This window comes from Syzygium oleosum, unplaced genomic scaffold (genome assembly GCF_021117445.2).
Source record: "Syzygium oleosum isolate NSW1041296 unplaced genomic scaffold, Sole_v2.1 Sole_v2.23, whole genome shotgun sequence".
NCBI classification, from domain to species: domain Eukaryota; kingdom Viridiplantae; phylum Streptophyta; class Magnoliopsida; order Myrtales; family Myrtaceae; genus Syzygium; species Syzygium oleosum.
In genome coordinates this window covers 5,341,790-5,413,878 of record NW_026607507.1, presented here as the reverse complement: position 1 = coordinate 5,413,878, position 72,089 = coordinate 5,341,790, and the positions used below count along the sequence as shown (strand labels likewise).

Below are 72,089 nucleotides of genomic sequence, written 5' to 3'. Positions count from 1 at the left end.
AAGGCTTCTTACCTTTGAGGTTTCTTCCTTTGATCTTCATTTTCTTATACTTCTTTATAAAGAGAGCTAGTTCTTCATCGTCAACATCTTCATCTTCAGAATCTGCATCAGAATCAATGTTAGTCTTTAAAGCAATTGACTTATTACCTCTGGATTCATTCTCCTCATTCCGTTTCTCAGTCTCATATGATTGAAGAGTTCCAATTAACTCATTCACTGATAGAGGCTTGATCCTTTGTGTCTCTCGGAGAGATGTTTTGATGTTATCCCACTGATTTGTCAGTCCTCTCAGAAGTTTGTTGACTTTCATTGCATCTGGCCGGTTGTCCTTGATAAGCAAGACCGTTTACTATATCGATAAACCCGTCATACAAATCAGCAATTGATTCTCCAGGCTTCATTTTGAAGGATTCATATTGACCAAGCAAAAGATTGATTTGAGTTTCCTTGGCTCGATCTGTTCCTTCATAAGTGACAAGGAGAGTATCCCAGATTTCCTTAGCTGATTCACAAGCAGCAATTTTTTTATATTCAATAGGTGATAAAGCACAATAGAGAGAATAAATTGCTTTGGAATCTAAGGTTTCTCTTTTGGATATCTCAGTTTGAGATAATGGAGGATCTGCTGCTTTGCTTGCATCTGCCTTTTCTTTTGAATCAGAAGATTTTGGATTGACTCCTATGATGATGACATCCCATTGCATGTGATCGATTGACTTTATGAATGCCTTCATCTTATTCTTCCAGACACTATATTCTTTGCCATCGAAATATGGTGGTCTGTTGTTGCTCTGTCCTTCAATGAGCCCTGGAGCACCATAGCTAGCCATGTAGATCGTTAGCTCAGAAGTAAGACACTTCAATAAATGAGCAACCTGCTCTGATACCAATTGATGTAGCTAGCAAGGATAACCTAGAGGGGGGTGAATAGGTGATCTTAACCAATTTTTAATAATTCATGCGGAAACAAAATAAATCACAGAAGAGTCTGAATAAAATTCAGATTCAAGACAGATTATATAGACGGTGCTCTTGATGTGCAGAATGTAAAGTAAGAGATAAGGGATAGAGAATCTGCACACAAGTTTACAGTGGTTCGGATTATAGCAAGCCTATGTCCACTCTCCCACGCTTACAGCCTACCGGCTGGATTTCACTATGTAATCAAGAGGAATTACAACTTCTGAGTGTTAACACTTGTCACGCCCCGAACCCTACGAGCGCGCGATCATCCCTTTGTGGTCGTAATGTACGCGACAGCCCAGGACTTGTCGCCGACCCAATCGAAACACTAACGAGTAACGCATGCGGAAGCAACCTCGAACTCTCCGTACAACATATAAACAACGGGATAGTAGAGAGACAAAGAATACACATCAACAAGACACTTTTATAAACATAACATCGATTATAACACATACATTTGCAAGCCTTCTACAAGGCCACTATCTACGAACCACGCACAATAACATGGATCTGGTGGTTGGTAAGCTTAACTCCTCTACAAAAAGATGTACTCAAAAGATGGGGTAACTCGACCTATCCTCAATCCCCGTAGTATCCTGGCAGTGTCTCCGGATCAATCACGGTCGCGGGTCTGAAATGGTTTGGTTATACAACCATGAGAACACTTTTCAATAAGCAACTACCTAAGCCTCGCTTAGGCCAAAGCGTACTTCCGAACAATTCTAAACATGCGATTCAAACAATCGACGTGCCATAAACAATCACAAGCGTCCTTACCTCGCCTTGGCGCATACACAAGCCCTGCACGTTAGAATATCGCCATAACATGGCCAATTGCCCATCAAGCACGCGCAAAGCAATTCATGGCATGATCAAGCATAACATGGTTAATAATCCAGACGTGCTCATCAATTAACTCAAGCAAAGCATTCCCCAATGCAAATCGCACTCATTAAGTCCAGATTATTAACGACCCCTCGGGCCACCGAACTCCCGCCGGTCTTCTGGCGTAACCAGGCATCGTCCCACTACTTCGGCGACAGAAACGTCCGGAACCCCCGCCCAGACGGCATTCCACAAAGGAGCATCGATCCGGCCTCTACCGCGATCGGCAACGTCTAGAACCCCCGCCTAGACGGCATCCGAACTCCCGCCTAGACGGAACGTGTCGTGACCATGCACACACCTCAACAATCATTACCAATTCTTATCTTTGTAAATTAGCCCAATGTCAACTAAATCCACCAAAATGTCATGGTAACACCGATCAGTTCCCGAGAGAGAGAAAAACCGAGTATGCACAGAATCGTGGCCAAACTGGGCACTAACATAGTCACCGAATTTCCTTTAAAATAAATAGTAAATCAACTCCAAAAATTCTGAAATTTGGATATGTTGCATAAAACATCTTGGTAAACATTTTCCGTGAGAACTCAAAACTCAGTTCCTACTGTAAGCACCTCTTTTTGTCACTTGAAGTCAGACAAAATTCAACCCGTCCGGTCAGGCCGCCTGACCATCAAAATGCATCTCATCCAGTACCCAAATCATTTTGAAAAGCCTTCAAATTTTTATATGTCATAGAAAAAAATGTTATTAACAATTTTTGTGAAGGAATTTTGTTGAAAAGAGGTCTGGAAAAATTTTTAGAAAATCGGAGAGACCAGATGGTCGGATGAACAGTAAATCCGGCAGACTGAATTCGGTCCAAAAATGGACTTACGAATGGAACTAAATGATCTCCAAAAATTCCAGATTTAATATATGTCAAACTTCAAGATGTTATGAACAACTTTCATGAAGAACACTTCCTCAAATTCGGCCCACACAAGTCACAGTAAAAATAGAAAAATCCAGCGACGCAGCAGCAACCTTACCGGAAATTAACCAACAAGCACCACCAAGCAAACCAAGCACAACCAGCCACTAAACCAACTATCCACAGCCCTTAAACCATCCCTAACATGTCCATTAGTCACCCCTTAGCCTAGTCAAGGGTTAGGAAGCCACTTACACTTAGCCTAAGCAAGAAAACCGAGCGAAAGGAGCAGCTCAGTCACGGCAAAGCAGCAGCAGCGACGCCAGAGCAGCAGCAGCCTCAGCGGACAGGCGGCAGCTCATGGCAGAGTCGGGTGGAGATGGGGACTGAACGGTGGTGCTGGTCGGGCTGGAATGGAGGGCGAGAAGCAGCAGAAACCAGAGGAAGCAGAATGAAGAAGCAAGTAGCAGCAGAAAATGAAGTAGAAGCAGCAGGCGTGGGGGTGGTCAGCAAAGAAACAATGTAGGGGGAAGTTAGCAGCAGCATAGTAGTGACAGAAACAACGTGGGGCAGCATGGGCAGCTTGAGGAGTCAGTGGATGCAGCGGTAAGAAGCGAGAAGCAAGCCGAGAAATGGCATGGGCGGAGCGAAGCAACACGGCAGCGAGAGCGAGCGGGGAAGTCTATCATGGCAGCTGCATGGGGAGGTCAGCAACGTGGGGGAGTCAGCTGAAGTATGGGGGAGTGATGATGGCTGGTGGAGTTGATGGAAGAAGTCAGCAGCAGCAGCAGCAAAGGCAGAAGCAGAAACAGAAGCAAAGCAGAAGCATGGGTGGAGCAGCGTAAGATGAGGAGTCAACAACGTGGAGGAGGGCAGCGGGGAAAGAGGAGGAAGTCAGCGGCGTGGGGCAGCAGCGACGTGAGGGAGGAGACAGAGAAGAGAAGAGAGAGAAAGTCAAACGCACTTGAGTGCGATCCGACGACCATCGTTCAAATCCGAAAACGATCCAACGGCCCACGAAAAACCCTAATTATAAATTAGGAAAAAGGCCAAAAGATAATAACTAAACACACTACGAGGGAGGTCTACTAGTCCAAATTCGCACCCGGTCAAAATTTCACTTTTCGCATATCCCGGGCAATATCGAGGCTCGCCACAATAATATCGACACCGTCCAATTAAATTCGTCACGAAACTCCGAGAAATTCGACACCAAAGTTCGGGCTCTAAATAACGGCCAAATTCGATCGAGTGCGATTCTAGCGAAATCTCAATTTTAAAAACAATAACCGAGAGTGATCAGTTCCCGGGCGAGATTTTACTATAAGCACACTGACGAATTACACGTTTTATAAATCCCAAAAATGGGCCGAAATTCGGAATGTCACAACACTCTTGTGTATGATAGGACTCTCTATCTCACACAATCACTCTTACAAAGTGTCCCTCAAGATCTTAATGTTTTGCTCAGAACGACAAGAGAAATGATTGGAGTATGCTCAGACTTTGGACTTGTTGATTCTTGATTCTGTGTACCTTCTGCTGCTCGTTGATCTCCTTAAATACTCCTCTACTAGCCGTTGGACAGCTTTCAGAGGATCATCTTCCAATCTTCACTTTGGACAGATTTGTATAATAAGGATTGAGTAGCCGTTGGATGACATATTCTGAATCCCGCTGATTCTGGTCGCCCATACAATTAGAATCTTGGTTTCCATAAGTAGAGTTTTGTCCGTTGTAATGCATTCTTGTCGTGATGTTTGATTGTCAATCAATTTGATTGAGATTGAGACAATCAGAACATTCCTTCTGTGAAATCCATGCCAGATCACTAGCTGTTGTGTTTCGTTCTGGATTCTGCGTCTGAAGAAATTCTGCATCCGCGTCTGTATCTGAATAACTTCTGCTTCTGCATCTGCATCTGAATAACTTCTGCGTCTGAATCTCAGAACCTAGATTATGTGGGTCTTCAAAAACATACTTGACAGTTTGTAAAGTCGGAATAATTTCCTTCTGAGTTTCCAGAACATAAATACCTGGAATATTTTAGTTTAGAATAAGTATCAGACTTATAATTATGTGGAAGGTTTTGTCAACTTCAAAATTAATAGGAGTTTTCCTCTATAGTATCCATGTTGTCTGAGTAGCCGGAATCGAAGGGAAGCGGCATAGGGATTGTGCGAAAGCTGAGCATCTCCAGCGTTGTTATAGATGGAACTAAGAGCGTTTTTTATCTCCGTCTGGAAATGGTATCCTAGTCCTAGTCATTGAACTGCGTCAATGAACTCGAGCTTGGCCACCTGGTTCGTCTCCCAATCGAATAGACCCCTGACTTCTTCCATCAACCTTTGGACTTGCTCGGTATATTTATCCTCCTAGGCATGTGAAAAATTCAGAAAATTGAGATCTTAATCAAAGTTGATGCACACGTAGAGTTGAATATTGCCTCTCGTATTGAAACAGATTGATTCTCATTTTATTTGCAAACACATTTGAGAAGGAATTGTTGTGCTCGTGCCTATATGCTGAGAATATGCCATTTTGACCAGGTTTATTGATATCTCTTACAGAATATTGTTGGGGTTGGTCGTATATATAATAGAGTGGCAGTGGATGAATGTGTAAATTCTTATTACATAGCTCCAATGTCGTATATAAAGCATATGCAAAAGTACACGAGAAGCATACATCCTTATATCTAATTCAAAATACAGTTTTCTTTTGTTTCTATTTCCTTTTGGGTGTTGTGGACTCTATCTACGATCCACAACTTATGTTGTTTTTGTTCTCAACATGGTCCTTGAACTCGAAACTTGTACCGAGTTTTCCACATCATACTTTCAGCTAGCATTGGCACGCGCATGAGCTTCAATTTGCCAGAACCATAGACCATGAAATTTGATGGGAAATTTCCACTAGTTTAAGGACAAAATTGGAAAAGGAATACAAATTCAGGATCAAATGTGAAACGTTTTCCATAGAACCCAGCCAGGCTGGGTATTATGCTGAACCAAAAAGCAATCATTACCGTGTAATCTACGGTGAGTGACTGTAGAAACCCATAGTCCCACACATTAGGTTTCCAATTCGCCGAACGTCTCACAGTCTCTTGATTTTCAATCGTCAAGGCACATGTCGCAGATTTAGCGCCGGCGGAGGAGAAGGAGGAGCAGCGAGGGTGTCTGAAGAATGAGAGAGAGGGTTGGCTATGGCTGATCGAGGAGGGGACGAAGCTTGTGAACAAAGCAGGAAGAGCCATTGCGAAATTTCCTGCAATCTTTTAGTGGGCTAACCACCCTTTATATAGGCGTTGTTGTTGAGCACCGGTCGTGGAAAAAGTTTATAGCCTTCGACATGCGATTATTGATTTGCAGAAACAAGTATCTTGTGCTTTGGAATTACTCAAAAAATCTCTAATGATCCCACGCATGCATTCAAATATCATCGCAATTACAAAACTCTATACATCTTTCGACTAGAATGTTTATCTAAATTGAGACAATAAAACCGGTTGTCTCCTAATAAAAGGAAATTAGCAAAGTAGTAGACAAATTAGAAATAGTTTGAAGGCCAAATATCATGAAAAGACTTGAACTTTTTACTATTTTCTTAATACAAAACAGGAAAAATTTATTTAAAAAATTATAAACCTATTGTATGGCGCTATTTCAGTATTAAAATTGTCAATTTGGCTAATTTTTTTGTCAAAATTTGGCTAATTTTATGTTAGGATTTTTTACGATTTTCTATTTTAGTACTCCTGGCTAATATAGGTTGGAAGTCGCTGACGTGGCTGTCATTGTCCTACATTTGTAATTTTTTTTAGGTTTTCTTATCTTTTTATAATTTTTTTTAATGTTGCGTAGGACATCGTCGAGGCCCTATTGGCCTCTGCTGGCCCTTTTAGGAAGATGAACAGTGGAAAAGAAAATAAAAGAAACAAAAAAAATTATGAAAAATACCAAAATTTAAAAAATTGCAAAAAAATCGTCCACGTTAGCGTTGGTCGTACCATGTAGGACGGCCAGCGCTGATTGGATGGCCACGTTATTTATTTTTGGCCAAAATAGACTACATTAAAAAATCGTCAAAAGTTTTAAAACTAAAACGGCCTAATATCCAAAAAAACCCCAAACTTTAGCCTTTGTCCCAATTATATCCTAAACTTTTTTTTGTCTCATAAAAAACCCCAAACTTTTACTTTTATCCCAAATCTACCACCGTTAACTTTTCCGTCCAATATTACCGTTAATAATTATTTTAATATTTATTTTTTCGAATTTTTTTTATTTTTTTATTTTTTCTTTTCTTTTCTTTTTCCTTTCCTTTTCTTTTTTTTTTTCCCTTCACCTTCAACCTCTGGCCGGTCGCCGGTCCAGCGACCGGCCAGAGGCGGGGGCCGGCGAGGCTCGACCTCGCCGGTGTTGGGCGAGGTCGGCCTCGCCCGCCCCTGGCGAGGTTCGTCCTCGCCGTGGCTGGCGAGGCTCGAACTCACCGGCAACTGGCGAGGGCGAGCCCCCGCCAGCCGTGGCGAGGACGAGGCCGGCGGGGGCTCGCCCTCGCCAGCCACGGCGAGGACGAACCTTGCCGGGGGCGGGCGAGGTTCGTCCTTATCGTGGCCAACGAGGCTCGAACTCGCCGGCTACTTGCGAGGGCGAGCTCGCGAGGACGAGGCCGGCAGGGCCGAGCCCTCGCTAGCCACGGTGAGGATGAACCTCGCCGGGGGCGGGCGAGGTCGACCTCGCCCAACGCCAGCGAGGTGGAGCCTCGCCCGCCCTTGGCAAGGTTCGTCCTCGCCGTGGCTGGCGAGGCTTGGTCCCGTCGACTAGTGGCGAGGTCGAGCCTCGTCGCGGCCGGCGAGGACGAGGCCGACGGGACTGAGCCCTCGCAGGCGTTGGGCGAGGCCGAGCCTCGCTAGATGTCACGCCCCGCACCCTACGAGCGCGCGATCACCCCTCGATGGTCGATCATTGAACGCGACGTCCCAGGACGCGTCGCCGACCCAAACGAACTACGCAAGCGGAAGCAAAATAAAACAACCCGGACAATAAAATATGACGAAGGGATAGCACAAAACAATAATTCCAAATACACAACATCAAAACGGAGTAGTGGTTTGGATATCCTACTTCACTATACAAAAGAGGGGCACACAAAAATATGGGGCAACTTGACCCGTTCTCCACTCCCGAGATACCTTGGTGGCGTCTCCAGTCAATCACTGTCGCAGATTTGAAAATGGTTATATAATAACCGTGAGAACGAGTCTCAATAAGCAACCCCCTATACCCCACATAGGCCAATGCGTACCCAGACAAGTCGTACATGCAATCTACCCCATAACATATAAAATAAAATCGCATCCTTATACTTACCTCACCATCGAACCCATGCTAACACTGCACGTTAGTCATAACATGGTAATACAGTAATAGTAACTAAATAGCACATCGCAATTGCTCAAACGCCAACCACACTTGCACGCAATTCATCTTACTAATTCGACCACACATTCAACCAGCCAATTCAATCACACTCAACCAGACATTTCAATCACACTCAAATCGCATGCGTGGCCGAACATCTTTCTCACGACCCGCGCCACTGCCCCTCAGGTCCATTCTCACTGCCCGCGCCACTGCGCCTCAGGCCCATCTGGCACACCGGCCATTCATGCTTTCACACGGACCGCCGTCAACACGTCCCAAGTCCGTAGCCCTCCGATCAATTCGGGCTCAATTCTAATGACCGACGTAAACACGTCCCGGTCCAACACACCTTTAACGGGCCACCGTCAACACGTCTCAAGCCCGCATCCATTTGGTACACCGGCCATTCATGCCTTCACACGGACCGCCGTCAACACGTCCCAAGTCCGTAGCCCTCCGATCAATCCGGGCTTGTCTCATGCACATGCACCACAACACAATTCAAAATTCTCACAAGCCGTACTAATCAAACTCAAGGCATGCTCACCACAATATTCCACCAACCCGACCTTCAAGTCGGTCACATTCAGCTGTCAATTCCACTCACAACCGCCACGATAAGCCAATCATTGACTCACCACAATAGCCACAAATATGCACCCACATTCATCCCAATTTCAAATCACAAGCTCACGATTCCGACATTCAAGTCAACACATTCAATTAATCCAATTCACCCACAAGCGCCACGACAATTTAGTCATGCTATTTATCTCAGTCAATCACCAAATTAACCACACAATTACCGCCACAATAATTCACAAATTGAGCACAATCAGTCAAATTAGCCCACTCCTAATTTAATTCCTAACCCGGTACCAAGCACACCCTAAACAAGTCTAAAAATACCCATAGTCCTCAATAAGGAATAGGAGATCACTTACTTCAATTTGGCTCGGGAAAAACCCGCACGGGCTCAAAACGGGCCGGATGAACAGTAATGGCGAGGGTGCGACGGGCGCGGGGCTCGGCCACGGCTAGGCACACGGCCCGGCGACTTGGCCACGGCCCGGGGCAGTCCAGCCACGGCCTGGGCACGCTCGGGCTGGCTGGGCAGCGGCTAGGCGAGCTCGGCCAAGGCTCGGGACGCTCGGGCGACGACGACGACAACGGCGGTTGGACTGGTCCCGGCGAGCACAGCGGCTGCAAGTGGCTGGGCAAGGTCGCCGGGGGCCGGGTGGTGGCGGACGGAGCAGCGGCAGAGACCGGAACGGCGGCGCGCAGCGGCTGGCCGAGGCGGCGCTGGAGAGAGCCCAAAACAGGGGAGGCGTCGGGGAGGATGAAAAACAGGGGAAGGGGAGGTGGCGGCGGCCGAGGGGGAGCGGCAGGTCGGCGGAGGTGGCTGAGGGGAGAGACTGGGTGGCAGAGGCGGAGCGGCCGCACGCGGCGGCGGCGAAGCCTGGAGCCCAAACAGGGGAAAGCACCGGGGAAGAAAGAAACAGGGGAAGAGGAGGTCGCGCGGTGGCCGGAGGCGGCACGGCGGCGTCTCGGGTGGCCGGGCGACGGAGGACAAGCCGGCGGACGGCTGGACGACGCCGGACCGTGGCGGATGCAGCGGTAAGCTGCTGCTCGTGTGCAACGCGGGCAGGACCGGCGACAGGCGAGCAAGGCCAATGAGCGGTGGTCGCGGGCGACGAGCGGCGGCGCGGCTCAGTCGGGCGATGGCGGCACGAGGCGAACGGCGGACGGTGGCTCGGCTGGTCCTTGTGAGCAGCAAGCAGGAGGCCAGAGCAGTCGCGACCGGAAGAGAAGACCCACGGAGAAAAAGAAGAAGAGAGGAAGAAACGAAAAGAAGAAGAAAGAAAGAAAAGGAAGAGAGAGAGAGAGAGGAGTGGATGGGTCTGACAAGGGGGGACAGACGTGCGAAGGGGGTAAAGTGACCGGAGAGAGAGAAAGAGAGAGAGAGATGCGAAATAAATAAATAAAGATTCAAATAATAATTGCGATCCGATGGCCCATATTTAAAACTGAAAACGATCTAAAGGTCCAAATTAATCCTAGAATATAATAAGGGACAAAAGCCAAATTAATTAAATCAAACTACCACGAGGGAGGTCTACTAGTCCAAATTCGCACCCGGTCAAAAATCCACTTTTCACATATTTCGAGCAATCTCAAGGCTGACCACAATAATATCGACACCGTCCAATTAAATTCATCCCGAAACTCCGAGAAATTCGACACCAAAGTTTGGGCTCTAAATAACGGCAAAATTCGATCGAATGCGATTCTAGCGAAATCTCAAATTTAAAACAATAACCGGGAGTGATTAGTTCCCGGGCGAGATTTTACTATAAGCACATTGACGAATTACACGTTTTATAAATCCCAAAAATGGGCCGAAATTCAGAATGTCACAACTCTTCCCCCCTTACAAAAATTTCGTCCTCGAAATTTACAATCTAACCCAGCTATCCAAATAAATGGGGGTACTGGTGTCGCATCAACTCTTCGCATTCCCATGTCGCACCTTCGGTTCTATGGTGCTCCCAAATCACCTTGACCATTTCAACTGACTGCTGAGCCAACTCGGGACCCGTGATACTCTTCTCACCCACTTCATCCCAACAAACCGGCGTTCTACAAGCTCTGCCATACAACGCTTCAAACAGGGCCATTCCGATACTCTGTTGATAGCTATTGTTGTAGGCAAATTCAACCAAATGCAACTGTTCCTCCCAGCTACCTTTAAAATCCAATACACATGCCCGTAGCATATCTTCTAAGGTCTGAATTGTCCTTTCAGACTGGCCATCCGTTTGGGGGTGATAGGCTGTGCTAAACTGTAACTTTGTCCCTAACGCCGTATGAAAACTTTTCCAAAAAGCGCCAGTGAATTTGGGATCACGGTCCGAGGTAATCGTCACTGGCACTACGTGCAAACGGACTATTTGTCGCACGTAAATCTCGGCATACCTTTCTAAAGCGAAGTCCTTTCGCACTGGCAGGAAATGTGCTGACTTTGTCAACCGATCAACTATCACCCAAATCGAATCATGGCCCCTTTGACTCCTCGGTAATCCCATGACAAAGTCCATCGTGATGTGTTCCCATTTCCATTCGGGGATTTCCAATGGCTGCAACATTCCACCCGGCTTGCAATGTTGCGCCTTCACTTGTTGGCATGTTAAACACTTAGCCACATGCTTGGCCACGTCCACTTTCATGCCGTTCCACCAATAATGTTGCCGTAGGTTCTGACGCATTTTCGTACTACCTGGGTGAATATTGTAATTACTACGGTGAGCTTTTGACAAAATCTCCTCCTTAAGCTCTGCATCACAGGGTACACACAACTGTCCACAAAACTTCAGTATCCCATCCTCGGATACCTGAAAGTCCGATTTCCTTTTTGTGACATCCATACTCAGAATCTTTTGAATCTCTGGGTCCGTCGACCGTAAGGCCTTGATCTTAGTCTGAATTTCTGGCTCAATCCTTAATGCGACAAGTAGACTTGAGACCCGACTCACCTCAAACTTAAATTTCGAATCCCGAATTCCCCCCCAACAGAGTCCATTCGTTGACCATTATATGCGCGACGTTCGATTTCCGGCTCAGTGCATCTGCTACTCTGTTAGCCTTTCCGGGATGATACATAATCTCGCAGTCATAGTCCTTAAGGAGTTCCATCCAATGGCGCTGTCTCATGTTCAATTCCTTATGGGAGAACAAGTACCTTAAACTTTGATGGTCCATATAAATCTGAAATTAGTGTCTCCAAATCTTAAGAGCGAAAATAATCGCGGCCAACTCCAAGTCATGCGTCGGATAATTCTGCTCATGTGGCCTCAATTGTCGCGATGCGTATGCCACTACTCTTCCGTGTTGTATTAGCACGCATCCCAATCCTCTTAACGACGCGTCACTATAAATCTCATATCCTTCCGGACCTGATGGGATCGTCAACACTGGCGCTGTCGTCAACCTCTGTTTTAATTCTTGGAAGCTCCTTTCGCACTTATCCGTCCATTCAAACCTCGTCTCCTTCTTTAATAACCGCGTCAACGGCGTTGCTAATGCCGAAAACTTTTCCACGAAGCGTCTATAATAACTTGCCAGGCCCAAGAAGCTCCGAATCTCGGTTACTGTTGTCGACATCGGCCAATTCGTGACGGCTTCAATCTTTGTCGGGTCCACTGCAATTCCTTCTCCGGATACCACATGTCCTAAAAATGCCACTCGATGAAGCCAGAACTCACACTTGCTGAACTTAGCGTAGAGCGCATGTTCCCTTAGGGTCTGTAGAACCTTTTCCAAATGTACCTCATGCTCGGCGGAACTCTTCAAATACACCAGAATATCATCTATGAACACGATCACAAACTGATCCAGAAATTCCTTGAATACCCGATTTATTAAATCCATAAAGGCTGCAGGGGCGTTCGTCAGTACAAACGGCATTATCGTAAACTCATAGTGCTCATACCTCGTCCTAAATGCCGACTTCGGCACGTCCTCCTTCTTGATCCTCAATTGGTGATAGCCAGTCCTCAAATCGATCTTAGAAAACACTGACGCCCCTTGCAACTGATCAAAAAGGTCATCAATCCGAGGCAACGGGTACTTATTGTTAATAGTCACCTGATTCAGTTGTCTATAGTCAATGCACAACCTTAATGATCCATCCTTTTTCCTCACGAACAACACTAGCGCTCCCCATGGAGACGCACTAGGCGAATAACACCTTTATCCAATAACTCTTGCGTTTGGACCTTCAATAACTTCAATTCCGATAATGACATCCTATAGGGCACTTTCAAAATCGGTTTTATCCCTGGGGCTAATTCAACCACAAACTCCACTTCTCTATCAGGTGGCAATCCCGGCAATTCCTGAGTAAAGACATCGGGAAGATTACACACCTCGGCTATGTCCTCTAGCCTTGACTCCTCAACCAACGAGTTAATCACAAGATAGTTATCTTTCCACACCTCAAAGACAATGCTTAATCCATCCAATTTCAATCCAACAGTCTCCCAAATTAAATTACCCCGGTTCTTTACAAAATCCGAAATTTCCAAGCATAACTCATCCTTCCAAACTCATCCAAGAATGTCCTTAGTAAATAAGAAATCCTCAAAATGATTGCGCCTATTCACCATAAGTGATTATAAGTCTTACATGACCATTCAAGTAATAACTTCAAAATCATCTCCTATTGTACCCAATACCATCTCATAACGCATCTAGACTTTCAAGGCACATCCTTCACTTCTTTCTCAGCCACAGCATACACTTTTCCTTACGTCCTTAGCCGATTCTGATTAATCTGCGGGGCAGCTCTCGCTTAATGTCCTACCTGCGGTCGCTGCGATTGCATCAGTGACCTAACCTGTCGGTTCAACAATTTCTCACTTGGTGGCCTTACTGTCCACATCCACAACATGCTCCACTTCTACCTTGGCAATAGTCATTCCTATACCCCTTATTGAATCGGTTTTCCAAAATTCTTTCTTACTAAAGGGACAAATCTTCGATTCTCTATCATAGGCTTCTTTCCAAAGTTCCTATTGTCCCTAGCCGGCGCGTACCGCGATCCAGAAGCGGCAGCCCTTTCAATCATATCCGTGTCAATCATCGAGCTCTCTCATACAACTCATTGTAATCCCTTAAGACTCAAAAGTACTAATTGATTGCGGACTTTTGGTTCCAATCCATCTCGAAACCTCCTTGTCCTATCCACATGGTCCTTGACTATCCTTGGTGCGTACTTAGACAACCTTACAAGCTCGACCTCGTACTGATTGGCTGACATCCGATTTTAGCGAAGCCGAAGAAACTATGTCATCTTCTGTCCTTACGCACTCTCTACAAGTACTTCTCGTTAAAGACCTCAATAACGACACCCCGGTTTAGAAAATATGCCCTCTGAAATATCCTACTTCGGGGGTCCTCTTATCAATCACTTGCATTTCCTTGGAGTTGATATACAGCCAGGGTCACTTTCTCCTCATCAGTGCACCCGAATACCTCAAAAGACTTTTTCTAAGTCCTCTATCCAAAGTAATGTAGCCTCAGGGTCACTTTTCCCATCGAACCTTGCAGGTTTAAATTTCAAAAATTTTCTAACCAGCTGACGCATCTATCTGACTGCATTAACTTGCCATTGACCTTGATTCTCGACATTTCCATTATGCCCATGATTCCCGTCATTTCCATTAGCGGCGGCAACAGCGGCCTCAACATCAGTAGCAACAGTCGCATTTCGCTCCTCAGTCTGTCTTCCCATTAAAATTTCAACTTCCTCGAGTGCCCTCAAAATCTCATCCCATCTGGGATCTCTCACAACTCTAACTTGCGGACTTACACGACCTCGACCTTCACCTCGACCTCGGCTACTCTTACTCACAGGGTTCACACCACCCACTTACCTGCTATAATTCCCCTTGGGAATTAAAGACCTAGGCCAACTATTCCGGTCTAAGTTATAGACAGTGAATCACAACAATTCACTAAGCAGGCAGTCAATCACAACACCACTCAATCACAAAGAACTGGGATCGTACACTAACCTCAAGTCCTGACACACCTGCATTTCACGGATTATCACATAATACCACTCAGCAATCACAATCACACAGTCTGGGGTACGCATGTCACACAAGTCTCCCTAACTAGCTACCCCAAAGTCATCGCTCCTTATCACTTCAGGTTTCGACCAACTTGGATCGAGCTGACCTTGCTCTGATACCAAATCAACCAGGATGTCACGCCCCGCACCCTACGAGCGCGCGATCACCCCTCGATGGTCGATCATTGAACGCGACGTCCGAGGACACGTCACCGACCCAAACGAACTACGCAAGCGGAAGCGAAATAAAACAACCCGGACAATAAAATATGATGAAGGGATAGCACAAAACAATAATTCCAAATACACAACATCAAAACGGAGTAGTGGTTTGGATATCCTACTTCACTATACAAAAGAGGGGCACACAAAAATATGGGGCAACTTGACCCGTTCTCCACTCCAGAGATACCCTGATGGCGTCTCCAGTCAATTACTGTCGCAGATCTGAAAATGGTTATATAATAACCGTGAGAACGAGTCTCAATAAGCAACCCTCTATACCCCACATAGGCCAATGCGTACCCAGACAAGTCGTACATGCAATCTACCCCATAACATATAAAATAAAATTGCATCCTTATACTTACCTCACCATCGAACCCATGCTAACACTGCACGTTAGTCATAACATGGTAATGCAGTAATAGTAACTAAATAGCACATCGCAATTGCTCAAACGCCAACCACACTTGCACGCAATTCATCTTACTAATTCGACCACACATTCAACCAGCCAATTCAATCACACTCAAATCGCATGCGTGGCCGAACATCTTTCTCACGACCCGCGCCACTGCGCCTCAGGTCCATTCTCACTGCCCGCGCCACTGCGCCTCAGGCCCATCTGGCACACCGGCCATTCATGCTTTCACACGGACCGCCTTCAACACGTCCCAAGTCCGTAGCCCTCCGATCAATCCGGGCTCAATTCTATTGACCGACGTAAACACGTCCCGGTCCAACACACCTTTAACGGGCCACCGTCAACACGTCTCAAGCCCGCATCCATTTGGTACACCGGCCATTCATGCCTTCACACGGACCGCCGTCAACACGTCCCAAGTCCGTAGCCCTCCGATCAATCCGGGCTTGTCTCATGCACATGCACCACAACACAATTCAAAATTCTCACAAGCCGTACTAATCAAACTCAAGGCATTTTCACCACAATATTCCACCAACCCGACCTTCAAGTCGGTCACATTCAGCTGTCAATTCCACTCACAACCGCCACGATAAGCCAATCATTGACTCACCACAATAGCCACAAATATGCACCCACATTCATCCCAATTTCAAATCACAAGCTCACGATTCCGACATTCAAGTCAACACATTCAATTAATCCAATTCACCCACAAGCGTCACGACAATTCAGTCATGCTATTTATCTCAGTCAATCACTAAATTAACCACACAATTACCGCCACAATAATTCACAAATTGAGCACAATCAGTCAAATTAGCCCACGCCTAATTTAATTCCTAACCCGGTACCAAGCACATCCTAAACAAGTCTAAAAATACCCATAGTCCTAAATAAGGAATAGCAGGTCACTTACTTCAATTTGGCTCGGGAAAAACCCCGCACGGGCTCAAAACGGGCCGGATGAACAGTAACGGCCAGGGCGCGATGGGCCCGGGGCTCGGCCACGGCTTGGCACACGGCCTGGCGACTCGGCCACGGCCCGGGGTAGTCCAGCCACGGCCTGGGCACGCTCGGGCTGGCTGGGCAGCGGCTAGGCGAGCTCGGCCACGGCTCGGGACGCTCGGGCGACGACGACGACAACAACGGCGGTTGGACTGGTGCCGGCGAGTACAGCGGCTGCAAGTGGCTGGGCAAGGTCGCCGTGGTCAGGTAGTGACGCCCCGACCTCGGGGTCATTAACGTGACGTCCCGTTCATTATTATCTTTCATAATACACAAGCGGAAGCATTTCTCGAGATAATCACGTTAAAAACAACAGCGGGATTAAGAAAAACAGCATCATGAGCAAACCTTATGTTCACAGTGCATGCAAACATGTTTTAACAAGCCCTTCGGGCCATGGCAAATAACACGTTTTTCATAGCCGACTACAAATGGCAAAACTTGACTTGGGTTATCCTATACCCACTATGGCTTCTCACTACTCGCTTCTTCACCTCTATCCCGGTCCCGTCCGCCTGGCCATCTCACATCCCACCCGTGGCTTTATCCCGGAGCCGGCCCGCCCTGAGGCACCAAGTCCGTTAGGCCCTCATCGAACGTCTCAAGCGTCGTGATTCGACGGTAGGCGCGTTCTTTACTGACATCTATCACGGTGAGCACTTCGGCTCTCTGCTCCACGGGATTGCCAACGCGGGCTGGGGGAGACGCCATCCTACGGACCTGAAAAAGGGGAAAACAACGGGGGATGAGTCGGGGAGACTCAGCAAGTAAACCTACTAATATCAAGCGAGGACGAGGGGATCGCCATTAGCACAAGTCAGCCGTTACCGCACCCGCATCAATGGCAGATCAATAGCAAAGTTCATACAAGAGAACATCAAGCATGGCTATAACATGTGCACCTTGCCATCCAAGTCTCGGTTCTATCTCCAAAACAAACGTCAAACATGAAACATGATTAAATCGAGAAATGAACCAACCACAACCAACCAAATGACCGAGAAACGGTCCAAGCAAACCATGTCACAACGTATCACAACTTCCTTTCCCGATATTAGGAAGTTTACTTACTCTTAACGAAACCAGAACTAGAGAGTAGAAAATGGATGGGAAAGACGACGGCCTCGGGATCTCGGCAACTCACGGTGTCGACCCCTTTCTTTTCTTTCCCTTGACTTTCTCTCTCTCGATTTTCTCTCTCTTTCTTTCTCTTTCTCTCTCTATTTCGGCTCTTTCTCTCTCTCCCTATCTCGGCACTCTCTCTCTCTCTCTCTTGCCGCTTTGTGTGTGTGAGAGTGGGTGTGTCATTTTCTTCCTAATGGCTTCTATTTATAGAGGAATTGGCTTGGCTAAGAAGTCAATGATGTAAGCGCACGTGTCACGTGGGGGTGTGAGGTAAGCGTACGCATCATCAAAGTACGTGGCAAGCGCACGTGTCATCCAAAAAGTCATAATGGCCCATTTATTCTTCCTTTCTCTCTCCTCACTCATTGGCCGTGACTTCCTCTCTCTCTCCCCCCTTCCTTGCCGTGGCCTCCTCTTTCCTCTTGGTCAATACTTGATGACCAAGCTTCATAATTGGCTTCATAAATGCTTGTGGAAAAAGAAGACCAAGCATTAATTACAAGCAATAATGAAGGGGATAAGGTTTGACTTTGTCAAACTTTCTAGGGTCTTCTCCAATCAAAGTATAAAATATCTCATTTGAAAGCTCAGAACGTGTACTTTAAATCACCAGAAGACACCAAGTCCAAATTCCAACGTTCTCGTATAGAAAATGCCGAATCTTTGAAATCTGACAAAACCGGACAGTTTTGCACTGTTTACGAAATTGGACTTAAAAACATAGTAAATGAACTCCGAAAATTCTCAAATTCGGATATGTCATAAACAAGATCTTAACAAACATTTTTTATGAAGAATACTAAATCTGAATCTGTGACATTCCGAATTTTGGCCCGTTTTTGGGATTTATAAAACGTGTAATCCGTCAGTGCGCTTATAATGGAATCTCGCCTGGGAACTGATCACTCTCGGGTTCTCGTTTTTAAAATAGAGATTTCGCTAGAATCGCACTCGATCGAATTTGGCCGTTATTTAGACCCCGAACTTGGTAGTCGATTTTCGGGAGTTTCAGGACGAAATAAATTGGACGGTATCAATATTATCGTAGCCAGCGTTGAGATTGTCAGCAATGATGGAAAAAGGGGAGTTTTTGACCAGGTGCAAATTTGGACTAGTAGACCTCCCTCGCTATAGTTTGATTTAATTGATTTGGCCTTTGTCCCTTATTATATTCGAGGTTTAATTTGGACCGATAAATCGTTGTCAGTTTTTATTATGGGCCGTTTAATCGCATTATTTATATGATTGAACATTTAAATTTTTCTCTCTCTCTTTCTCTCTCCTCTCTCTCCTCTGCCCGCGCACGCACTCCCCCCCCCCATTATCACGTCTGTCCTGCTCTCTCTCTCTCTCTCCCTCTTCTCTCTCTCTCTTTCCCTCTCTCTTCCCTCTCTGGTCGCCGGACGCGCACGTTTTCCCCCCCTGCTTGCGTCCCATTTGCCCATACCCATGCAGACCAACCCCCCCTGACACACTTCTTCTCTCTCCTCCCTTCTCTCTTCCTTCTTCTCCTTTCTTCTTCTTTCTTTTCCTTGTTCTTCGCCGGCGTCTGGTTCTGCTCCGCCCCGCTCCTGCTCGCCCAGCCGACCGCCGCCCGAGCCCGCTCGACCGCCGAGCGCCGCCGCCGTCTTCTCGCGCCGTCGCCGCCGCCGCCGCCGTCTTCCTCGCGCCGTCGCCGCGCCGCCGCGTCGCCCGGAAGCCCCGCCCCGACGCCGCCTCCCTTCCTTCCCAAGCGCGCGAGCTCGTGCTCGCCGCCACCGCCTGTATCGGCCCGTCGCTGCCCGGGCGGCCGCCTTGCTCCACTCTGCCCGTCCAGCTCGCCGCCGCGGGAGCTCAGCCCGTCACCTTCGCCGCTCGTTTGTTCGCGCACCGGGGAGCTCGCCGATCTCGAGCTCGTCCGTTCCGTGCCGTCCACCGCGCTGCTGCGAGTCGCCGCCGCCGCCCAAGCCCGTCCCCCGCTTCTTTGCTCGGCCGGCCGGCTCTTCCATCGCTGGCTTGCCGCCAGCTCACCGCCGGTCCGCCATCTCTCCCCCTCGGCCCGATCCTCTCTCCCTCACCCTCACCCTCACCCCCGGCTCACTCTCTTTCTCCCCTGTTCGGTTCCGCCGCCGCTGCCGCGTCACCGCCGTCGCCGCCCGGCCAGCCAAACCGGCCCCGACCCGGCCAGCCCAGTGCCGTAGCCGCTCATCGCCCACGCGACCAAGCCGCGCGCCCGTCGCCGTGCCCGTTCCCGCGCCCGTGCTCGTACTTGTGCCGTGGCCGAGGGCTGCGCCCATGGCCGAGCGCCGTGGCCGAGCTCGCCGGCGTCGTGCCCATCCGACCAGGCGCGCGTCGCCCGTCCGACTAGGCGCGTCGCCCGTCCGTTCGCCCGTGCGCCCCTTGGCACGCCGCACGGCCATCGCGCCCAGCGCGCCAGGCACGCCGATCGGCCATTGTGCCGCGTTGGCCGGCCACCGCGCCCGTTGGCCCGCGCCCGCGCCTAGTTCGGCACTGTTCACCCGGGCCATTTTAGGCCCGAGCCGACTTTACCCGGGCCAAACTTAGGTAAGTGACTTCCTAAATCCTACCTAGTACTTTGGGTATTTTTAGACTTGTCTAGGGTGAAATTTAGTATCGGCTTAGGACTTTAATTAGGCGTGGGTTAATTAGACTGATTGTGCTTAATTGGTGAATTATTGTGGCGATAATTGTGCGGCTGATTTAGTGATTGACTGAGATAAATACGCCTGACCGAATTGTCGTGGCGCTTGTGGGTGAATTGGATTATTTGATTGTGCCGACATGAATGTCGGATCGGTGGACTGATGTGGGGAGTGTGAATTAAATTGGTTGTTAGAGTGTGTCAGATTGACATTGGTGTGAGCTTGGTAATTTGATTGTGAAATGTACGACGTGTTAGATGACAGATTGTGTGGTGGTGCATGTGCATGAGAGAAATGTCCTGAGGCGTCGTTACGCGGGACTGAGCCTGGCTTGATCTGAGGGCTGCCAACCTGAGGCGTGGTTACGCGGGTGTGGCTAGAAAGGCAAGTAATGACCTGAGGCGTGGTTACGCGGGTCGAGAGAAATGTCCTGAGGCGTGGTTACGCGGGGCCGAGCCCGGCTTGATCTCGAAGGCCGGCTGAGGCGTGTTGACGCGGGCCGTGTGAAAGGACACAGGAGGTCGTGAGAAAGTTGCTCGGCCACGCATGCGAATTGAGTGTGATTGAACCGATGTTGAATTAGTTGGAGTGATTGAGTGAAAGCATGGTTGGTGTTTGAGCGATTTGTGATGCGTTATTTAATTACTATTATTGCCTTATCACGTGACGACTAACGTGTAGAGTTGGCATGGGCTTGATGACGAGGTAAGTACAATGACGTGAATTTTATATGTTATGGGGTAGATTGATTGTCTGACTTGTCTGGGTACGCATTGGCCTACGTGGGGTTTAGGGGGTTGCTTATTGAGACTCGTTCTCACGGTTATTATATAACCATTTCAGATCCGCGACCGTAATCGATTCGGAGACGCCGCCAGAGCACCACAGGGATTGAAGAATAGATCATTTACCCTGTCTTTTGAGTACCTTTTGTAGAGGAGATAAGCTTGTCAACCACCGCCCCCTTTTGAAAACTGTGGTTCTAAATTGGTAGCCCGAGTTATCGTTTTGTATAGTGACTACTTTATGATGGTATGCAATTATTGTTTCGTACTATCCCTTTGTCATTGTTTATTGTCTGGGTTAATTAGTTTCGCTTCCGCTTGCCTTAATGATTGGGTGTTTCGTTTGGGTCGGCGACGCGTCCTGGGACGTCGCGTTCAATGATCGACCATCGAGGGATGACCGCGCGCTCGTAGGGTGCGGGGCGTGACATCCCCGTTGATTTGGTATCAGAGCAAGGTTAGCTCGATCCAAGTGGTCGAAACCTGGAGTGATAAGGAGCGATGACTTTGGGGTAGTCAGTTAGGGAGTCTTGTGTGTCATGCGTATCCCAGACTGTATGATTGTGATTGCTGAGTGGTTTTTATGCAATATTATGTGAAGTACAGGTGCGTCAGGACTTGAGGTAAGTGCACGAACTCTGTTGGTTGTGATTGGGTGTTGTTGTGGTTGGTTGCCTGCTTAATGAATTGTGTTGTGATGCACGGCCTAGGGCTTAGACTGGTGTAGTTGGCCTAGGTTTCTAATTCCTGCGTGGAATTTAGCAGGTGAGCCTTGTGAGGACCGGTAAGATGAGTGGTCGAGGTCGAGGTAGAGGTCGAGGTAGAGGTCGAGGTCGAGGTCGTATAGCCCCGCAAGCTGGAGTTGTGGGGGATCCCAGATTGGATGAAGTGTGGAGGGTACTTGAGGAAGCAGGATTATTATCGGGTAGACAGACGGGAGAAAGGAGCGCGTCTGTCGCTGCTGCAGCTGCCAGTGAGATCATAGGGAATAATGGAAATCAGGGGAATAATGTGATTAGTGGAAATCCGGGTATAGTGCGAGTAAATGCGACCAGGCCGATGTCCAAGCTAGTTGAGCAATTTCTGAGGTTGAAACCCCCAAAGTTTGATGGGAGAGGCGACCCCGAGGCTGCACCAAGATGGGTAGAAGAGCTAGAGAAAGCTTTTGAGGTCTTTGGGGTGTGCTGAGGAAGAGAAAGTGACGCTAGCGATCTATCGGCTTGAGAATAATGCAAGTGATTGGTGGAGGGCCACCGGGGGTCAAGTGTTCCCCGCTGGTACTGCCCCGAATTGGATTGTTTTTACCGAGACCTTCAACGGCAAGTATTTCTCGGAAAGTGCCCGAGAACATAAATTGGCTGAATTTATGGGGCTCCGCCAAGGTCAGAGATCGATAAATCAGTATGAGGCCGAGTTCGCAAGACTGTCCAAATTTGCCCCCAGGATGGTGGAGGACCCGATGGACAAAGCTAGGAGGTTCCGGGATGGGCTGAAGCCGGACCTTCACAGTCAAATGATCTCGTTGAACTTGAGAGGCTATAATGAGATATATGAAAGGGCTCAAGCAATTGAGCGAGATCAGACGGATCGAGCTGCCGCTTCTGGATCGCGGTATGCCCCGGCTAGGGACAACCGTCAACTGGGGAAAGGACCCATGACGGGAAATAGTCGCTTCGTTCCGCCCGCTCGGAGGAATATCGGGAAGCCAAACCGTTACCAGAACGCCCCGTGTAGGTTGTGTGGTGGAAAACACGGGAATGGACCTTGCCCAAATAGGGGCGGAGCATGTTTTACATGTGGTGGAAGGGGCCACCAGATGAGAGAATGTCCAAACAACAAGCAGGCCGAGTCACCTGCACTTCTGCAGCCGCCGCCGCCCCGGAATGGAAATCAAATTAGAGCTATCCAGCCGGCCAATCAGAATCGACCGCCGGCCAATCAGAATCGACCGCCGCCCCAAGGACGGGTATATGCAATGGCAAGGAGGGAGGCTCAGGACGCGCCTGGCGTGATCACAGGTACGGTCTCTCTCTGTGATCATGCTGCTTATGCCTTGTTTGATCCGGGGGCATCGCATTCATTTATATCTGAGCAGTTCGTTGAATTATCTGGGATTGAGCCAAAATTGCTTGATGTTATGCTGTGTGTGACTACTCCGCTGAATGATAAAGTGCTGATTACGTTTGGGTGTCCCGATTGTAAAATAGTGATTGGCGATAGAGAAGGAAGGATAGATTTGGCGGTATTATGTATGCATGACTTCGATGTGATTATCGGTATGGACTGGCTAGTCAAACAGAGCTGTTATGGACTGTAGTAGCGAGGGTGATCCAGTTTAATCCGGCTGGACATCCTAGATTTGAGTTTGTGGGAAACCGAGGAGGAACCTCGATCCCCGGATTTCGTCGCTAGAGGTAACAAAGTCATTGGATGAAGGGTGCCAAGGATTTCGGCAAATGTAATCGATTCGGCCAATTTGGAGAGCCGAGACTAGAAGACATAGGCTGTGGTGTGCAACTTTCCCGATGTCTTTCCTCGGGAATTACAGGATGCCACTGATCGAGAAGTGGAGTTCGCGATTGAGTTAGCCCCAGGGACGGAACCGATCTCGAAAGCACCCTATAGGATGTCACTGTCGGAATTGAAGGAATTAAAAGTCCAAATGCAAGAGTTGTTGGACAAAGGCTTCATTCGCCCTAGTGCGTCTCCATGGAGAGCGCCAGTGTTATTCGTGAGGAAAAAGGATGGATCCTTGAGATTGTGCATTGACTACAGACAACTGAACCAGGTGACCATTAAGAATAAGTACCCGTTGCCAAGGATTGATGACCTATTTGATCAGTTGCAAGGGGCGTCAGTGTTTTCAAAAATCGATCTGAGGACTGGCTATCACCAATTGAGGATCAAGAAGGAGGACGTGCCGAAGTCGGCATTTAGGACGAGGTATGGACACTATGAGTTTACGGTGATGCCGTTTGGACTGACGAACGCCCCTGCAGCCTTTATGGATTTAATGAATCGGGTATTCAAGGAATTTTTAGATCAGTTCGTGATCGTGTTCATAGATGACATTCTGGTGTATTCAAAGAGTTCCGCCGAGCACGAGGTACATTTGGAAGAGGTTCTACGGACCTTAAGAGAACACGCACTCTACGCTAAGTTCAGTAAGTGCGAATTCTGGCTTCACCAAGTGGCGTTCTTAGGACATGTGATATCCGGGGAAGGAATTGCGGTGGACCCGACAAAGATTGAAGCCATCACGAATTGGCCGAGACCGACAACAGTAACCGAGGTTCGGAGCTTCCTCGGACTAGCAGGTTATTATAGACGCTTCGTGGAGAAGTTTTCGGCATTAGCGACGCCGTTGACACGGTTGCTAAAGAAGGAGACGAGGTTTGAATGGACGGACAAGTGCGAAAGGAGCTTCCAAGAATTAAAATAGAGATTGACGACCGCGCCAGTGTTAACGATCCCGTCAGGCCCAGGAGGATATGAGATTTACAGTGACGCGTCATTAAGGGGATTGGGATGCGTGCTAATGCAACACGGGAAAGTAGTGGCATACGCATCACGACAGTTGAGGCCACACGAGCAGAACTATCCGACGCATGACTTAAAATTGGCTGCGATTATTTTCGCTCTTAAGATTTGGAGACACTACCTGTGTGGGGAGAAATTTCAGATTTATACTGACCATCAAAGTTTAAGGTACTTGTTCTCCCAAAAGGAATTAAATATGAGACAGCGCCGTTGGATGGAACTCCTTAAGGATTACGACTGCGAGATTATGTATCACCCTGGAAAAGCTAATAAGGTAGCGGATGCACTGAGTCGGAAATCGAGCATCGCGCATATGATGGTCAAGGAGTGGACTCTATTGGAGGGAGTTCGAGATTCGGAATTTAAGTTCGAAGTGAGTCATGTCTCGAGTCTACTTGCAGCGTTGATGATTGAACCAGAAATACAGACTAAGATTAAGGCTTTACAATCGACAGACCCGGAGACTCGGAAGATTTTGAGTATGGATGCCACAAAAAGGAAATCGGATTTTCAGGTATCCGAGGATGGAATTCTAAAGTTCCGTGGACGGTTATGTGTACCCAGTGATACAGAACTGAAGGAAGAGATTTTGTCTGAAGCACACCGTAGCAATTACAGTATTCACCCGGGTAGTACGAAAATGTATCAGAACTTGCGCCAGCATTATTGGTGGAACGGCATGAAAGTGGACGTAGCTAAGCACGTGGCCAAGTGTTTAACATGTCAGCAAGTGAAGGCACAACATTGTAAGCCAGGTGGAATGTTGCAGCCATTGGAAATTCCCGAGTGGAAATGGAAACACATCACGATGGATTTTGTAATGGGATTACCGAGAAGTCAAAGGGGTCATGATTCGATTTGGGTGATAGTCGACCGATTGACAAAGTCAGCGCATTTTCTACCTGTACGAAAGGACTTCGCCTTGGAAAGGTATGCCGAGATTTACGTGCGACAAATAGTTCGTCTGCACGGAGTGCTAGTGACAATCACTTCAGACCGGGATCCTAAATTTACTGCCGCCTTTTGGAAAAGCCTTCATGCGGCATTAGGAACGAAGTTACAGTTTAGCACGGCCTATCATCCCCAGATGGATGGCCAGTCTGAAAGGACGATTCAGACCTTGGAAGACATGCTGCGAGCATGTGTTTTGGATTTTAAGGGTGGTTGGGAGGAACAACTACATTTGGTGGAATTCGCCTACAACAATAGCTATCAGCAAAGTATCAGAATGGCACCATTCGAGGCACTTTATGGCAGGGCTTGCAGAACACCGGTTTGTTGGGATGAAGTTGGTGAGAGGAGCATCACAGTCTGAGTTGGTTCGGCAATCGGTCGAAACTGATCAAGGTAATTCGGGATAGGCTTAAGACCGCTCAGAGCCGCCAAAAGAATTATGCGGACCGGAGACGTAGGCCTTTGGAATTTCAAGTGGGGGACCACGTTTTCCTCAAGGTATCGCCTATGAGAGGATTATCTCGGTTTGGTAAGAAAGGGAAGTTGAGCCCGAGGTACGTGGACCCATTCGAGGTCTTAGAGAGAATTGGTACCCTGGCCTATCGTCTCGCGCTACCACCAAATTTGTCTCAAGTGCACAACGTATTCCACGTGTCAATGTTAAGAAAGTATGAACCGGACCCGACCCACGTGCTGAACTACAAAGAGATAGACATGGACGACAGAGTGTCGTATGTGGAAAAGCCAGTTCGGATCGAGGACAGAATAGAAAGAGTGCTGCGGAATAAGAAAATTCCGATGGTCAAGGTGATTTGGGAGCACCATGGAACTGAAGGTGCGACGTGGGAAAGTGAAGAGTTGATGCGACACCAATACCCCCATTTGTTTGAATAGTTGGGTTGAATTGTAAATTTCGAGGACGAAATTTTTGTAAGGGGGGAAGAGTTGTGACATTCCGAATTTTGGCCCGTTTTTGGGATTTATAAAACGTGTAATCCGTCAGTGCGCTTATAATGGAATCTCGCCCGGGAACTGATCACTCTCGGGTTCTCGTTTTTAAAATAGAGATTTCGCTAGAATCGCACTCGATCGAATTTGGCCGTTATTTAGACCCCGAACTTGGTAGTCGATTTTCGGGAGTTTCAGGACGAAATAAATTGGACGGTATCAATATTATCGTAGCCAGCGTTGAGATTGTCAGCAATGATGGAAAAAGGGGAGTTTTTGACCAGGTGCAAATTTGGACTAGTAGACCTCCCTCGTTATAGTTTGATTTAATTGATTTGGCCTTTGTCCCTTATTATATTCGAGGTTTAATTTGGACCGATAAATCGTTGTCAGTTTTTATTATGGGCCGTTTAATCGCATTATTTATATGATTGAACATTTAAATTTTTCTCTCTCTCTCTTTCTCTCTCCTCTCTCTCCTCTGCCCGCGCACGCACTCCCCCTCCCCATTATCACGTCTGTCCTGCTCTCTCTCTCTCTCTCCCTCTCTCTCCCCTTATTCTTTCTCTCTCCCTCTCTCTTCCCTCTCTGGTCGCCGGACGCGCACGTTTTCCCCCCCTGCTTGCGTCCCATCTGCCCATACCTATGCGAGACCAACCCCCCGACACACTTCTTCTCTCTCCTCCCTTCTCTCTTCCTTCTTCTCCTTTCTTCTTCTTTCTTTTCCTTGTTCTTCGCCGTGCGTTCTAGCTACCTTGCCCATTTCTCTTCGCCCAGCCGACCGCCGCCCGAGCCCGCTTTGACCGCCGAGCGTCGCGCTCGCCCGTCTTCCTCGCGCCGTCGCCGCGCCGCGCCGTCGCCCGGGAAGCCCCGCCCCGACGCCGCCTCCCTTCCTTCCCAGCGCGCGAGCTCGGCTCGCCATTGCTTTAATCTCGGCCCGTCGGCTTGCCCAGCCGGCCGCCTTGCAACGCTTCTGCCGTCCGGCTCGCCGCCCGCGGGCTCGGCCCGTCGCCTTCGCCGCTCGTTTGTTCGCGCACCTGGGAGCTCGCCGATCTGAGCTCGTCCGTTCCGTGCCGTCCACCGCCCGGCTGCTGCGAGTCGCCGCCGCGTCGCCCCAGCCGTCCCTGTTGCTGCTCGCCGGCCGGGCTCCTCCATCGCTAGGCCTTGCAGCCGGCCAGCTCACCGCCGGTCCGCCATCTCTCCCCCTCAACCCCGATCCCTCTCTCCCTCACCCTCACCCTCACCCCCCCCCCCGCCCCCCGGCTCACTCTCTTTCTCCCCTGTTCAGCTCATCGCCGCCGCCGCTGCTCGCCGGTTGCCGCCCGCCAGCCAACCAGCCCCGACCAGCCCGGTCCCAGGCCGTAGCCGGCTCGTCGCCCACGCGACCAAGCCGCGCGCCCGTCGCCGTGCCCGTTCCCGCGCCCGTGCTCGTGCTTGTGCCCGTGGCCGAGGGCCGTGCCCATGGCCGAGTGCCGTGGCCGAGCTCGCCGGCGCCGTGCCCGTCCGACCAGGCGCGTCGCCGTCCGTTCGCCCCGTGCGCCCCTTGCACGCCGCACGGCCATCGCGCCAGCGCGCCAGGCACGCCGATCGGCCATTGTGCCCGCGTTGGCCGGCCACCGCGCCCGTTGGCCCGCGCCCGCGCCTAGTTCGGCACTGTTCACCCGGGCAATTTTAGGCCCGAGCCGACTTTACCCGGGCCAAACTTAGTTAAGTGACTTCCTAAATCCTACCTAGTACTTTGGGTATTTTTAGACTTGTCTAGGGTGAAATTTAGTATCGGCTTAGGACTTTAATTAGGCGTGGGTTAATTAGACTGATTGTGCTTAATTGGTGAATTATTGTGGCGATCATTGTGCGGCTGATTTAGTGATTGACTGAGATAAATACGCCTGACCGAATTGTCGTGGCGCTTGTGGGTGAATTGGATTATTTGAATGTGCCGACATGAATGTCGGATCGGTGGACTGATGTGGGGAGTGTGAATTAAATTGGTTGTTAGAGTGTGTCAGATTGACATTGGTGTGAGCTTGGTAATTTGATTGTGAAATGTACGACGTGTTAGATGACAGATTGTGTGGTGGTGCATGTGCATGAGAGAAATGTCCTGAGGCGTGGTTACGCGGGACTGAGCCCGGCTTGATCTGAGGGCTGCCAACCTGAGGCGTGGTTACGCGGGTGTGGCTAGAAAGGCAAGTAATGACCTGAGGCGTGGTTACGCGGGTCGAGAGAAATGTCCTGAGGCGTGGTTACACGGGACTGAGCCCGGCTTGATCTGAGGGCTGCCAACCTGAGGCGTGGTTACGCGGGTGTGGCTAGAAAGGCAAGTAATGACCTGAGGCGTGGTTACGCGGGTCGAGAGAAATGTCCTGAGGCGTGGTTACGCGGGACTGAGCCCGGCTTGATCTGAGGGCTGGCCTGAGGCGTGTTGACGCGGGCCGTGTGAAAGGACCTGGGAGGTCGTGAGAAAGTTGCTCGGCCACGCATGCGAATTGAGTGTGATTGAACTGACTGGTTGAATTAGTTGGAGTGATTGAGTGAAAGCATGGTTGGTGTTTGAGCGATTTGTGATGCGTTATTTAATTACTATTATTGCCTTATCACGTGACGACTAACGTGTAGAGTTGGCATGGGCTTGATGACGAGGTAAGTACAATGATGTGAATTTTATATGTTATGGGGTAGATTGCATGTCTGACTTGTCTGGGTACGCATTGGCCTACGTGGGGTTTAGGGGGTTGCTTATTGAGACTCGTTCTCACGGTTATTATATAACCATTTCAGATCCGCGACCGTAATCGATTCGGAGACGCCGCCAGAGCACCACAGAGATTGAAGAATAGATCATTTACCCTGTCTTTTGAGTACCTTTTGTAGAGGAGATAAGCTTGTCAACCACCGCCCCCTTTTGAAAACTGTGGTTCTAAATTGGTAGCCCGAGTTATCGTTTTGTATAGTGACTACTTTATGATGGTATGCAATTATTGTTTCGTACTATCCCTTTGTCATTGTGTATTGTCTGGGTTAATTAGTTTCGCTTCCGCTTGCCTTAATGATTGGGTGTTTCGTTTGGGTCGGCGATGCGTCCTGGGACGTCGCGTTCAATGATCGACCATCGAGGGATGACCGCGCGCTCGTAGGGTGCGGGGCGTGACAGAATCTCTCTGTAAACACTATTTTTAGTAGCTCAAAGACAGACTAAAAACAGATCACTGGAACAGAATTCGTGTTTCTCAAAGTAAGCTCTGTCCAGAATCCAAATCATCTTATAAAATTCCCAAATTTATACACGTTATAGAAAAGGAAGTTCTCAACAACTTTCGTGAAGGAAACTTTTCCAAAATCGGCCCAGAAAAGCTTGTAGAAAATAAATACGGTGTGAACATCACCGAAATACCCATTCTAGGCAGTTTCACACGGTCCGAAAATCAGTCCATCGTACCACTCATAGCAACTCCAAAAATTCTGAAATTAAAGTATGTAAAACTTCAAGATGTTTGGAATAACTTTCAAGAAGGAAGTATTCTGAAATTCGGATCACAAAAGTCTCCCCAAAAATAACAAAAAGAAGGGATACAAAGGATCCGAAACTGGGTTTTCCAAAACAAGAGAAAACAATTTAGTTCCGATTGGAAAACCATCAAACTTAAACCATAGCCAACTCCCAGGGACTAAAATTGAGGATAATACAATTTACCTGCGGCTTCCCAGGCCCAAATCGGGATGTGACAATTCTCCCCCTCTAATAAAATTTCGTCCTCGAAATTTAAAACGTACCTGGGATTTAACTTACCTTTCCTTTCGAAGTGTGACGCACCCCTCATTAGTGACACCTTTGGAAAGACATAGTCGCCTACCTGAAACTTAAGCGATTTCTGGCCCTTGTCAGCCTAATTCTTTTACCGACTTGTGCCGTCCTAAGTTTTTCTCTACTTATTTGGACAGCATCTAAGGTGAGTGGGACTAGCTCTGGACCCCTGACCTTCTTTTCCCGACCTCGTTCCAATAGACCGGAGTTCTGCAAGCTCGACCGTATAATGCCTCGAATGGTGCCATCTTGATGCTTTGCTGATAACCGTTATTACAGTTGGATTCTACCTTCCTTTCTAAAGGTAGCCTTGTTTAGCTTTTTCGGAAAACGTCGAAAATTTTTCTTTATGGAGCATCTTCTAGCTTTGGCTTCCCACGCTTCCGCTGCGCCACTCTGATTTATCTTTTACCATCCTTAAATATTTCTTATGCTTGCTTGCTTGGTTTTTTTTTATACATTGAAACGTCGTACATAAATACTATGATAAAACAATACAAGTACAGTTCCGATCACCCGATTTATCAAGTCTCCGTAATAACATTCTTGGAGTTTTCCGCTTCCTCTTGAGTAATTGCATAAATCCTTCCTTGAGCTGGAGGACGATTATCATGCGATGGAACTTCTTTTTGTTGCATCACCAGTGGTTGTTGTGACTGCTTCACTTGCTGTCGTTGCGGGCAGTCCTTTATGCGGTGGCCTTGTTGACCACAGCCGAAACATGCTCCCGTTTGTTTTGGACACGGAGCATTTCCATGAAACCTTCCGCAAGTATGGCACGCATCGCCTGCAGTGGAAATTGGCTTCTGATTTTTTATCTTCTTGTTGGGAGTGGAGAAATGGTTTTCTCCCGACATCGGTCTCTTGTCATGATGCTGGTTGGATTGAGAAGCCGGATGATAAGGCTTTCCTTGGTTAGTCGCCGTGGCAGCTCGTTCCAGGGACTCTTTCTCCACCAGCTGCGCGCGTTCATACAGCTCGTTGTAATCCTTGAGGTTCAGCGGCACCAACTGTCTCCGGATGTCTGGTTTCAAACCGTCTCGGAATCTTTTTGCCCTTTCCACTGGATCTTCAATAAGTTTAAGGGCATACCTTGACAGTTGAGCGAACCTTGCTTCGTACTGGTCCACCGTCATGTTGTTCTGTTGAAGTTGCAAGAATTCCTTCATCTTTCGGTCGCGAGCACATTCGGAAAAATACTTTCCGTTGAATGCTTCAATGAAAGCATTCCAGTTGACAGCAGCATTTTCTGGGAACACGATTTCCTTGGTCGCTTTCCACCAATAGCTGGCATTACCTTGCAGTTGATAGCCTGCTAAGGTAACTTTCTCTTCCTCGGAACATCTCAAAAGCTCAAATGCCTTCTGGAGTTCATCGATCCAGGACTCCGCTTCTTCGGGATCTCCAGTTCCGACAAACTTTGGGGGTTGGAGCTTCAGGAATTGCTCGACCAATCTGTGCATCGTACGGCCACCATTTCCATTTCCATTTGCTGCCACATTCTCAGCATTAGGCATTCGTTGTTGGGCCTGCTGTCCCAACAGTTCTCCTACGGTCGCCAGAGCCTGCAGAATTCCGTCTATTCGGGGGTCTTGATTTGACTTCCCCTTCGAGGTCGAGGTCGCAGTCGGGTTCCGAGCACTCATATTGGTATTCTAAGGGGTCTTTCTACAACACAAGAATAGGTCAGTGGTCACAAACAAATATTAGCACACAACCTATTCAACCACAATCAATCATTCACATGCGCAGGGGTGTTTCCTAGCTAACTACCCCAACTTCAGCGCACCTTATCACTCCAGGTCTTTATTTTCGCTTGGATTTTAGAATCGTTCTCCCCCATTCAGTGCATAGTTCGGTTTCTTCCTCTCTTACCCATCATCCTAGAAGCTTGCCAGGAGCCGCTCTTTGTTCAGGTCTTCAACCCCGGCGATCACTCTTGCTAGAAGCCGCACCTTGATCAGGCCTCATGCCCCGGCGTCCACTTCCTAGCCAAGAGCCGCTCCTTGATCAGGTTCTACCTCGGCGACCACTCCCCGCCCTCATTGGATCGGGTCCTTTCAGGATTCCACAGCCTCTTCTTGGCTCAACACCGAACTTGCACTTACTGGAGGGGAACCTGCTCTGATACCAAATTAGACTGTGACGCCCCGACCTCGGGGTCATTAACGTGACGTCCCGTTCATTATTATCTTTCATAATACACAAGCGGAAGCATTTCTCGAGATAATCACGTTAAAAACAACAGCGGGATTAAGAAAAACAGCATCATGAGCAAACCTTATGTTCACAGTGCATGCAAACATGTTTTAACAAGCCCTTCGGGCCATGGCAAATAACACGTTTTTCATAGCCGACTACAAATGGCAAAACTTGACTTGGGTTATCCTATACCCACTATGGCTTCTCACTACTCGCTTCTTCACCTCCACCCCGGTCCCGTCCGCCTGGCCATCTCACATCCCACCCGTGGCTTTATCCCGGAGCCGGCCCGCCCTGAGGCACCAAGTCCGTTAGGCCCTCATCGAACGTCTCAAGCGTCGTGATTCGACGGTAGGCGCGTTCTTTACTGACATCTATCACGGTGAGCACTTCGGCTCTCTGCTCCACGGGATTGCCAACGCGGGCTGGGGGAGACGCCATCCTACGGACCTGAAAAAGGGGAAAACAACGGGGGATGAGTCGGGGAGACTCAGCAAGTAAACCTACTAATATCAAGCGAGGACGAGGGGATCGCCATTAGCACAAGTCAGCCGTTACCGCACCCGCATCAATGGCAGATCAATAGCAAAGTTCATACAAGAGAACATCAAGCATGGCTATAACATGTGCACCTTGCCATCCAAGTCTCGGTTCTATCTCCAAAACAAACGTCAAACATGAAACATGATTAAATCGAGAAATGAACCAACCACAACCAACCAAATGACCGAGAAACGGTCCAAGCAAACCGTGTCACAACGTATCACAACTTCCTTTCCCGATATTAGGAAGTTTACTTACTCTTAACGAAACCAGAACTAGAGAGTAAAAAATGGATGGGAAAGACGACGGCCTCGGGATCTCGGCAACTCACGGTGTCGACCCCTTTCTTTTCTTTCCCTTGACTTTCTCTCTCTCGGTTTTCTCTCTCTTTCTTTCTCTTTCTCTCTCTATTTCGGCTCTTTCTCTCTCTCCCTATCCCGGCACTCTCTCTCTCTCTCTCTCTTGCCGCTTTGTGTGTGTGAGAGTGGGTGTGTCATTTTCTTCCTAATGGCTTCTATTTATAGAGGAATTGGCTTGGCTAAGAAGTCAATGATGTAAGCGCACGTGTCACGTGGGGGTGTGAGGTAAGCGTACGCATCATCAAAGTACGTGGTAAGCGCACGTGTCATCCAAAAAGTCATAATGGCCCATTTATTCTTCCTTTCTCTCTCCTCACTCATTGGCCGTGACTTCCTCTCTCTCTCCCCCCTTCCTTGCCGTGGCCTCCTCTTTCCTCTTGGCCAATACTTGATGACCAAGCTTCATAATTGGCTTCATAAATGCTTGTGGAAAAAGAAGACCAAGCATTAATTACAAGCAATAATGAAGGGGATAAGGTTTGACTTTGTCAAACTTTCTAGGGTCTTCTCCAATCAAAGTATAAAATATCTCATTTGAAAGCTCAGAACGTGTACTTTAAATCACCAGAAGACACCAAGTCCAAATTCCAACGTTCTCGTATAGAAAATGCCGAATCTTTGAAATCTGACAAAACCGGACAGTTTTGCACTGTTTACGAAATTGGACTTAAGAACATAGTAAATGAACTCCGAAAATTCTCAAATTCGGATATGTCATAAACAAGATCTTAACAAACATTTTTTATGAGAATACTAAATCTGAATCTCTCTTTAAACACTATTTTTAGTAGCTCAAAGACAGACTAAAAACAGATCACTGGAACAGAATTCGTGTTTCTCAAAGTAAGCTCTGTCCAGAATCCAAATCATCTTATAAAATTCCCAAATTTATACACTTTATAGAAAAGGAAGTTCTCAACAACTTTCTTAAAGGAAACTTTTCCAAAATCGGCCCAGAAAAGCTTGTAGAAAATAAATACGGTGTGAACATCACCGAAATACCCATTCTGGGCAGTTTCACACGGTCCGAAAATCAGTCCATCGTACCACTCATATCAACTCCAAAAATTCTGAAATTAAAGTATGTAAAACTTCAAGATGTTTGGAATAACTTTCAAGAAGGAAGTATTCTGAAATTCGGATCACAAAAGTCTCCCCAAAAATAACAAAAATAAGGGATACAAAGGATCCGAAACTGGGTTTTCCAAAACAAGAGAAAACAATTTAGTTCCGATTGGAAAACCATCAAACTTAAACCATAGCCAACTCCCAGGGACTAAAATTGAGGATAATACAATTTACCTGCGGCTTCCCAGGCCCAAATCGGGATGTGACACGGGTGGTGGCGGACGGAGCAGCAGCAGCGACCGGAATGGCGGCGTGCGGCGGCTGGCCGAGGCGGCGCCGGGAAGAGCCCAAAACAAGGGAGGCGTCGGGGAGGATGAAAAACAGGGGAAGGGGAGGTGGTGGCGGCCGAGGGGGAACGGCAGGTCGGCGGAGGTGGCTGAGGGAAGAGACTGGGAGGCAGAGGCGGAGCGGCGGCGGCACGCGGCGGCGGCGAAGCCTGGAGCCCAAACAGGGGAAAGCACCGGGGAAGAGAGAAACAGGGGAAGAGGAGGTCACGCGGTGGCCGAAGGCGGCACGGCGGTGTCTCGGGTGGCCGGGCGACGGAGGACAAGCCGGCGGACGGCTAGATGACGTCGGACCGCGGCGGATGCGGCGCGAAGCTGCTTTGCTCGTGTGCAACGCGGCGGACCGGGGACAGCGCGCAGGCCGGTGAGCGGCGGTCGCGGCGGCGTGCAGCGGCGCGCGGCTCGAGTCGGGCGACGGCGGCGCGAGGCGAACGGCGAACTGGTGGCTGTGCTTGGTCCCGGTGAGCAGCAAGCAGAAGGCCAGAGCAGTCGCGACCGGAAGAGAAGACCCATGGAGAAGAAGAAGAAGAGAGGAAGAAAAGAAAAGAAGAAGAAAGAAAGAAAAGGAAGAGAGAGAGAGAGAGAGGAGTGGATGGATCTGACAAGGGGGGACAGACGTGTGAAGGGGGGAAAGTGACCGGAGAGAGAGAAAGAGAGAGAGAAAGAGAGAGAAAGAGAGAGAGAGACGCGAAATAAATAAATAAAGATTCAAATAATAATTGCGATCCGATGGCCCATATTTAAAACTGAAAACGATCTAAAGGTCCAAATTAATCCTAGAATATAATAAGGGACAAAAGCCAAATTAATTAAATCAAACTACCACGAGGGAGGTCTACTAGTCCAAATTCGCACCCGGTCAAAAATCCACTTTTCACATATTTCAAGCAATCTCGAGGCCGACCACAATAATATCGACACCGTCCAATTAAATTCGTCCCGAAACTCCGAGAAATTCGACACCAAAGTTTGGGCTCTAAATAACGGCAAAATTCAATCGAATGCGATTCTAGCGAAATCTCAAATTTAAAACAATAACCGGGAGTGATCAGTTCCCGGGCGAGATTTTACTATAAGCACATTGACGAATTACACGTTTTATAAATCCCAAAAATGGGCCGAAATTCAGAATGTCACACTAGCCATGGCAAGGACGAACCTCGCCAGGGGCGGGCGAGGCCGAGCCTCGCTAGCCATGGCGAGGACGAACCTCGCCAGGGGCGGGCGAGGCCGACCTCGCCCAACGCCGGCGAGGTCGAGCCTCGCCGGCCAGAAGTTGAAGGTGAAGGGGAAAAAAAAAAGAAAAGGAAAGGAAAAAGAAAAGAAAAGAAAAAATCAAAAAATTCGAAAAAATAAAAAATATTATTAAAATAATTATTAACGATAATATTGGACGGAAAAGTTAACGGTGATAGATTTGGGACAAAAGTAAAAGTTTGGGGTTTTTTATGAGACAAAAAAAGTTTAGGATATAATTGGGACAAAGGCTAAAGTTTGGGGTTTTTTTGGGCATTAGGCCAATTAAAACTGAAAAGTTTAGGACTAAATTGATCGCCATTAAATAGTTTATGACTTTTTAGACAATTGTCTCTCAAAAACTGTCTAGTATTATAACACAATCTCTTGAAGACCCTTGAATTTATTTATTTTCGTATAAAAAGTGTTCTCCATGAGTCAGCATGTCGTTATGTCCGCCATAAAAAATGCTTAAACTGCAATTTTTACTATGAAATTTATAAATAAATTAAATAACGATCAATTTTAAATAGGGAAAAAGCCACAAAAACTCTCAAATTATATCTACTATGACACATCTAGATCGAACTTTGTTTTGGGACATCAAAAATCTTAAAACTATGTCCACTATAATATATTTACCCTAAACTTTTTATTGTGATGTCAAAAACCCCAAACTTGCACCCATATGATACATTTACACTCCATCAAAATTCCGTCGAATGATTTTCCAGGCAAAATGACAACATTTTTGTTTCACTTATGTCACGTGAGCGCCATGTCAATACCGGTTGCCTTTCATCGTCTATATAGACAATTTTTTAGCGATATTTTTTGACGGAACGTTAATGAAGGCTAAAGGTCATTCACTATCGATTGCAAATATCACAAAAATTGCGTGTAGCAACTGTTTATGGGAGACACACCCCCTAAATAAGCAAAAACTAATGACCCAAAATGCGGCCGCGCCTAATTAATAGGGCGTCGCTAATACTACAAAATCAATATAAGTTTGGTTAGGGTGGCTTGGAATTATAGGACACGTCTCACGTTCAACTAGACCGCACCAACTCCCTTTCCCTATACGTGGTCTCCTGCGTTACAAATAGAAAATCTGCTTTTGATATGGACTTAATGATGGTTGTTGTTTATTAAGGCTGAGAAATCATAATCACAACGCAAGTCGTTGTAAATGAATTGAGCTCTAGGTGGAGCTTCCATTATTAATTCGTTGAATGAAGGGGTCCTATACCTAAGTCACAATCTTAATGGGACAGATCTAGGACAATCGTTCTTGTCAATTTAGTGAAATTACATCTACTAATGATAAAGTCAGATTTTATCAAAACTTTCAAATCTCTCACAAAAGAACTCAAAGTTTGGCTTCCAACCCAAAAAGTCCTCCCTCTTTTAGCTTCCATCTATAGTAGTTGTTACAGATTCGACACGTCGATCTAAATATACTGTTAGCCTCGCGTATTTAGATGACATGGATTGAGGGGAGGCAAAAGGACGCGGGATCACTCCATAGATTGCTTCATAAATGTGAGAAAATATTTGGTAGTATTAGCTTTCCGTGTCAGCCATAGGCCATCCTACTCATTGATCGCCACGTGTTTAGATACGTCTCACTTGTCAAAGTTTTCAAATTTCCTCTCTTCTCTCTCTGTTGCTCTCTTTCCCCCTCCTTTCCTGTGGGAAGCAGGCTTCCTTACTGACACGGTCTCTCTCTCTCTCCCTCTCCCTCTCCGTCTTCCTCTTCTCCTTTCTTCTCTTCCTCGACTGCCCCTTTGAGAAAAGCAAATCATCTCTCTCCGACAATGGCAATTACACTGCGAAATCGCGTATTCACTCTGCACACAACCTCTCTTCGTCAACCCTCACTTCGGCCATGTCCGAATGCCCCACTCTTCTTGCTCTCTATCAACCTTTCGCCGCCCACCCACCACGGCCGAAGCTTCCATGCCTCCACTTCCAAAACCGCGAGCCCAAGCAGCCTTCGGACTCGGCCGGATCATCCGAGTTTTTCGCATCCCACACTGGGTCGATCGGGTCGAGGTCTACGAAGACATGGTGCTTCCCGGGTCGAACGTCATCGCCGGACCCTACGTGGGTCATGCCCAGATTAAGGAAGTGGAGTTGGTGAAGAGCAGTGGGAGGGCCAAGGACTGTCCCAAAGTTGGGAGGCCCGAGTTTGCCATTCTGGGTCGGTCTAAGGTGTGCAAGCCTTCGCTTATCAATACTCTGGTTCTGAAGAAGGAAGCTGCAGTCACATCCAAGAAACCAGGTCCTTTTTTCCCATATTTATAGTTGTCGCCAAATGATGTTGTTTCGTATGGTTTTAGTTTGGTCGCAAGGGATGGGCTGACTGATTGATGTATTTTGCAGGTAAGACTCAGCTTATAAATCACTTCTTGGTGAACAAGAGTTGGTACATTGTGGATTTCCTTAAATTTCTCATCTATGTGGCAGCTTATAAATGCAAAAAAATCGCAGAATGTGAGCTAATATGTAAGTTTTGTTTCTTAGAATGCTGCAACTAAGCCTGAATGATAACCATTCTATTCAAGAAATACAATTTTCTATTTCTATTCCATGATAGAGTTTCTGAGCAAAAATACGCGTTTAATAACGACACAAAATTTCTATTTTCCAAATAAAAATTCGTTTGATAATGGCACAAAATTTCTCCCTCCCGGATGGCTAGGCGGTGGACGGTGGGGAGGTAGTTGGTGGCGGAGGACAGTGGACGACAACAGCGGGAGGCGGACGGCGATCGCTGTGCGGAGGATGGTGGCGGGAGGCGGGGCACGAAGGATGGTGGCGGGAGGTGGTCGGCACGAAGGACGGTGGCGGGAGGTGGCCGGCATCGAGCGGCGGCCGGAGGCGGGCGACGAGCGGCGATCGGCAGCGGGCGATGGCGACAATCGGCAGCGGGAGGCGGCAGATGGCGGTGCGAGGCAGGTGGCGGGAGACGGCGGCCGATGTTGGGTGGCAGCAAGAGACAGCGGCCAGCGAACGGCAAGGCGGCGGCAGGAGGTGACAAACGGTTAGCGGCTGGTGGTGGGCGGTCAGCTAGTAGTGAGGGCGAGCGATGAGAAAAATTTTTATTACTCATTTCTGTTCCAGAAATAGAAAAATAGAAAATTTTTACTTTTCAATTTTTTTCCAAACCTATTTTTGAAATCAAAATTTGTTCCAGAAATAGAAAAAAAAATTGCATTACCAAATGGATTTCTGTTTCAAACCTGTTCCCAGGAACAGAAAAATAGAATGGTTATCATTCGCAGCCTAATTGAATGAAGTACGTCGATTCGAAGTTATTAAGAGTGGGAAATTGAAAAATCATTGGATTCCAACTTCTTGTTCAAGACAATCTACTCTATGTCTTTAACTTAGTAATTCATTAGCTTTTCCTTAGTGTTTCACCTCGAAGAAGGTCGCAACAGTTTGTTGAGGAGAAACATCGCAAGTGAAAGTAAGAGATGTGGAATTGATTTTGCAGTGTCCCCATGAACCTGGGACGTTCGCCCTGGACGCTTGCAGCAATGAACCTCGAATCAACCCAGAGATCCAAGGTCGACTGAGTCCCCAAATCAACCCTCAGTGAAATTACATCTACTAATAATAAAGTCAGGTTCTATCCGAATTTTCAAGTATCTCAATAACGAACATAAAGTTTGGCTTCCAGCCCTAAAAGTCCCCCTTTTAGCTTCCATTTATAGTACTGTTAATGATTCGATGTGTCGACCGAAATAGAACACACGCCTCTCGGATTTAGGTGATGCGGATTGATGGGAGGTGAAAAGATACTGTATCACTCCATAAATTGCTTTAGAAAAGTGAGAAAATATTGGGTATAATTGGGTTTCCATGTCAACCATTAGCCACTCTACTCACTAATCGCCACTTGTCTAGATGGATCTCACTAGTCAGTTTTCAAAATTTCCTTCTTCTCTCTCTTATACTCTCTCTTTCCCCCTCCGTTGAGAAAGCAGGCTTCCTCACTGACACGCTCTCTCTTTCCCTCTCCCTCTTCGCTTCTTCTTCTCTTTTCTTCGCATCCTCAGCTGCCCCTTTGAGCAAAGCAAATCGTCTGTCTACACTCTGCACTCGACCTCTCTTCTTCAACCCTCACTTCGGCCATCTCCGAATGCTCCACTCTTCTCGCTCTCTCTCAAGACCCCCTCCTCTCTCGTGGCGCACCCACCACGGCCCAAGCTTCCATGCCTCCGCTTCCAAAACCGTGAGCCCATCAGCCTCACACTAGGCCGGGATCATCCGGAAATTTTTCTTCATCCCGCCCGGGGTCGATCAGGCCGAGGTCTCCGAAGACATGGTGCTTCTCGGGTCGAACATCAACGTCGGACCCTACGCGGGTCATGCCCAGATTAAGGAAGTGGAGGTCGTGAAGACAAGAGCAGTGGGAGAGCCAAGGACTATCCCAAAGATGGGAGGCCCAAGTTTGCCATTCTGGGTCGGTCGCTTATCAATGCTTATCAAGAAACCAGGTCCTTTTTTCCCGTATTTGTAGTTGTCGCCAAATGATGCTGTTTCGTATGGTTTTGCTTTCGTTGCGAGGGATAGGCTGATTGATTGATGTATTTTGCAAGCAAGACTCGGCCTATCAATCACTTATTGGTGAGCAAGAGTTGGTATATTGTGGATTTTCCGGGTTATGGTTGAGCTCTAAGCACTTGGCTTTTGGCTTGCTTAAATTTCTGGCAGCTTATAAATGCAACAAATCGCAGAATGGGAGCTAATATGGAAGTCCTGTTTCTTGGAATGCTCCAACTAATTGAGTGAGGTAAGCCGATTGGAAGTTGTTAGATTGGGGAACTGAAAAATCGTTGGATCACAACTTGTTGACGAGCTTCCAAAACTTGATTAATTGGGCTTAAATGGTTTAGGCTTTTTTTACCTGTCACTTTGGAAACGCCAAGGTAGTAATTCTTTCAGCTAAGATGTAGACGCTGGGAATTCCGTCTTCAATTTACGGTCTTTCTGTTCCTCTAGTTTCCATATTTTGATATGATCGTGATGTGGAAGAAGTAAATTTGTACATTCTTAAAAGTCTTCATGCTATACTTTTCATTGCTGCTCCCAGTTCCATGGAAGGAGTAGAATGAAAATAAACAGTTAAAACGATTCTTCGAGCTAAAGGATTAGTTTTGCTAGTTAACTCTCCCATAAAAATAGCGCTCCGTTCCATCTTTTCAATCCTAATTTCTTAAAAAGTGCACCAACTTTAGGTTGAGTTCTAATTTTGGCTTGAACTTTTTTTATCTCGTAAAAAATCTATAATTTTCACTTACAGCCCCCAAATCTAACCACCATTAACTAACCGTCCAAAGTCACCAGCAGAGATTGGATGTGGCGATTCCATGTCATCAATTAATTTACATTAGCTGTTCATCACCCCAACCTCATTGTGCAACGCCTTATCCGAATCTAGTCAAACTCCACCCATGACAACTGTCTGGCCAACTCCACAGCTGTTGAGTCGAGTTCCATGGCCGTCCCCAACTCATTGTTTCCATGGCTGTCCCTGTCCAGATCACAACAATGAACTCCATGATTGTCCAACTTCACCGTTGTCAAGTCGAGCTCCATGGTCGTCCCCAACTCAATGTGTCCATGACTGTCCCTATCCAGATCTCAACAACGAACTCCATGATTGTCAAGTGGAGCTCCTAGCAGAATCAAGATACCTTCACATGGGGATATTGCCAAGAGAGAGCCCAAGTGCAAGCTCGTTAACATATCCAGTTAAACATACATTCGCTCAAAAGTTTAAATTATGAGTTATGGACCAACTAATATATATTAACTGCTCTAAACCACATTAATTCTTCGACGTAAGACTTTTCAACAATCTCCCTCTCACGTGTGAGCTCAATGTTAAGTTTGTTATGTTGAGAAAACCTCTTGATAAATTTTGAAATTGACAAAACTATCCATGTGTTTCTTATAAGTCTAATAAATGCCTTGAAGTATTTTGATTCAGGAACTTATTCTTGGAAGAGAAGAATATGGTAATCTTAATCCTACTCAAATTGTGGAATTTACTTCAAATAAAAAAGGTTCAGACTTTATACTAGAGATGAAGAACTTCAGATTTAGAGAACTACTTATGTTCCCATCCTAACACAAGTTCAGATCGTAACAATGTTCAGAACATAACACAAGTTCAAAACGTGACACAAGTTCAGAACGTATATAATGGCTAGTGATTTGGTTCGGATTTCACATTTGGAATGAATTGATTAACTCAATCTTAAAGATTGTTTTTGCAATAGTTTAATATACAAAACATTTTAAATGATTGGCAAATCAATCTCGAGAAAAGTCACTTTATAAACGGAGAAACTCTACTTATGGAAAGCAAGACTTTTGTTGTATGGGCGATCAAAATCAGCGGAGATTCAGATTTTGTCCCTCAATGGTACTCAATCTTCTTAATACAGATCCGTCCAACTGTTGACACCTAAATTTTGGCGACATGTTTAGTCATTTATTGCATAAAAAAATTAAGGGTCAATCCCGACTCTTAAACGAAAAAACATCAATCAAATTGCATTTCTCATAAGCATTAGACCCACATGCATTTTAATTGAGCGAATGTGAAACAAATTCAATGAAGGAACGCACGAGCATAATTGAAATAGCAAGAAATCATGGAGGGGAGCTCGTAATAGAGAGAGATCAAAATAGGTGAGAAACAAAAGAGTTCTTTTCTGTGGCTATTGTTCCACCACATCCCTCTCCTCAGTGATTTGTAGCAAATTCCTTTGTTCCTGTGAGCCTAGTTGCGTCGCTCTTGCTGCTAATTGCTATTATGTCGCTGTTGTTCGCTGCTGTTTGCTGCTGCATGCTGTTGTTTGTCACTGTTCGCTGTTGTTTACTGTTGTTCGTCACTGTTCGCTGCTGTGTTGCTGCTGTTCGTTGCTGTTTGCTGCTGTTCGCTGCTGCTACGTCCTTATTGCCACTGTTCGCCGCTACCGCTGCTGCTGCTCATCATCGCTGCTCGCTGCTGCTGCTCATCATCGCTGCTCGCTGCTGATTGCTGCGTTGTTGCTGTTCGTCGTTGTTTTCTATTCATCACTGCTGTTTGTTGTTCGCAATTGCTGTTGCGCCACCGTTGCTGCTGTTTGCTACTGTTTGCTGCCGGTCATTGCTTTTCACTGTTGTTGCATACCTCCGGTTGCTTTCCACGATTTTGTGTCTTCGGTATCAATTTCTTGTGGTTAACTCTAACCAAGGTGAGGGTGAGGTCGGTTTTAATTCGTGGATTGTCAGTACATGATTTTAACTACATGTCATTAGTAAGTAAAACCTTAGGTTATATAGTTGTATTTTTTATTTTATTTTTGCATTAACCAAGATATATTATGGCATTTGGACCTTTAGACACTAAGGTCAAACCCTTAATATTATCTTAGTGTGACTCCTTGATCCAGTTTGTGCATGATATTTTATGAATTTTGGTTGTTGATGAATCTTGTGAATAACACACATTTTTAAAGCTCAATGAAATTTATTACTTATCGCGTATATAGGACATATTCGTAATTCATATTTTTAATTTTTTATATAGTTAGGTCAACACGTGTTAATTAGAATGTGTGTAGATTTAGGGTAATCCTTAGTTTTCATTAAACAAAAATCAATCAAATAAATTGTCATTAGGATCATGGAGCCTGCATGTAGGTGTAAAGTTGATTAGGCTCATAGCATGCATAGCATTCTTGCACGTCATCTAGTAATTAGTTCATATAAATCATTTTTTTAATACATAACTCTAGAATTTATCCATGTTTTATTTCTTAAATTAGACATGATAATAATAAAAAAATAGAAAAATTAGTATAGATTGCACGTTAATTAGTCATAATTTCATGCACATTCATGCGTGACAATCATGCATTCGGCTTGCATATTTTTCTAAAGCAATAGTTTGCAAAAATCTTGTGATTATGGATAAAGATATGCTTCGCTTGCTTAGTGCGTTTAGGTTCTTAAAATCTTCCGCAATATATTTATTGTTTAATTATTGGGTGCTACTTTCCTGAGTACGTACCTGCATGATCAGCCCATATATGTTAGTGGTATAGGGTGAAAATGGATAAAGACTGCACGTAAAATATTTTCGAAATAAAAAGAAAAGGTACCGAAAGGGCGTTAGATTAATCTAGTGTAACCAAGTCTTCGTACTCATAAATCTCTGATTCGCAGAAGTAAAATATACTCCCACATTTTACTTGGGTGTTTAATCGATAAAAGACTGATTAGTGCTGGCTCTAAAAGGTAAGATAAATTTCATGATTGAATCGAGCATCAAGTTGTGGTCGGATGGGCTTGGGAGAGTCTGCACTAAATGCGAGCAATTGTCTCATGAGAGGAACCTTTGTTCCCGTTTAGTAAATCCGTTAGCCGTCCCCTAGTGGTTCACCTCCGGGAAGGTCGCGACACCAATGGGTAGATTGGAAGACGATCCCCAAAGACTATCCAACGGTTAAACTAGAAATAGAGGAGTATAAAAGGAAACCAAAGTACCGAGGAGCAGAAGCAAGAGACAAAGTCCATAATCTACAACTTCAAACATATATACTTGTCTTCTGTGTGACAAAATTCATGATATTGAGAGAAGTACTGAAAGAGTGATTGAGTGAGATAATGAGATCTATCATACACTGAGTGTTATCACTCGTAATTGTAATTTCTTAATTAATCATCTAGTGGAATCCAATTAGTTGGCTATCAGCGTAAGAGAGTAGACGTAGGTTTGATCTAAGCCGAACCACTATACGTCTTGTGTTTAGATTTTCTCATCCCTTAAAGCTCCTTTTATTGATTACATTCTACTGCACACTTGCACAATTGCTTCCAAAGATTGTTTAAAATCTGAAATTTGCACTCTAAGTTCAACCATACTCTTTTTCTCTAGATCGAACTAGACTGAACCATGAGGGTACTATCAAAATCATGTTGCTACACCATAGGGCCCACTACTTAGAAACCACATTGGTCATGAGATTCACTTCTTGAGATATTCATCAAACATTCGAATAGATTGGGGGTATAGCATTAATCAACTATCAGCTCTATTACCATTCATTGGAAGCACATAGTAGAAGTTCGATACCTTCACTTGGAAACATCACTAAAAAAGAACCAAAGTCCGAGCTTGTCAACAAATCACGCCAAACCTACCTTCACTCAAAAGCTTAAGTTAATAAGTTATATACCAACTAGGATGTATAAACCGCTCCAAACCACACTAATTCTCCGACGTGGGACTTTTTTAACACAGTTCACATAAGCATCTCAATACTGCAGATGTCCTCATGGGACTCTTTTGAGGTCAAGTCAAGCTTGAGATGGAGGAACTCCGGATCCGGAAGTCAAGCTCCTCCATAGCCGCCACCATGGCCATCCCCAACCTCGTCGTTCCATAGCTGTCCGGATCTCGGGCGAGCTTCATGACTATCGACTTGAGCTCGTCCCCCGTTTTGGTGGACCTTCGCCGCCTGCTTGTTGACCAAGTGTCCTTTGATTGCGCCCCCACAAGTTCCACGACGAGGACCGAAGCCACCAACTGCATGGGTTTAGCTCGAGGAATCTCGATGCGGTGATTGTGGGCTTGCCGGGTGCGATCAACGGGCTCCACAACCGAATCTTGATGCTCAGGGTAGTTTCGAACTCGAAATTGAGTGGGTCGTCATTTCAAACCACCAATCATATAGTGGTTTGTGATAGTAAGAGGTTGTCGATTGAGAAATAATATGAGGGTTTGGCGTTCTCGGGGATTGCGAAACTTTTAGTCGCTAGCGAGAGCGATTAGTCGCCCAATTGTGCTTCAGGAGTTTGTGAATCACGGTGGTGTCGTGTTCAAGGTGTACGTGGTTGGTGAGAATGTGCAGTGTGTGAAATGCATGCCGTTGCTTGACGTTTCAGAGAAGGAGGTTTTTGGAAGGGATGGTGTCATTCTCGCAGGCGTTGAATTCGGCAATCCGCGAGGGCAAAGATGAGTCTTGGGAGCTCCGGGTGACCCCCGATCTATGGTCACCGGAGCCCGGTGACACGCTCACAGAATGATGAGCCGAGGTCGCGGCGGGGTTGTCGGAGGTCGATTGCATGGAGTCGAAGATCTAAGTGGCGCCGGGTGAGCACCAATGAAGCCGTGGCCAAGTGAGACCATGCGTAGAAGATGGTGAACAGTGAAATTTGGTGCCTTGAATCTGAAAATAAGGCGAAGAAAAAGATGAACAGTGAAAGTTGTGCCTCGAATTTGTTGAGAAGAATATGAACAGTGAAAGTTGGTTGGGGTGATCAGTTCCGATCTGCTCCAATCCTATCCCACCTAGGAACTGAGAACCGGACTAGGAAGACCAGTTCCCAATTTCTGGAACCGGGAACCAGACCAACCGGTCCGATGCAATTCCTGAGCGGTCCAAAGAAACCGGTGGAGTTTCAACAAGCCAACCTTCTCCTCTCTCAACTTCATGGAAGACACTTGAGAAACCTAAGCAAAACAAACCCCATCACCACCGCTCTACAATCTCACTCAAAGGACACTTCAATTCAGCTCAAGATTTGGTGGGCGTAGCGTGATTTATCCTCAAGAAAGCTCTCCCTAGTGAAGTTCATGCCCACCAGCATCATTCAAGCAAGAATTGACGACAATAAAAGATACAAGGCAGTTTTGGATTCTAAATTATTTGTGTGGAAAAGTTTAATAATTCATCAAGTGGTATTTTGAGCTAACACAAAAGAGTTACCGCAAGCAAAGCCAGGAAAAGAAATGGATCCAGTAACAGCACATGGGCGTCCTCTTCCACTTCCTTTCCTCAGCCGAGACCTCCACAGCTTACTCATCATCACCAATTCTGTCACGCCCCGCACCCTACGAGCGCGCGGTCATCCCTTGGTGGTCGATCATTGAACGCGACGTCCCAGGACGCGTCGCCGACCCAAATGAAACACCCAACAATAAAAGCAAGCGGAAGCGAAACTAATTAACCCAGACAATAAACAACGACAAAGGGATAGTGCGAAACAATAATTGCATGCCATCATAAAATAGTCACTATACAAAACGATAACTCGGGCTACCAATTTAGAACCACAGTTTTCAAAAGGGGGCGGTGGTTGACAAACTTATCTCCTCTACAAAAGGTACTCAAAAGACAGGGTAAATGATCTATTCTTCAATCCCTGTGGTGCTCTGGCGGCGTCTCCGAATCGGTTACGGTCGCGGATCTGAAATGGTTATATAATAACCGTGAGAACGAGTCTCAATAAGCAACCCCCTAAACCCCACGTAGGCCAATGCGTACCCAGACAAGTCATACATGCAATCTACCCCATAACATATAAAATTCGCATAATTGTACTTACCTCGTCATCAAGTCCATGCCAACTCTACACGTTAGTCGTCACGTGATAAGGCAATAATATTAATTAAATAGCACATCACAAGTCGCTCAAACACCAACCACGCTTTCACTCAATCACTCCAACTAATTCAACCAGTCAATTCAATCACACTCAATTCGCATGCGTGGCCGAGCAACTTTCTCACGACCTCCCAGGTCCTTTCACACGGCCCGCGTCAACACGCCTCAGGCCAGCCCTCAGATCAAGCCGGGCTCAGTCCCGCGTAACCACGCCTCAGGACATTTCTCTCGACCCGCGTAACCACGCCTCAGGTCCTTACTTGCCTTTCTAGCCACACCCGCGTAACCACGCCTCAGGTTGGCAGCCCTCAGATCAAGCCGGGCTCAGTCCCGCGTAACCACGCCTCAGGACATTTCTCTCGACCCGCGTAACCACGCCTCAGGTCCTTACTTGCCTTTCTAGCCACACCCGCGTAACCACGCCTCAGGTTGGCAGCCCTCAGATCAAGCCGGGCTTCGTCCCGCGTAACCACGCCTCAGGACATTTCTCTCGACCCGCGTAACCACGCCTCAGGTCCTTACTTGCCTTTCTAGCCACACCCGCGTAACCACGCCTCAGGTTGGCAGCCCTCAGATCAAGCCGGGCTTCGTCCCTCACTGGACATTTCACACTTTCCCACGACCCGCGCTACTGCGCCTCAGGTCAGCCCTCAGATCAAGCCGGGCTTTTCTCATGCACATGCACCACAATACAAAATTCACCATGCTCTTAGTCATATAAATCAATTTCAATCACCACCCTTTCACCAATGTCAATCTAGCACGCCACATCAGTCAACTCAATTCATGCTCCCCACATCAGTCCACCGACCCGACATTCATGTCGGCACATTCAAGTAATTCAATTCACCCACAAGCGCCACAACCATTCAGTCAGGCATATTTATCTCAGTAAATCACTAAATCAGCCGCACAATTATCGCCACAATAATTCACCAATTAAGCACAATCAGTCTAATTAGCCCACACCTAATTAAAGTCCTAAGCCGGTACTAAATTTCACCCTAAACAAGTCTAAAAATACCCAAAGTACTAGGTAGGGTTTAGGAAGTCACTTACTTGGTTTTGGCCCGGAGAAAATCGGCTCGGGCCTAAAATGGCCCGGGTGAACAGTGCCGAACTAGGCGCGGGCACGGGCCAACGGGCGCGGTGGCCGGCCAACGCGGGCACAATGGCCGGACGGCGCGCCCGGCGCGCGGCGCGGTGGCCGTGCGGCGTGCCAAAGGGGCGCACGGGCGAACGGACGGGCGACGCGCCTAGTCGGACGGGCGACGCGCCAGGGTCGGACGGGCACGGCGCCGGCGAGCTCGGCCACGGCGCTCGGCCATGGGCACGGCCCTCGGCCACGGGCACAAGGCTCGGCCACGGGCTCGGGAACGGCACGGCGACGGCGCGCGGCTTGGTCGCGTGGGCGACGAGCCGGCTACGGCCCGGGTTGGCTGGTCGGGCGGCGACCGGCGGCGACGGCGACGCGGCGGCGACGAGCGGCGGTGAGCTGAACAGGGGAGAAAGAGAGTGAGCCGGGGGGTGAGGGTGAGGGTGAGGGAGAGAGGGATCGGGGTTGAGGGGGAGAGATGGCGGACCGGCGGTGAGCTGGCCGGGCGAGCTGGCGATGGAGGAGCCGGCCGGCGAGCAGCAACGACGGGGACGGCTGGGCGACGTGGCAACGACTCGCAGCAGCGGCGGTGGACGGCACGGGACGGTCGAGCTCAGGTCGGCGAGCTCCCAGGTGCACGAACAAACGAGCGGCGAAGGCGACGGCCGAGCCCCGCGGCGGCGAGCCGGGACGGCGAGAGCGGAGCAAGGCGGCCGGCCGGGCAACGCCGGGCCGAGACAGAAAGTGGCGGCGAGCCGAGCTCACGCGTTCGGGAGGAGGAGAAGGCAGGGTCGGGCGAGGCTACCGGGCGACACGGCTGCGCGACGACGGCGCGGGGAGGACGGCGGCATCGGCGGCTGGTGGGGTGGCGTTGGACGGAGGCGGAACGGCCGTCGAACGGCGGTCGGCGAGCAGGGCACGGCGGAGCAGAACCAGACGCCCGCGAGGAACAACGAAGAAGAAGAAGAGAAGAAAGAAAAGAAAAGGAAAAAGGAGGAGAGAGAAAAGAGAGAGGGATGGGTCTGCATGGCTTAATGGGGGAGGGGACGTGCACGCAAGGGGGGGCAGACGCGGCACAGAGGAGAGAGAGAGAGAGAGAGAGAGAGAGAGAGAGAGAGAGAGAGAGAGAGTGCGCAGAGGGGACGTTGCACGGGGGTGGGTGGCGCGGCGCAGAGGAGAAAGGAGAGAGAAAGAAAAAGCTAATATTTATCCTCGAGCGCGAACCAACGGACACGGTTCAAACTAAATATTATTCTAACTGTCGCGATTCAAACCCGGAAAAAGATCTAACTGTCCCCGAAAAATCCCAAACAATAATATAAGACAACGGGCCAAAATAAAATAACTCGAAACACACTACGAGGGAGGTCTACCAGTCCAAATTCGCACCCGGTCCAAAAATCCACTTTCTCACTATTCCTAATCACCTCGACGCTGGCCACAATAATATCGACACCGTCCAATTTATTTCGTCCCGAAGCTCTCGAAAATCGACTGCCAAGGTCAGGGTCTAAATAACGGCCAAATTCGATCGAATGCGATTCTAGCGAAATCTCAAGGTTTAAAAATAATAACCGGGAGTGATCAGTTCCCGGGCGAGATTTTTACTATAAGCGCACTGACGAAATACCCGTTTTATAAATCCCAAAAATGGGCCAAAATTCGGAATGTCACAACTCTTCCCCCCTTACAAAAATTTCGTCCTCGAAATTTACAATTCAACCCAACTATTCAAACAAATGAGGGTACTGGTGTCGCATCAACTCTTCACTTTCCCACGTCGCACCTTCAGTTCCATGGTGCTCCCAAATCACCTTGACCATCGGAATTTTCTTGTTCCGCAGCACTCTTTCTATTCTGTCTTCGATCCGAACTGGCTTTTCCACATACGACACTCTGTCGTCCATGTCTATCTCTTCGTAGTTCAGCACGTGGGTCGGGTCCGGTTCATACTTTCTTAACATTGACACGTGGAATACGTTGTGCACTTGAGACAAATTTGGTGGTAGCGCGAGACGGTAGGCCAGGGTACCAATTCTCTCTAAGACCTCGAATGGGCCCACGTACCTCGGGCTCAACTTCCCTTTCTTACCAAACCGAGATAATCCTCTCATAGGCGATACCTTGAGGAAAACGTGGTCCCCCACTTGAAATTCCAAAGGCCTACGTCTCCGGTCCGCATAATTCTTTTGGCGGCTCTGAGCGGTCTTAAGCCTATCCCGAATTATCTTGACTGTTTCGACTGATTGCTGAACCAACTCGGGACCTGTGATGCTCCTCTCACCAACTTCATCCCAACAAACCGGTGTTCTGCAAGCCCTGCCATAAAGTGCCTCGAATGGTGCCATTCTGATACTTTGCTGGTAGCTATTGTTGTAGGCGAATTCCACCAAATGTAGCTGTTCCTCCCAACCACCCTTAAAATCCAAAACACATGCTCGCAGCATGTCTTCCAAGGTCTGAATCGTCCTTTCAGACTGGCCATCCGTCTGGGGATGATAGGCCGTGCTAAACTGTAACTTCGTTCCTAATGCCGCATGAAGACTTTTCCAAAAGGCGGCAGTAAATTTAGGATCCCGGTCTGAAGTGATTGTCACTGGCACTCCGTGCAGACGGACTATTTGTCGCACGTAAATCTCGGCATACCTTTCCAAGGCGAAGTCCTTTCGTACAGGTAGAAAATGTGCTGACTTTGTCAATCGGTCGACTACCACCCAAATCGAATCATGACCCCTTTGACTTCTCGGTAATCCCATTACAAAGTCCATCGTGATGTGTTCCCATTTCCACTCGGGAATTTCCAATGGCTGCAACATACCACCCGGCTTACAATGTTGTGCCTTCACTTGCTGACATGTTAAACACTTGGCCACGTGCTTGGCTACGTCCACTTTCATACCGTTCCACCAATAATGCTGTCGCAAGTTCTGATACATTTTCGTACTACCCGGGTGAATACTGTAATTGCTACGGTGTGCTTCAGACAAAATCTCTTCCTTCAGTTCTGTATCACTGGGTACACATAACCGTCCACGGAACTTTAGAATTCCATCCTCGGATACCTGAAAATCCGATTTCCTTTTTGTGGCATCCATACTCAAAATCTTCTGAGTCTCCGGGTCCGTCGATTGTAAAGTCTTAATCTTAGTCTGTATTTCTGGTTCAATCCTCAGCGCTGCAAGTAGACTCAAGACATGACTCACTTCAAACTTAAATTCTGAATCCCGAACTCCCTCCAACAGAGTCCACTCCTTGACCATCATATGCGCGATGCTCGATTTCCGACTCAGTGCATCCGCTACCTTATTAGCTTTTCCAGGGGTGATACATAATCTCGCAGTCGTAATCCTTAAGGAGTTCCATCCAACGGCGCTGTCTCATATTTAATTCCTTTTGGGAGAACAAGTACCTTAAACTTTGATGGTCCGTATAAATCTGAAATTTCTCCCCACACAGGTAGTGTCTCCAAATCTTAAGAGCGAAAATAATCGCGGCCAATTCCAAGTCATGCGTCGGATAGTTCTGCTCGTGTGGCCTCAACTGTCGCGATGCGTATGCCACTACTTTCCCGTGTTGCATTAGCACGCATCCTAATCCTCTCAACGACGCGTCACTGTAAATCTCATATCCTCCCGGGCCTGACGGGATCGTTAACACTGGCGCGGTCGTCAATCTCTGTTTTAATTCTTGGAAGCTCCTTTCGCACTTATCCGTCCATTCAAACCTCATCTCCTTCTTTAGTAACCGCGTCAACGGCGTCGCTAATGCCGAAAACTTCTCCACGAAGCGTCTATAATAACCTCGCTAGTCCGAGGAAGCTCCGAACCTCGGTTCATCGTTGTCGGTCTCGGCCAATTCGTGACGGCTTCAATCTTTGTCGGGTCCACCGCAATTCCTTCTCCGGATATCACATGTCCTAAGAACGCCACTTGGTGAAGCCAGAATTCGCACTTACTGAACTTAGCGTAGAGTGCGTGTTCCCTTAAGGTCCGTAGAACCTTTTCCAAATGTACCTCGTGCTCGGCGGAACTCTTTGAATACACCAGAATATCATCTATGAACACGATCACAAACTGATCTAAAAATTCCTTGAATACCCGATTCATTAAATCCATAAAGGCTGCAGGGGCGTTCGTCAGTCCAAACGGCATTACCGTAAACTCATAGTGTCCATACCTCGTCCTAAATGCCGACTTCGGCACGTCCTCCTTCTTGATCCTCAATTGGTGATAGCCAGTCCTCAGATCGATTTTTGAAAACACCGACGCCCCTTGCAACTGATCAAATAGGTCATCAATCCTTGGCAGCGGATACTTATTCTTAATGGTCACCTGGTTCAATTGTCTGTAGTCAATGCACAATCTCAAGGATCCATCCTTTTTCCTCACGAATAACACTGGCGCTCCCCATGGAGACGCACTAGGGCGAATGAAGCCTTTGTCCAACAACTCTTGCATTTGGACTTTTAATTCCTTCAATTCCGACAGTGACATCCTATAGGGTGCTTTCGAGATCGGTTCCGTCCCGGGCTAACTCAATCGCGAACTCCACTTCTCGATCGTGGCGATCCCAATTCCCGAGGAAAGACATCGGGAAAGTTGCACACCACGGCTATGTCTTCTAGTCTCGGCTCTCCATGTCGAATCGATTACATTTGCCGAAATCCTTGGCACCCTTCATCCAACAGCTTTGTTACCTCGAGCGATGAAATCCAGGGGATCGAGGTTCCTCCTCGGTTTCCCACAAACTCAAATCTAGGATGTCCAGTCGGATTAAACTGGATCACCCTGCTACTACAGTCCATAACAGCTCTCTGCTTGACTAGCCAGTCCATACCAATAATCACATCGAAGTCATGCATACATAATACCGCCAAATCTATCCTTCCTTCTCTATCACCAATCACTATTTTACAATCGGGACACCCAAACGTAATCAGCACTTTATCATTCAATGGAGTAGTCACACACAAGATAACATCAAGCAATTTTGGCTCAATCCCGGATAATTCAACGAACGCTCGAGATATAAATGAATGCGACGCCCGGATCAAACAAGGCATAAGCGGCATGATCACGAGAGAGACCGTGCACTGCGACCACGCCAGGGCGCGTCCCGAGCCTCCCTCCTTGCCATTGCATATACCCGTCCTTGGGCCGGCGGCCGATTCTGAGTGGCCGGCTGGATAGCTCTAATTTGATTTCCATTCCGAGGCGGCGGCGCAGTGCGAGTGACCCGGCCCGCTTGTTGTTTGGACATTCTCTCATCTTATGGCCCCTTCCACCACATGTAAAACATGCTCCGCCCCTATTTGGGCAAGGTCCATTCCCGTGTTTTCCACCACACAACCTACACGGGGCGTTCTGGTAACGGTTTGGCTTCCCGATATTCCTCCGAGCGGGTGGAACGAAGCGACTATTTCCCGTCATGGGTCCTTTCCCCAGTTGACGGTTGTCCCTAGCCGGGGCATACCGCGATCCAGAAGCGGCAGCTCGATCCGTCTGATCTCGCTCAATTGCCTGAGCCCTTTCATATATCTCATTGTAGCCTCTCAAGTTCAACGAGATCATCTGGCTGCGAAGGTCCGGCTTCAGCCCATCCCGGAACCTCCTAGCTTTGTCCATCGGGTCCTCCACCATCCTAGGGGCAAATTTGGATAGTCTTGCGAACTCGGCCTCATACTGATCTACCGATCTCTGACCTTGGCGGAGCCCCATAAATTCAGCCAATTTCTGTTCTCGGGCACTTTCCGAGAAATACTTGCCATTGAAGGTCTCGGTAAAAACAATCCAATTCGGGCGCATCCAGGGGAACACTTGACCCCCGGTGGCCCTCCACCAATCACTTGCATTATTCTCAAGCCGATAGGATCGCTAGCGTCACTTTCTCTTCCTCGCACACCCCAAAGACCTCAAAAGCTTTCTCTAGCTCTTCTACCCATCTTGGTGCAGCCTCGGGGTCGCCTCTCCCATCAAACTTCGGGGGTTTCAACCTCAGAAATTGCTCAACTAGCTTGGACATCGGCCTGTTCGCATTTACTCGCACTATACCCGGATTTCCACTAATCACATTATTCCCCCGGTTTCCATTATTCCCTATGATCTCACCGGCACCGCAGCAATGCGTGGCCGCGCTCCTTTCTCCCGTCCGTCTACCCGATAATAATCCCGCTTCCTCAAGTACCCTCCACACTTCATCCAACTGGGATCCCCACAACTCCAGCTTGCGGGGCTATACGACCTCGACCTCGACCTCTACCTCGACCTCTACCTCGACCTCGACCGCTCATCTTACCGGTCCTCACAAGGCTCACCTGCTAAATTCCACGCAGGAATTAGAAACCTAGGCCAACTACACCAGTCTAAGCCCTAGGCAGTGCATCACAACACATTTCATTAAGCAGGCAGCCAACCACAACAACACCCAATCACAACCAACAGAGTTCATGCACTTACCTCAAGTCCTGACGCACCTGCACCTCACATAATATTGCATAAAAACCACTCAGCGATCACAATCATACAGTCTGGGGTACGCATGGCACACAAATCTCCTTAACTGTCTACCCCAAAGTCATCGCTCCTTATCACTCCAGGCTTCGACCATCTTGGTTCGAGCTGACCTTGCTCTGATACCAAATCAACGGGGATGTCACGCCCCGCACCCTACGAGCGCGCGGTCATCCCTTGGTGGTCGATCATTGAACGCGACGTCCCAGGACGCGTCGCCGACCCAAATGAAACACCCAACAATAAAAGCAAGCGGAAGCGAAACTAATTAACCCAGACAATAAACAACGACAAAGGGATAGTGCGAAACAATAATTGCATACCATCATAAAATAGTCACTATACAAAACGATAACTCGGGCTACCAATTTAGAACCACAGTTTTCAAAAGGGGGCGGTGGTTGACAAACTTATCTCCTCTACAAAAGGTACTCAAAAGACAGGGTAAATGATCTATTCTTCAATCCCTGTGGTGCTCTGGCGGCGTCTCCGAATCGGTTACGGTCGCGGATCTGAAATGGTTATATAATAACCGTGAGAACGAGTCTCAATAAGCAACCCCCTAAACCCCACGTAGGCCAATGCGTACCCAGTCAAGTCATACATGCAATCTACCCCATAACATATAAAATTCGCATAATTGTACTTACCTCGTCATCAAGTCCATGCCAACTCTACACGTTAGTCGTCACGTGATAAGGCAATAATATTAATTAAATAGCACATCACAAGTCGCTCAAACACCAACCACGCTTTCACTCAATCACTCCAACTAATTCAACCAGTCAATTCAATCACACTCAATTCGCATGCGTGGCCGAGCAACTTTCTCACGACCTCCCGAGTCCTTTCACACGGCCCGCGTCAACACGCCTCGAGCCAGCCCCTCGAGATCAAGCCGGGCTCGGTCCCGCGTAACCACGCCTCAGGACATTTCTCTCGACCCGCGTAACCACGCCTCGGGTCCTTACTTGCCTTTCTAGCCACACCGCGTAACCACGCCTCGGGTTGGCGCCCCGGATCAAGCCGGGCTCGGTCCGCGTAACCACGCCTCGGGACATTTCTCTCGACCCGCGTAACCACGCCTCGGGTCCTTACTTGCCTTTCTAGCCACACCCGCGTAACCACGCCTCGGGTTGGCGGCCCCGAGATCAAGCCGGGCTTCGTCCCGCGTAACCACGCCTCAGGACATTTCTCTCGACCCGCGTAACCACGCCTCAGGTCCTTACTTGCCTTTCTAGCCACACCCGCGTAACCACGCCTCAGGTTGGCAGCCCTCAGATCAAGCCGGGCTTCGTCCCTCACCGGACATTTCACACTTTCCCACGACCCGCCATCTGCGCTCGGTCGCCCTCGATCAAGCCGGGCTTTTCTCATGCACATGCACCACAATACAAAATTCACCATGCTCTTAGTCATATAAATCAATTTCAATCACCACCCTTTCACCAATGTCAATCTAGCACGCCACATCAGTCAACTCAATTCATGCTCCCCACATCAGTCCACCGACCCGACATTCATGTCGGCACATTCAAGTAATTCAATTCACCCACAAGCGCCACAACCATTCAGTCAGGCATATTTATCTCAGTAAATCACTAAATCAGCCGCACAATTATCGCCACAATAATTCACCAATTAAGCACAATCAGTCTAATTAGCCCACACCTAATTAAAGTCCTAAGCCGGTACTAAATTTCACCCTAAACAAGTCTAAAAATACCCAAAGTACTAGGTAGGGTTTAGGAAGTCACTTACTTGGTTTTGGCCCGGAGAAAATCGGCTCGAGCCTAAAATGGCCCGGGTGAACAGTGCCGAACTAGGCGCGGGCACGGGCCAACGGGCGCGGTGGCCGGCCAACGCGGGCACAATGGCCGGACGCGCGCTTTGGCGCGCGCTGGCGCGGTGGCCGTGCGGCGTGCCAAGAAGGGGCGCACGGGCGAACGGACGGGCGACGCGCCTAGTCGGACGGGCGACGCGCCCGGGTCGGACGGGCACGGCGCCGGGCGAGCTCGGCCACGGCGCTCGGCCATGGGCACAGCCCTCGGCCACGGGCACAAGGCTCGGCCACGGGCTCGGGAACGGGCACGGCGACGGGCGCGCGGCTTGGTCGCGTGGGCGACGAGCCGGCTACGGCCTGGGTTGGCTGGTCGGGCGGCGACCGGCGGCGACGGCGACGCGGCGGCGATGAGCGGCGGTGAGCTGAACAGGGGAGAAAGAGAGTGAGCCGGGAGGTGAGGGTGAGGGTGAGGGAGAGAGGGATCGGGGTTGAGGGGGAGAGATGGCGGACCGGCGGTGAGCTGGCCGGGCGAGCCGGGCGATGGAGGAGCCGGCCGGCGAAGCAGCAACGACGGGGACGGCCGGGCGACGTGGCGACGACTCGCAGCTAGCCGCGGTGGACGGCACGGGACTGCCGAGCTCAGTCGGCGAGCTCCCGTGTGCACGAACAAACGAGCGGCGAAGGCGACGGGCCGAGCTCCGCGGCGGCGAGCCGGGATGCGTAGAATGGAGCAAGGCGGCCGGGCCGGGCAACGCCGGGCCGAGACAGGCAGTGGCGGCGAGCCGAGCTCACGCGTTCGGGAGGAGGAGAAGGCAGGGTCGGGCGAGGCTACCGGGCGACACGGCTGCGCGACGACGGCGCGGGGAGGACGGCGGCATCGGCGGGCTGGTGGGGTGGCGTTGGACGGAGGCGGAACGGCCGTCGAACGGCGGTCGGCGAGCGGGGCACGGCGGAGCGGGAACCCGGACGCCCGCGAGGAACAACGAAGAAGAAGAAGAGAAGAAAGAAAAGAAAAGGAAAAAGGAGGAGAGAGAAAAGAGAGAGGGATGGGTCTGCATGGCTTAATGGGGGAGGGGACGTGCACGCAAGGGGGGGCAGACGCGGCACAGAGGAGAGAGAGAGAGAGAGAGAGAGAGAGAGAGAGAGAGAGAGAGAGAGAGACGTGCGCAGAGGGGACGTTGCACGGGGGTGGGTGGCGCGGCGCAGAGGAGAAAGGAGAGAGAAAGAAAAAGCTAATATTTATCCTCGAGCGCGAACCAACGGACACGGTTCAAACTAAATATTATTCTAACTGTCGCGATTCAAACCAGGAAAAAGATCTAACTGTCCCCGAAAAAATCCCAAACAATAATATAAGACAACGGGCCAAAATAAAATAACTCGAAACACACTACGAGGGAGGTCTACCAGTCCAAATTCGCACCCGGTCCAAAAATCCACTTTCTCACTATTCCTAATCACCTCGACGCTGGCCACAATAATATCGACACCGTCCAATTTATTTCGTCCCGAAGCTCTCGAAAATCGACTGCCAAGGTCAGGGTCTAAATAACGGCCAAATTCGATCGAATGCGATTCTAGCGAAATCTCAAGGTTTAAAAATAATAACCGGAAGTGATCAGTTCCCGGGCGAGATTTTTACTATAAGCGCACTGACGAAATACCCGTTTTATAAATCCCAAAAATGGGCCAAAATTCGTAATGTCACAAATTCCAATCCCACCACCACCAGCAGAACTCTGAGGATGACAACCTCAGTAACAACAGCAGCTTCGGCCACTGCCTGAAACGGGATCGCGACGACTACTCCTCCACCTCCGCCGTTGCTACTTCCCCCACTTCCAATGGGAAACAAGTTGTTGTAGGAGGAGGTATAGAGGTGTCGAGGAGGCCAAGGGGGCAGCCAGCGGGTTATAAGAACGAGCCAAAGGCCCCCATCATCATAACCCGGGACAGCCCCAACACCCTTCGCTCCCACGTCGTGGAGGTCGCGGGTGGCACCGACATCGTGGAGAGCATGTCGGCCTTCCGTGAGGAGCTGAGAAGGAAAGAGGGTCACTGCTGAGAGTCAAGAGAGAAAGAGAGGGAAAGAGGAGGCGTGAGATACTGAGAGGCGAACAAGGAGAGAGCTAATTATTAGGTTTACACTTTACACTAAGTTGTTCTTTAAGAAATAAATAAAAAAATTCAATCCGGTCCAATTGGTCCAATTCCCACCCTAAAATCGGGAACTAGACCGCCCGTCACCGGTTCCAATTTTTTGTAATTGGGGACCAGAACGGCACCCCTAGGATCCGCCCAGAATCAGTCGGTTCAATCCGGTCCGAGTAGTCCCCAGTTCGGGTGGTTCCTATTGCACACCCCTAAAAGTTGGTACCTTAAATCCATGTGAGCAATAGGGGTGAAAACGATTCGATTCAATTCGGGTTTCCATGATACTCAAACCGAAATGGAAGTATGCTTGACGCGACCCGCACTGCATATAGCTCAAGTCATCGGGTCGGGTTTTGTGTTTCGATTTTTTTCTGTAGCATATAGAAAGGTAAAAGCAGCATAAACGATAGGTAGAGACTAAGATTTCTGTGCCGTTTCAGGAAAAAGATTTTCATCCTTTACTTAGGTAGAGACTACTGAGCTGAAATTATTCTCTAAAGTCTAAACAAACTAATTGCAGAACTCCATAAAAACTACTTCAGCACGTACAGTAACCAGAAGGACCCCTGCAGGCAACACAAGATACAAATACAGCCAAATGTAAGGCAGGTTTTAACCGAGGTAAGACATATAAGAACAATATAAGTGTTTCTTGTTCATATTGACCGCACACACACCGGAAAGGAAGAGAAAAGAGAAACAAAACAATCAATGTGGCAACTCTGAAGGCCCAATGATTCCAGGAGCTTACATGAGGGAAGCTATCTATGACAGTTCTGGCTTAATAGGACTGGAGTTGCCGTATTTATATGGGCATGATCACTTAAACCGTTGCAACCTCGCAAGAAAAGACCTCACATAATGCACAATCAAGCCTAATCTAACTATAGAATCATCTATATCTTTCAAGCCCTCTTTCACAATAAAACTCAATATATGAGGACAATATCTCACGTGGAGTAATTCACCTGTCAATACTAAAGAGTTCCAAGAATTAAGTCTCTTTTTCAAGTATTAAACTCCCAAGTCATTTGAACTTGCATTATCTACGGTAATAGAAAAAACTCCTTTAATCCCCTAACTAGTTAAGCATTTCTCAACCGATTTTCCTATAAGCTTAGCATAATGACCCCGGGATTAGACAAAAGTTCAAAATTTTCTTTTGCAACTTCCAATTATGGTCAACAAAACGAGCAATGTGACATGTAACTCAAATTCTAACAAGAGGTCCATGTGTTACTTGTAAGACAAACTCTTAGAGATATCTTAGAAAAATAATTTTTCAATTTGCTTCTTTCCTTCAAGTATAACTCATAACAGCCGTGCCTCAATGTGTTACGTGATTGGATTAAAAATTTCGGCAGGATTCTATTCACAAATCGTCAAAATCCCTCATTTTCTATGAACTTGAAAGGTAATTCACCAAGAATAAACATGGCCGCCGGGTCTTTTCAACTAGCATCTTGGTAAAATTTTCATGGACCCAAAGAACTACCGATCCCAATAAGTTGACCTGAGGCACTTTTCTGCCTTTTCATGATGTTCACATATGGGTCTTCCTAACATTTAGTTAAATGATGATGTATCGAACTGGTCTCTTAACCACTAGGACAACCAATAGGGCCCCACAATATAAAAATTAAGCCTTTTCTTGATCAGAAATCTTTTTAAAGTGTTCCCACGCTATAGGTCTGCTCTTCAATATGTGACACTAGAATCATTTGCTGAAGATATCTAGCAATCGTACTATCTATGACACTTAGAACTTGCAAATTATTGTTACAATAAAAAATGTAGTCCTTAACACACTCTTGACAAGTACAAGAAAAGCTGGCAAGCACCAGCTCATTAACAAGAGTTTATACATAAATTACTAATCAAATTCAGTCACACGACCAGGTGAGACATGGAGCAAAAGTTACAAATGGAGCACCGCAAGGACAGATTATAAATAAAATCAGATACTAACCAAGATGACTGAAAAGTGGCATCTATATCTTAAGTTCTAAAATTGATACCTTCACTAGATGTTATGACAACTTGTCACGATAATTATTGATAAGTGCATTAAGTACAAATAGCAAACGGTAGATTCAGGGCATAGTATTTATCGATATGACAGGAAAAGTGAGAAGAGGTGAAATTGGAGCAGGCACCAGAATGACTAGAAATTTTTTTTTTTTTGGTAAGTCGAATGACTAGAATTTCGACACAACCAAACAGATAAATTCTACGGTTGTTCCTAGTGAATGTAATGTATTATTGGTCATTGACAGATTGATATCACTGTGCAAAATCGATGATTCGCATGTGTTTCAGCATATAGAATGGACTGATCTGACAGTAATACTGAACTAGCAGCTTATTCACCTTGTGATTGACGAGGAATTCCTAAATAACTAGTTCTTTTGACGACAAACCTTTGCCTATTAAAGCAGCTAAATTCTAAATTACAGGCCTTAATTCTGAGATACACAAGATTTCTTCCAGTCTAAAGCATAACTTACCAAACAGCTTTTCCGGAGATGCACGGAAGTGTTTGTCCCAGGGTTGAGAATGTCAGCCTGAAGCCCTGATGCTGTTATGGCCTTAATATACCTTCGAAGTGCAACTGGAACTAGATCCTCAATGCATAAGCAGAACTGCGAGAATACTCAAAGCAGTCCAAGTACAAAAGAAGAAATTCAAATGTTCGGATCAGCAGAGAAGATTTACCAGGATAAATTTGTTGACACCTCAATTTTCCTACTGGTAATGCTATCGACATAGGATGGTGAAGGGGTGAGGTTGTAACTTGCTATTTGAATATTAATCGTTTATAAAGAGTTACACATTGTAATTGTTGAGAAACACGTGTGAGTTGTGTTAGAGAAATCCCACATTGGATAATTGATGTAGTGTTGAACAGTTAATATATCATAGTTGACCCATAACTCATTAACTTAAGCTTTTGAGTGAAGGTGGGTTCAACTGGATATGTTGACGGGCTCGAACTTAAGTTCCCTCTTGGCAATCTCCCCAGGTGAAGGTATCGGGCTTCTGCTACGCGCTCCCAACAGTAATAGACTATATGAGAGTCGTGCTTAATCATTATAAAGGATCCGCAATTATCAACACTTACGTATCTTTTTTATTCCAGTCTATCGATTTATCAATTTATTAGTTTCCTATACTTGCGTTTTACTTTACTCTAGATTTATTTGTCCACCATTAGTAACTTCATGTTCGAATCTCCACTGAACCCGATTAAATAAAAACCAAAGATCCATCTTTGTGAAAGGCATTTCACCATGTGCATCAATACCAACAAAGTTGTGGAGAAATACAAGCGAATGTAACCCATAGTTCGAATGAATGCAACTCTAATGTAGAGAAATATTAAGGAAATCACAATGCAAAGTTGTATTCAACATGTCTCCTAAATGGGACATGCCAAAATTTAATTTAATATGAATTATTTTACTATGGGCCAGATTTCGATGGCATGAACGAGTTCAATTCCTAATGCGAAAAGAGACATTAGGGCGAAAATTCAGATGTTAACGGACTGCACGGCGACCGTTTCCAATTGCACGGAGCCAGCGTCGGTCAAAGTTGACCGGTTTTTCTTTTCTGTCGCATTCTCTCTTTCTTTTCAATATTTCTCCAATATAAAATGCTATATTTTTTTACATAAAATAGAAATAGATCACCACAAATACCATCAGCAATTACGTAATCGGCCACAACACAAAGCACGGAATAGCATGTGCTTCTCTGCCGAATTTTGTGAAGCTTGTACGAACACCCCTCAATAGACTTCAATTGCAATAGTTTCAATATCTTAGAGCTCACAGAGCCGCCCCAAAGGCTAATAATAACACATAACATCAGAGGCTCTCTCCAATAGCAAGACCTTGGTCAATGATGCATCCTTAATCAATGGGCACGGATTCGAATATGGTCCACATAACATGGTCCTTGGTTTGGTGACCGGGAAGGCCGTGTCCGTCTCCATAATCGTAAAAGCACTGAGACGCTCGTGCCAAGTTGAGACAGGCATTGAGAAAAGGCCTGAACCCGGAGAATGGGTAGTCCTCAAAAACTTCTTTGTTCATCCTCTTCCAGGTCTCACGCACCAGATGCCTGATATGTTCCCGCGCGGCCTCTTCCAAAGCGCCGGTTTCATTCATGTAGCATTCTAGCGCCTTGTAGTTGTCTCCTCGTGCCAATTCATGCTAAGCATGGACGATAAAGATGGGTCACTAACGTAAGTCCCTAGATTCATCTCACATTTGTATCAAAGAAATAAAAAAAATGATGGAACATCACTGTGAATAATTCGATAATGTGCAGTTTTTATAAGAGATGATTAACAAGGAAAGGACAACTATCAAAGTAAGTTACCGATGATGTACTGAGATCATCGTTGAATCGAAGGATCTTGGTGGAAGAATGCATGACGCCCGGGATTTTCGACACGTTATCAAGTCCCTCTTCCGTCGAGAAAAGTGCCAAAAAAGTCTTAAACCTTTTGCATTTGTGCCAATTTAGTCATAAACCTTTTGTATTTGTGCCAATTCAGTCCTAAACTTTTTTGTCTTTGTGCCAATTCAGTCCTTCCAGCCGATTTTGGCCCGATTTTGTTGACGTGGACATCGGCCGGCCGGCAGCCAATCACCGGCGCTGATGTGGATAACTTTTAATAATATTTTAATATTTTTTTGAATTTTTATTTATTTTTTTTCTTTTTTTCTTTTTTTTCCCTCCCCTCCCTTCTTCCTCCAGCCGATCGTTGGACCGGCGACCGGCTAGAGGCCAACGAGGTCCTCGCTGGCCATTGGCGAGGCTCGCCCTCGCCAGCGATGGTGAAGGCGAGCCTCGCCCAGCCGCCGGCAAGGTCAACCTCGCCAGCAACGATGAAGGCGAGCCTCGCCAGCAACGATGAAGGCGAGCCTCGCCATGGCTGGGCGAGGTCGTGCCTCGCCCAGCCATGGCAAGGCTTGCCAGTGGCCAGCGAGGTCGACCTCACCGGCCTTTGGCCTCTGGCCGATCACCGGTCCGGTGATCAGCTGGAGAAAGGAGGGAGGGAAAAAAGAAAAGAATAAAAAAATTAATAAAATTTCAAAAAATTATTAAAATATTATTAAAAATTGTCCACGTCAGCGCCAGTGACCGGTCGGCGTCCACGTCAGCAAAATTCTGCCAAAATTAATCGGAAGGACTGAATTGGCACAAATGCAAAAGGTTTAGGACTGAATTGGCACCCAAAAAAAGTTTAGGACTAAATTGACATCAATGCAAAAGGTTTATGACTTTTTTGACACTTTTCCCCTCTTCCGTCACTATGTCTGTGGTTAGGAAGTAGCTATCCAACAGCAAAATCAGCCTTCCGATCGAATCCACCGCAACGTCCATGTACTCCTTCAGTGTCGGTTTAATGCCCTTGTTGTACCAATGGACCTCCTTCATGTACGCCTTGCATTCATCCGCCCACTATTGGATTGAAATTCGAAAAGTGTGTCAATCACCAAGTCGAGGGACGTTCTTTCTCCTACTTTTTCGGGATATACATTATAAGGTGAAAGATTTAGCAAGTCGAGATTACCACTTTTCGCATGTAAGGGATGGGGTTGATTCCTCGCTCTCTCATCGTCCAATACCCAACTTCGTTGGTCGTGTTGTACAAGACCATAAAACTATCTCTTATTGTTGGAGGAAGCTTATTGATGTCCGTGATGTCACACCTAGACAAGTTATCACTATTTCAACGATCTTATAAATTTTACCGTTACTCGAAAATGCGCTCCTACGCTGCCAGATTGCATCTATGAATTATAGAGTGCTTGTGTATACTTCGCCAGATTGCTAAGTTCCTTCCTGTGGACTGACTGCACTAAATTGAAATCTAGTTTAGCCAATCGTAGCAAAGAGGGGATCATGTCATGTTGTTTCTCGTACATGTCCATGAACCACCGAGCCTCCAACCTGTTTGGCCTCCAGTGGATTGGCATACCTAGTGCATGACTCACGTTGCTCGCTAAATTAGTGGGAACTTCGTCGAGGTTTAGATCCTTCAAATGCTTAGAAGCAAAGTTCCAAGCTTCATCAAGTATGGTTTCCCCTTCCAATCCATGAAAAGAAGCTTCATAAAGACCAAGAAGCCCCTTCACATCCTTATTGAGCAATTCGTTGAATGTGCCCGTTTTGTTCATAAACCTTTGAAACACATCTGTACATTTAGCAAAAGGAATGGTAAGGTAAAATTTGATGCGTCAACATGATTCACAAAAGGTTAACTAGTTAGCGACCACCTTGCAGTACTTTGTATCCATGTTGTCTGAGTAGCCGGAATCGAAGGGAAGTGGCATAGAGATCGTCCAAAAGCTGAGCATCTTCAGTCTTGTTATAGATGGAAATTAGAGCGTTCTTGATCTCTGTCTCAAATTGGTAACCTAGTCCTAGTCTTTGAACCACATCAATGAACTCGAGCTTGGCCACCTGGTTCATCTTCCTGCTGAACAGACCCCTGACTTCTTGTTTCAACCTTCGGAGTTGCTCGGTATATTTATCCTCCTAGGCACGTTAAAAATTCATAAAAATTGAGATCTTAATCACAGTTAATACATAAGCATAGTTGCATATTGCCTATCGTATTAAAACAGATCGATTCTCATTTTATTTCCAAAAACATTTGAATAGGCATTGTTGAGCTCGTGCCTATATGTTGAGAATATGCCATTTTGACCAGGTTTATTAATATCTCCTGTAGAATATTGTTGGGGTTGGCCGTATATTTAATAGAGTTGCTGTGGATGGGGTTGTGTAAATTGATGTTACGTATCTCGAATGTCGTATATAAATCATATACAGAAATGGACAAGAAGTATACATCCATATATCAATCTTTTTTGGTCAAACCACATTTCTATTTTAAAGTACAATTTTTCTTTTTCTTTTTTTCTATGTCGTTTTGGGATTTGTGGACTCATCCCATCAAAGTAAATAGAAAATGGGGAAAAAGTGCACTTCGGTCACCAAACTTAAGTTGTTTTTGTTGTCAATGTGGTAACTTAAACTTCGAACATAGCAAAGTGAAGCCGAGGTATTAATCGCTACCGAACAAAAGTCTAATATTCAAATAATCAGTGCCATCATGGAATAAAGTGTTACTGAAATTTGCTTAAATTAAACTTGAGTTACTGTTTTTGTAGTTTGCGAATTGAATATCCACAATAGTGCCGAGTTTTTCCACAGCATACTTTCAGCTACCAATGACATGGACATGAGCTAGCTTCAAATTGTCAAAACCATGGACCAAAAAATATGACAGGAAATTTTTCCAAGTTTCAGGACCAAATGGAAAAAAGATTGCAAATTCAATACTGAATGTGAATATTTTCCATAGTATTTAAGCTAGAGTGGATTTTATGCCGATAAAAAAAATCATTACCGTGTAATCAACACTGAGTGACTGCACAAAGTCATAGTCCCAAACGCTAGGTTGCCAATTTGCTGAACGTCTCACAATCTCTTGATCTTCAATCTTCAAAGCGCATTTCACGAATTGAGCGCCGGAGGAGGTGGAGGAGGACGAGGACAAGGAGGAGCGAAGGCGTCTAGAGAACAAGAGAGAGGGTTGATTATGGCGGATTGAGGAGGGGATGAAGCTTGTGAACAAAGCAGGAAGAGCCATTGCGAAATTTGATGCAAGTGACTCAGTATGCTCACCATCCTTTATATAGGTGTCGCTGTGGAGCCCCAGTCATGGAAAAGTTTGCAGATGCTTTCGGTGCAAATTTTTCTATTTACTCAAGCCATTCTCTAAGCATTGGAATTTATGTTCTTATTTTTTTTTATTTTGTTCCAAAATGGTTGTCCTCGACACACCACGACTGATTTGGATAAATAAAAATGCCGTGCTTCAAAACTAGAGCGGTCAAAATGGATCATAAATCCATTCATTCACTCATTTACAATCAGGTTGTAATGGGTTGCTTAAACATTAAAAATGCCGGGTGAAAATGAGTTTAAAAAATTAATGTTCAATCAAGTTGGGTCTTAATGGAAATTTAGAGTATTTGTTTTGTTTCTACATGCATACGTTTATATTTTGATGCCTCGTCCCACTTCACGTTTCTTGTTAACCACAAAGTAATTTTAGGTGAAAAGCCACCAAAAATCCTAAAACTTCCCAAATTTGTACATGTGTGACATTTTACCCTATATCAAAGTTTTGTCAATGAGAATCATTAAAATTCTGCCTACATGGATGCCAGAAAGCAAACAGGATTGAATGGCACCCACATGGCTTAAGTGAAATAATAACGTCATTGTTTTGGCTTAAAAATCATCTTACGAAAGCTTAACAGATGATAAATGTATCACATAAAGTTTATGGTGTTTATGTGACGAGAAAAAGTTTAGGTTAAATATATAACAAGAAGCACATTTAAAATATTTGGCCGGCACACAACACCAAACTATTACTATAACAATCAATCAATGTTGTGGCCAATAAAAAAGTTTCAAAAACTAAAGGATTAATACCACAAAAAACTCAAATTGGTACACTTGTGATAAATTTACCCAAAACTAATTTCTTGACCACTAAAAATCCCAAACTGGTATACCTATAATAAATTTACCCTTAGTTTTCGATAAATTTTACCATCAAATTGATGAGTTTGATGATACGTGAAAGTTGACAAATGTACTAAGTTGAGGTTTTACCCTTCCGTTTGTCACATGTGTAATAATTTAGTATGGTTTTCCATATTTAAGAGGAAATATTGCTAAAATTTGGAGCTGAGTTGTGTCCAGATCAGGTCCAGTTGGATAGGAGTCGATATAATTGTGTCACATGACAATGGATCAACATGATTTTAATGAACCGGAATATCTCACCAGAGGCACTGTTGAAAATATATCTCGAGTTTGAGCATGAAGATGAAAGTTTCCTATATTAAATAGGTTTCTGATTTTGAATAAATTTTCTAGTTGGAGTAAGTTTCTTAAAAAGAGATTTCCTATGTTGGATCCAATCGTATATCAGAAGTGGATGTTTTTTCTAAAGAGCATCAAAGAAGAGTTCTTGCTTGTCAATTACATCCCTAGTGTTTGAAGCCATGAAAATCTTATGTTAAGATTTTGTGATTTTCTTTGTAAGATTGATAGATTATTTCGTGAATAATTGTGGAGCTGCTAAGTGAATATTTGGTTGTTCGTGTTATACTTAAGTGAGAGATGGTAAGCTCAATGGAAGGAAAAAAAGTGCATGTTCGTAGGCTATGTACAAGGTAAATGAGACTATCGGTTGTGGTGTCGGAATTAAATCCACCTATTATTAGCAAAGAAGTTACATTTGATGAGTCTCCGATACATTTAGGCAGCAGTGATTGCAATAGTGTTTATACGGATCCGAACGGTATTCAGTTCTAGGTGGAGTGGCAACTAGAAACTCTTAAAGTAGCGGGTGCTAATGTGGTAATCGACATACATGGTGCTTGTAGCAATATGGAGTTGGTAGAGTTAACAATTGCTCTAACTATTGAGTTTAACAAGGTGCATGTTCGATCTCTCGACATATATGGATGCAACGATGGTTTTTCTTTATATGTGATAGATGAAGTTGTGTCTGAAAATCCTTGTGGAGCAGTTAAATCCAGGTAGAGTTAGTGTTCTAATGAAGTCCAGGATTATGGCGAAGTTCAAGCGAGGCTTGGATTTGGACTTGGAAAATATCTGTGGCGATTGAGCCCATTAGAGCCTGTGGAATAATAGCAGTGAAGTTTGGATTCCAATGAAGCGATTGTGACTTGTTTCAAACGTCAAGCCAAGGTGGAGATTAAGCAAAATATTTATTAAGTTTGAGCATGAAGAGGAAAGTTTCCTATTTTAAATAGGTTTCCTATTTTGAATAAGTTTCCTAGTTGGAATAGATTTCCTAAGAAGAGGTTTCTTATTTTGAATTCAATTATTGCTTGTGTGTGTGTATATATATAAGTGGATGTTTTTTTTCTGAAGAGCATCAAAGAGGAACTTCTACTTGTAAATTACATCCCTAGTGTTTGAAGCCATGAAAATCTTATGTTAAAATTTTGTGAATTCTTTTGTAAGATTGAAAGATTATTTTGTAAGGAATTGTAAGGCTAAACACTGAGTGATTTATTAGGTGTAATTGAGGACTGAGAAACACTGAGAGTGTTCGAATGATTCAAATATGGTTATAATTTCTTTTGTATCGCTTAATCTATAATGAAATTCTTTGTTGCTCTACCCGTGGACTTGAACCACATAAAATCTATTGTCCAATTTATTTTCTTGCTTTCTTTATTTTATTGTTCGATCGCTTATTTTCGCAACAAGCATTGTAGTGATTGATTTTTCACTAATGTGGTACTCAAGTGATCGAAAAAGTTACATAGCATTTGTGGTGTCCCTTTTCCCACAAAAAGCTCTACACCAAGAAAAGAAACACGCAGAAGAGAGAATTATGTAATTTCTATATGTTTATGTGTAACTTGTAACGAAGAGTATGTGAGCCTAATAAGATTATTCAATTGGAAATATGAACGATCAAAGGAGATATATGCACAATCCTGAGTAATATGAAAAATTAAGCAGATATCCTGATTATCTCTAACTATGCATCTTCTGACTTTAATTTTTACTAAAAAAATCAATAAAATATATTGTTTCCTTTAGCTAAACTAATAAAAGTAAATCAGCAACGGTAGACAAAATAGAAATAATTTAAAGGCCAAAATTATCATGAAAAGCCTATAACTTTTCACTTTTCTTTTTATGAAAACCATTATAAAAAATCATAGAACAATTCTCCCGGAGACCATCGAATACAAACAGAAAAAGAAGAAGAAGAAGCAAAAAGAGGAACGAAAATGAGTGGACTCACTAAGTTTTTCAAGAAGAAACAGTAAGAAAACGTCATAGAACGTTTTTGCGGCGTCCGGTCAGGGATAAATGCAGAGCACTGTAGAAGAAATAGACCGAACGCCGCATAAAACCCCAAAGCTCCAACATCTCCGCTCTCGTAGCCGAAGGTCGCTTGCTGTGGATTGCAAATACCACAAATAATCAGGGGTAGCAACTATGGGAGACACGCCCCCTAAAGAAGCAACATTCAGCCGCCCCTAATGAATAGAGCATCGCCGATACGAAATCGATATGAGTTTGGTTAGGGTGGGCTTTGAATTGTAGGATATGTCTTGCTTTAAAAATTAGACCCCACCAAACTACCTTTCCCTTGTACATTGTGTCGTACAACGCCCACAAATAGAGAATCTGCTTTCGACATGAACTTACGATGGTGGTTGTTTATTATGATTGAGAAATCATCAATCAAAGCGAAAGTCTTTGTACGTGAACGAGCTCTAACTGAACCTTCCATTTTTAATTCGTTGAACGAACTGTCCTATTACCTAAAGCACAATCTTAACAGAACTAGTCGAGGACAATTGTTATTGACCATTTAGTGAAATTATATCTACTGACAATAAAGTCAGATTCTATCTGAATCTTCAAGTATCTCACGAAGGAACACAAAATTTGGCTTACAACCCAAAAAGGCCCCCCTTTTAGCTTCCATCTATAGTGGCCGTTAGAGATTTGACATGACGATCAAAATGTACCATACGCCTCCCACGTTTGGGTGACCTGAATTGAGGGCAGGCGAAAAGACGCCTCAGAAAAGTGAAAAAATATTTGGTAGACTTCACTTTCCGCGTTAGCCATGGGCCGCTCCACTCCCTTACCACGTATCTAGATGGGTCCTGCTCGTCAAAGTTTTCAAAATTCTGTGTCTTCTCTCCCCGTACTCTTCTCTCTCTCCTTCCATCAATGTCGAAGCATGCTTCCTTACCGACAAACACTCTCTCTCCCTCTACCTCTTTGCTTCCTCTTCTCTTTTTCTTCGCTTCCTAGACTGCCCCTTTGGGCAAAGCAAATCATCTCTATTTGACAATCTTCACTCTGCACTTGACCTCTCTTCTTCAACCCTCACTTCCGCCATCTCCGAATGCCACACTCTTCTCACTCGGCAAAAAGACACTATAAGTGTCATAAGTTGTGTACGGAGATCACTTTGATGTCATAACTTTTTTTCGGATCACTTTGATGTCAACTTTTTTGAAAAACGATCACTTTAATGCCAATGCTGACATGGCCGCTGGAAATCTGACGCGGCTTTTTTTTATATTAATTTGCGATGATGACATGGCTCTTTTTTTGGCCGGAATTTTGGCCGGAGTCACTAAAGTGATCTCTTTTCCTCCGACTTGACACCAAAGTGATCCGAAAAAAAGTTATGGCACCAAAGTGATCTCTGTACACAACTTATGGCACTTATAATGTCCTTTTGCCCTTCTCACTCTCTCTCAAGACCCCTCCTCTCTTGCAGCCCACCCACCACGGACCTAGCTTCCATGCCTCAGCTTCCAAAACAGCAAGCCCGACAGCCTCGGACTCGTCCAGAAAGTTTTCTTCTTCCTGCCCGGGGTCGATCCGGCCAAGGGTCACGCCCAGATTATGGAAGTGGAGTTCGTGAAGAGCAGTGGGAGGGCCAAGGGCTGTCCCAAAATGGGAGGCCCCAGTTTGCGATTCTGGGTCCTCTAATTTGGGCAAGTCTTCACATATCAATGCTCTGGTTTAGAGGAAGAAGGAAGTTACGGTTACATTTAAGAAACCAGGTCCTCTTTTTTTCGCTTATGGTTTTGCTTTGGTCGCGAGGGATCGGCTGATTGATTGTATTTTGCAGGCAAGACTCAGCTTATAAATCACTTCTTGGTGAACAAGAGTTGGTACATTGTGGATTTGCCAGATTATGGGTGAGCTTTAGCACCTGGCTTTCGGCTTGCTTAAATTTCTCAGCTGTGTGGCAGCTTATAAATGCAAAAAAAAAAAAAAAATCGTAGAATGTGAGCTAATATGTAAGCTTTGTTTCTTGGAATGCTGCAACTAATTGAGTGAGGTAAGTCAATTCGAAGTTATTAGAGTGGGAAACTGGAAAATCGTTGGATCACGACTTGTTGTTTGGGAGAATCTGCGCTGAGCCTTTGGCTTAGTATTCCATTAGCTTCCCTTGGTATTTCACCTCGA

The 72,089-nt window shown here is 46.6% G+C and overlaps 1 protein-coding gene and 3 pseudogenes across 1 annotated transcript; 1 reads left to right on the top strand and 3 right to left on the bottom strand.

Moving 5' to 3' along the window:
- Positions 1-5,988, bottom strand: part of LOC115669088 ((+)-alpha-terpineol synthase-like) — a 16,418-nt pseudogene extending 10,430 nt beyond the window's left edge.
- A 24,777-nt stretch (positions 5,989-30,765) lies between these two features.
- Positions 30,766-32,427, bottom strand: LOC115691149 (uncharacterized). Its single transcript, XM_056302462.1, has 2 exons — positions 32,117-32,427; positions 30,766-31,909 (listed from the first exon to the last, which is right to left on the bottom strand). Exon 2 carries the CDS (start codon positions 31,885-31,887, stop codon positions 30,766-30,768), a length of 1,122 nt encoding a protein of 373 aa, XP_056158437.1. The 5' UTR covers positions 31,888-31,909; positions 32,117-32,427.
- Positions 32,428-37,813: 5,386 nt separating this feature from the next.
- On the top strand, positions 37,814-58,905 carry LOC130134782 (GTP-binding protein At2g22870-like; annotated as a pseudogene).
- Positions 58,906-62,814: 3,909 nt separating this feature from the next.
- LOC115669371 ((+)-alpha-terpineol synthase-like) lies at positions 62,815-66,669 on the bottom strand (annotated as a pseudogene).
- Positions 66,670-72,089: the final 5,420 nt, after the last annotated feature.

What these genes read in the sequence shown, in the direction of transcription:
- LOC115691149 (XM_056302462.1), bottom strand. Translation starts at nt 31,887, where the DNA reads ATGAGTGCTCGGAACCCGACTGCGACCTCGACCTCGAAGGGGAAGTCA.